This window comes from Medicago sativa, chromosome 2 (assembly GCF_051527215.1).
Source record: "Medicago sativa cultivar Bolivia chromosome 2, Bolivia_mono, whole genome shotgun sequence".
NCBI lineage: Eukaryota > Viridiplantae > Streptophyta > Magnoliopsida > Fabales > Fabaceae > Medicago > Medicago sativa.
The window spans coordinates 81,928,568-81,997,781 of NC_140750.1; the positions used below are offsets into that span (position 1 = coordinate 81,928,568).

General features: G+C 33.5%; 10 protein-coding genes, 1 long non-coding RNA gene and 1 pseudogene across 17 annotated transcripts; 5 read left to right on the forward strand and 7 right to left on the reverse strand.

Annotated features, from left to right (window-relative positions):
- Window positions 1-3,740: 3,740 nt before the first annotated feature.
- Window positions 3,741-5,258, reverse strand: LOC146951459 (embryo-specific protein ATS3A-like). Of its 2 annotated transcripts, none has more exons than XM_085747441.1 (3): window positions 5,068-5,258; window positions 4,813-4,935; window positions 3,741-4,255 (listed from the first exon to the last, which is right to left on the reverse strand). In XM_085747441.1, the coding sequence occupies exons 1-3, from the start codon at window positions 5,197-5,199 to the stop codon at window positions 3,965-3,967; spliced, it is 546 nt and encodes a 181-aa protein (XP_085603567.1). In that variant the 5' UTR covers window positions 5,200-5,258; the 3' UTR covers window positions 3,741-3,964. The 2 variants fall into 2 exon arrangements, with proteins under 2 accessions (XP_085603567.1, XP_085603566.1); XM_085747440.1 differs by having other exon boundaries at window positions 4,813-4,938.
- Window positions 5,259-7,731: 2,473 nt separating this feature from the next.
- On the reverse strand, window positions 7,732-8,130 carry LOC146951460 (uncharacterized). Its single transcript, XM_085748739.1, has one exon. It carries the CDS (start codon window positions 8,128-8,130, stop codon window positions 7,732-7,734), a length of 399 nt encoding a protein of 132 aa, XP_085604865.1.
- A 1,131-nt stretch (window positions 8,131-9,261) lies between these two features.
- On the reverse strand, window positions 9,262-14,602 carry LOC146951461 (SNARE-like superfamily protein). Its single transcript, XM_085747442.1, has 5 exons — window positions 14,375-14,602; window positions 12,050-12,163; window positions 11,389-11,468; window positions 10,070-10,194; window positions 9,262-9,591 (listed from the first exon to the last, which is right to left on the reverse strand). Exons 1-5 carry the CDS (start codon window positions 14,425-14,427, stop codon window positions 9,520-9,522), a joined length of 444 nt encoding a protein of 147 aa, XP_085603568.1. The 5' UTR covers window positions 14,428-14,602; the 3' UTR covers window positions 9,262-9,519.
- Window positions 14,603-16,971: 2,369 nt separating this feature from the next.
- Window positions 16,972-19,597, forward strand: LOC146951462 (uncharacterized). The gene is made up of 9 exons (XM_085741603.1): window positions 16,972-17,320; window positions 17,418-17,685; window positions 17,774-17,870; window positions 17,961-18,082; window positions 18,288-18,372; window positions 18,456-18,743; window positions 18,859-18,976; window positions 19,073-19,237; window positions 19,336-19,597. Exons 1-9 carry the CDS (start codon window positions 17,168-17,170, stop codon window positions 19,399-19,401), a joined length of 1,362 nt encoding a protein of 453 aa, XP_085597729.1. The 5' UTR covers window positions 16,972-17,167; the 3' UTR covers window positions 19,402-19,597.
- A 434-nt stretch (window positions 19,598-20,031) lies between these two features.
- Window positions 20,032-23,052, reverse strand: LOC146951463 (uncharacterized). 4 transcript variants are annotated; one of them, XM_085747446.1, is made up of 6 exons: window positions 22,764-23,050; window positions 22,623-22,677; window positions 21,690-21,779; window positions 21,378-21,423; window positions 20,714-21,289; window positions 20,032-20,623 (listed from the first exon to the last, which is right to left on the reverse strand). In XM_085747446.1, the coding sequence occupies exons 3-6, from the start codon at window positions 21,707-21,709 to the stop codon at window positions 20,369-20,371; spliced, it is 897 nt and encodes a 298-aa protein (XP_085603572.1). In that variant the 5' UTR covers window positions 21,710-21,779; window positions 22,623-22,677; window positions 22,764-23,050; the 3' UTR covers window positions 20,032-20,368. The 4 variants fall into 4 exon arrangements, with proteins under 4 accessions (XP_085603572.1, XP_085603570.1, XP_085603569.1 ...); XM_085747444.1 differs by lacking the exon at window positions 22,623-22,677 and having other exon boundaries at window positions 20,714-21,277; window positions 22,678-23,052; XM_085747443.1 differs by lacking the exon at window positions 22,623-22,677 and having other exon boundaries at window positions 22,678-23,051.
- Window positions 23,053-33,348: 10,296 nt separating this feature from the next.
- On the reverse strand, window positions 33,349-34,658 carry SHN1 (Integrase-type DNA-binding superfamily protein). The gene is made up of 2 exons (XM_085747447.1): window positions 34,453-34,658; window positions 33,349-34,027 (listed from the first exon to the last, which is right to left on the reverse strand). Exons 1-2 carry the CDS (start codon window positions 34,530-34,532, stop codon window positions 33,589-33,591), a joined length of 519 nt encoding a protein of 172 aa, XP_085603573.1. The 5' UTR covers window positions 34,533-34,658; the 3' UTR covers window positions 33,349-33,588.
- Window positions 34,659-40,347: 5,689 nt separating this feature from the next.
- On the reverse strand, window positions 40,348-40,722 carry LOC146951465 (uncharacterized). The gene has a single exon (XM_085748740.1). It carries the CDS (start codon window positions 40,720-40,722, stop codon window positions 40,348-40,350), a length of 375 nt encoding a protein of 124 aa, XP_085604866.1.
- A 2,222-nt stretch (window positions 40,723-42,944) lies between these two features.
- LOC146951466 (uncharacterized) lies at window positions 42,945-45,742 on the reverse strand. Of its 2 annotated transcripts, none has more exons than XR_015027911.1 (5): window positions 45,350-45,742; window positions 45,060-45,229; window positions 44,308-44,420; window positions 43,618-44,156; window positions 42,945-43,445 (listed from the first exon to the last, which is right to left on the reverse strand). It is a non-coding gene; the product is annotated as an uncharacterized LOC146951466 (long non-coding RNA). The 2 variants fall into 2 exon arrangements; XR_015027912.1 differs by having other exon boundaries at window positions 45,166-45,229; window positions 45,350-45,686.
- A 4,148-nt stretch (window positions 45,743-49,890) lies between these two features.
- Window positions 49,891-54,977, forward strand: LOC146951467 (phospholipase D alpha 1-like). The gene is made up of 4 exons (XM_085747450.1): window positions 49,891-49,956; window positions 50,064-50,163; window positions 51,902-53,804; window positions 54,273-54,977. The coding sequence occupies exons 2-4, from the start codon at window positions 50,071-50,073 to the stop codon at window positions 54,704-54,706; spliced, it is 2,430 nt and encodes an 809-aa protein (XP_085603576.1). The 5' UTR covers window positions 49,891-49,956; window positions 50,064-50,070; the 3' UTR covers window positions 54,707-54,977.
- A 1,326-nt stretch (window positions 54,978-56,303) lies between these two features.
- Window positions 56,304-60,492, forward strand: LOC146951468 (ultraviolet-B receptor UVR8-like; annotated as a pseudogene). The gene is made up of 5 exons (XR_015028091.1): window positions 56,304-56,529; window positions 56,696-56,806; window positions 59,081-59,451; window positions 59,561-59,668; window positions 59,926-60,492. The product of XR_015028091.1 is annotated as an ultraviolet-B receptor UVR8-like (transcript).
- A 1,128-nt stretch (window positions 60,493-61,620) lies between these two features.
- On the forward strand, window positions 61,621-62,726 carry LOC146951469 (uncharacterized). The gene is made up of 2 exons (XM_085747452.1): window positions 61,621-61,835; window positions 62,187-62,726. Exons 1-2 carry the CDS (start codon window positions 61,667-61,669, stop codon window positions 62,423-62,425), a joined length of 408 nt encoding a protein of 135 aa, XP_085603578.1. The 5' UTR covers window positions 61,621-61,666; the 3' UTR covers window positions 62,426-62,726.
- A 4,696-nt stretch (window positions 62,727-67,422) lies between these two features.
- On the forward strand, window positions 67,423-68,551 carry LOC146951470 (uncharacterized). The gene is made up of 2 exons (XM_085747451.1): window positions 67,423-67,770; window positions 67,849-68,551. Exons 1-2 carry the CDS (start codon window positions 67,423-67,425, stop codon window positions 68,464-68,466), a joined length of 966 nt encoding a protein of 321 aa, XP_085603577.1. The 3' UTR covers window positions 68,467-68,551.
- Window positions 68,552-69,214: the final 663 nt, after the last annotated feature.

A 69,214-nucleotide genomic window follows, 5' to 3' on the forward strand; every position in this document is an offset into this window, starting at 1 on the left:
AAGGATACTATTGAGATTTTAAATTAATATAAGGATAATTTTGACAGTGGAATAAAATTTGCTCCCCTCCCCTTACAAGGATACTATTGAGATTTTAAATTAATATAAGGATAATTTTGACAGTGCAATAAAATTTGCTCCCCTCCCCTTCTAAAAATTGAACCAAACATTTCAAATTAAAAATCTCCCATCCCCTCGCCTCCCATCCAAAACTCTTGAACCATAGAAGGACGGGCATTACGTGCCCGTCTATCCACATTTTTCTGCTGTATTTTCTTGTATTTATATTTTATGTTGTTTTTAAATTTAAAATTGAAAAAAATGATGAATTCTAGGGTGATGGTTCAATTAAGTCCCTCACCGGTGAAGCACCAAAACTCATCATTAGATTGAATCAATAGTTGAGATTATTTGAAAATAAAAACAAGAACATCTATTCCTTTCCACACTCAATCCAACCCTTATCTCTTCCATTTGCATCATTTTCAATTCACCACAATATGCATATGCTTTCCAAAAATAAAATGGAACCCGTGTTGCTAATCAATAAAATTTGGCCACACCATATGGTGCAATTGAACAAAGATTATAGTTGCCTTTATGCTTTTATTGTTTTTATTTTGATTGAGTTAAATAGCCAAGGTAGAATACAGGTTTAATTTTGACCAACAACTTCAATTAAATTTCCATTACAACCGTGAAAAGAGAAAATGCAATCAATTTGAATGAATGTTTGACGATTATACGACTGGGCTTTAGACTATAATTTTTTTTATAAGCGGCCTTCGGTTTGGAACGGTTTGGTCTCATCACCCTCAATTTGATTATATTAATGTGTGTTATTGTTTGCCAATGGATACTTCTTTTATTGATTTGATGAAAAATAATAGTTCTCACTTGGTCTCACCCAGAAAACAAAACACACACTAGATCTGCAACTTCTGAAACCGGAGAGGATATGCGTGAAAATGAAAATGGAAGTTAGAGAGGATAGAGATATGGACATAATTGTGTGTGGAAAGGAATAGATGTTCTTGTTTTTATTTTCAAATAATCTCAACCATTGATTCAATCTAATGATGAGTTTTTGGTGCTTCACCGGTGAGGGACTTAATTGAACCCTCACCCTAGAATCCACCATTATACACATGTAATACTAACTTCTTTCTTTAAGCAAGTGAGTAGCAAAGTGCTAGCTCAGCCAAAATATATAAACCAAATATGATTTGTTATAATAAAAGAGGAATGGGTCAAACCAAGACCTCTTCAACAGTAGGTAAATCTAAAACTAGATGTTCAAAGTATATTTTTCACATATGCTTCTCTAACCACCGGTGGGACGGAGTAGTAATATACAAAAGAATTCAAAGATAAATCTAAATTAGCTAAATTATCAACACAAACATTTCTTCTCTATAGATGTGGGAGACTAAAAAATTAATGTTGGAAATGAAGACAATACAATTGGATCACCTATTCCTTTTCTGCCAAGGCACTATGTAAGAAGATATAAAATCCAAGGCAACTAACAATGAATCTGCCTTAAGCCAGAAATGATCCGAATACCTTCCTTTAGCTATCTCCATTGCTCTTACTGTTCCAATTAACTTCAAAAAAATTCCAATGCCCAAACCTTCGGTAAAGTCACCTCAGAATTGAGCATTATTGTTCTTGAAGATGCCTTTACATGAAGAAATGTCTGGATTCTTAATTGAAGCTCTATCACAGCTGCATTTGATCCAGTTAATCATGGGAGGAGGCCACATAACTTCTTTTATGATGCTAACTTTAGGAGGGTGAATATTACAATGAAAGTCTTAAGGATAGTGAATTTTGACATCGAAGACCCAGCAGCTAGTAAAGATTTGTTGGCAGCCAAAGAAACACTTGATATGATATGAGCAGTACTAGTTTTCCAAGTAATGTTTCTACCATTAAATCTCACACTATTTTGTGGAGTGCCAAATAGCATTGCGATTTAACAAGGAGGCTCATAAGCGGCATCAAATAAATGGTAGGAGTACACAAGGGCTCAACAACGACTTGGGAGGAGCTCACCTCGCCAACAGGGGAATGAATCAATTTCTTTGTACCATTCTTGGCCATTTCACTTATAATGCGGAGAAGGAAATGTGCATTCGATAGAATAACTAAATCCCCTTTTCCACTGCCCACCGAGTAAAAGAGCGAGGAGCATACCAGTGAATGTTGTTCGTGAACAACTGTAGCAATGGCGTCTTGCTCAGACGACCACCAAACTGGAAAAAGCTTAAAAGTAATTATGATATAGAAGGAAACATCAAAATATAGAAATTAACCATCAAATAACAGTGGATAAACATCCTTCACAAAGGTGAAACCTACTTCATCCCCGTGAACCCATATGGGTCTTAATTATCATGACAGAGGAAAAACAATAAATAAATGAGAGGAAGGAAAAGAAACATACCACCAACCAGCAAGTGTCCAAATTCAAAGCTTGTTGATTGAAATGCAAAGAAACGTTGTCGAGATGCAAGGAATAGGAGCACTTGCAGAAATCTCCTTGGATCTGGAACCTTGAGTTGCATAAAGTTGCAAAGAAAACTGCAAGTTTAAAGAAGTTTGAAGTAAAAATGATTCAAAACCTCCATCCAAACCTCATAACCAATAGACATCAATGTTTGGCAGCGAAAATGCACAAAAAACTTCAGAAACGTTGTCAAGATCAACACATCAAAATGAAAAGACTCCAATCTAATCTAACAGTTGGCAAAGTGACCTGATGAAGAGGAAGCATTGCGATTGATCCAGCAAATTCAAATTCATCTCGAAATCGTGGCATTGCCCCAATAAGCCCTTACTGAACAAAGGTCTAATGCCAACAAAGGCTCAGTCATGTGATAGTCCAATTGCTATCTATGCCACTCTCGCATCAAATCAACACCCAACATATACTCCAATGGTCAAAAGCTTAGGATTCTCCCATAAATCATAACGCTTCTGAATATCAGTAACTGCCCAACGTTCGACGGTTAATGAACTATGTCGTTGGTAAGAGCTCTCCAATGACTCTTCCACCATGATTATGAGGCTTTATGCCAACGCCTATAAAAGGGATCCTTTGTCGTCGCATCAGGTACACAATCTTCCTATCTTAAAACCTCTCATTTCTTGCTCTCTTACTGACTTGAACTTGCATGTACCCTCAACTCGTAATCAATGTAGTTAATGCTTGCGCACTGCTTTCCTGATCAAAACAGATCAACTACGAATCGTGAACCAATACAGTGGTATGTAGAGGTTGCAATTTATTTATCCACCCTTTGTTTACTCCACACCATTAATTGATTGGTTATATTTATTTTGAAAGGTCTCTGTGTTGTTTGGTCATTTTAATTAAGTGATGTTGCAACACATTATTACAACTTTATTTTTTTACGTTAACAATACATACAAACAAAACACTTTGTTTTATTCATAAAATTTCAACAAAAAATTGTTTTGACCCATTGATTTGTAGGGGAAGGGAGATCCTAGTAATCCGAAGTTTGACCAAAATATAAGTAAAATTTGATCTATAATTGTTCCATCGAAAAATAGAATTCGGTTTCTCCATAACGATCCTTTCCTTAGATGAAATCAGATAAGTAAAATCTCATCCCATGTTTTCTTTTTTTAATGTACTATTTTCATACAAAGAGGACTTCACTTAACAGAATAAAAGTCACAATTATAATTACTTATATATTAAAAAGATGTAATAAAATTTAGCTAGACTTCATAAATAGACAAGACCAAACAGTCTCTCAAAATATCACATGGTATATATAATGTGGAATTAACACAGACAGTAAAACCTACAAACATTTCCATATAGAAGAATGGCTTATAGAAGGACCACTAATCCCACATATAACAGAGGGGTTTCACAGATGGAAAACTACATTATTATCTTATTCATAAACTAAGAAGATCAACTACACTAGAGTGCAGCAGCAGCAGCAGTGGCAGTGGTAGTGGAGGGTAAGTAACCACGACAATAATCGAAACCATACCAAATACCATTTGGGATAAAAGCGTTGTAGTAAAAAGTAGCAGGTTGGTAGTTATGGGTATATACTGTCACACTCTCTGGTTTCCAACCATCATATCCAGACCTGTATAAATACAGATAGCATATCGGGTATGTACATGGTCCGTTTATGTTAAATGTATCTGTAGAACACCGTTCAAATGTCCTTGAGCTAGGATCATCCAATCTTGGAACATAAACCTGATTCATTATCCAATTAACCAATATATTAATAAAATTTCATTGATATGAAACATCAATCAATTACAAAGTATCTTATTTGTACTGAGAGCTCACATGGAAAGAAGACAATAGATTAAAAGCTTGTAATCCATGTCGAAACATAGGTGAATGAATAAATTAACTTAAGAGACCGCATAAACAGTTGTCCTTGTTTTAATTTTTTATTTAAGATTGTGATCTGATTGTTGTAAATGTCAACAAGAGTCTAATTTGGATTTGAATGGTGGAATGGAACATTCTTTACAGTATATACCATACCATTCAATTCAATGGTAAAAAAGTGGACTAATGAGGTAAACATTTTTTAAAATAAAATATAGGACTAATAATTTGATAAAAATAAATAAATGACATGTTTGAAACTTTATATTAAGTTAAAGACTAATATTTAGGTTTGGCTAAAATCAAACATTCATTTTTTTAATAATGTAATAAAATTAGAGTGAATTAGTTATACACTAATAATAATTTCTGAATTGGTTAATTTAAGTATAGCATAAAAAAATGGAACAAACCTGATAGCCATAAGCATCACCAAAAGAAAGACTGATACGATCTCTAGTATATGAGGGAGAATCGAAGCTTGTGGTTATTGTGACAGTGTATGAACAAGAGTTACTAATATCTTCATTATTCTTCTGCTACAACATTCATATTATTATACTAAAACAATAACAAGATCTGAAAATGCTTCTCTAGAAATCAAATTAAGTAATTAAATCTACTACTATTATAAAAATAAAAAAATAAAAAAAGTGAAAAAATAGTACCTGATGTTGGGTTTGATTGGGTTTGAAAGATAGGTTAGGTTGAGGGTGATCGAGGATTATCCTTGATGATTGAGAGAAGACAATGATTATGCAAAATGTGAAGAAGAGGATTGAGGAGGTAACAGTTTTCATGGTTCTAGTTCTAGAGAGATCGCTTCACTCACTGTCACTACTCTCTCTCTCTCTGCTATCGTTTGTTTGTTTGGGGTTTTCGTTGGTTTTATCGTAGCCACGCCACGCGACAAAGGTGGATGCGTGAGTAGGTCAACTTCATTAAGTTTTTACTTGTTACAAGGGTGATTTCGTTAATGGTAAATTAGTGTTATTCCTATTGTTATTCATTGTTTCTATTAATGGAATTTAACTAATTTTTTAAATTTCTTTAAAAAAAACTAATTTTTTAATTGATCATTTAAATAGTTTTATAAAAATGATAAAATAATTTAAATAAATGGTAAAAATGAAATAAAAAAAATTCAGCTCAAATCAGTGTCTAATATTTTCTTCAACTTTTAGTTTCCCAAAATAAATGGTCTAATATTTTCATTTAATTTTTTTAAAGTATTGAAAATCAATTCTAATAATCCAGTAATGAAAGCAAACATAGGCAAAGATACAGCGTAAAAAGGTCCTTTTTCAAAATAGTTATTCTTCCATGGTCACAAGACCAAATAAATAGTTTTTGGACACATCCACATAAAGTTATTATCTTCAAAATATTATATTATTTTTTATCAATTTTCTTTTCATCATTAAAAAAAAATACTTGTTTATGTGTGTGTGACCAAACACTATTTATTTGGTCTTGTGACCATATTAGAATTTCTCACCATAAAAAGGTCCTTTTTTTTTTCAACTAACAAAGGTACTATTATTTTAGTCTGCCTCGCGAAACTCGTGTATGTGGGGGTGATAAACGCCAAAGAACACTGAATATTACCTTCGTAAAATAAATTGAATAGTCCCTCAGTTTAATTTTCCATGTACTTCAAATCCATAATTAATTTTAAGACAGTACATTGGTAACATATCTAAACATGTTTCCGTCAAAAAAGAAAATAAATGTGTATTAACCCACACATCTGATACAAATATCATCATAGGAATAAAAAACATTTCATATGTACTTAGAAGAGCAAACCAAGAAAGAATGTAAAGAAAAAAACACACACATTGCACAAGGCAAATATAGAACAAAATTAACAGTGTAGTTGTTATAATAGAAAAAATTGTTAAATTGAGAATAAAATATCATACAAAGGTTTTTTTTTTTTAGGGGATATCATATAGATGTTTGTTTGTCGGCAAACAAACCTTTGTATGATATTTTATTCTCAATTAAACAATTTTTTTCTGTTGTATCATGCAATTGATTCCTTCATGGCATCAAAAATCTAAGGACTGACCATGGTCACAAGATGCTCAAGACATGACTCAATTTGCTGATTCTTTATTCAAAACTTATAAGGAGGCTTCAACCATGGTTTTAAATTGTGGTTCGCATATGCAATTGTTGTCGCAATATTGTTGATGTGGTAGTCTCTACAACCGTATTACACAACAATTGCGTGTGTTTCTTAATCACGCGTGCTATTGTATCATAACTGAATCAGGAATCGCATCAGATGATTTCGACCATGTTTGTTCCAATCTTCTCTCCAAAAATTAAAATTTTGAAACTCAAAATTGCAATATGCTTCGAAAGTGTGTATTTCAAGTCAATCAAATACAGAGTGAACTAAGACTCTCCAATGGTGGGTAAATAGTGTAGTAGCATGTTGGTGTCACTTTATATAGTTTGTGAAAAATTAAATTATTTCTACGTGCGTCGCAGCAGCTGCAATGGCCGCAATGACATCAACCACATCCACGACCGGAGTTTAAAACCACTGCTTCAACCTTATCAATCTGTTGATTCTATCTTTTTATTTTCCAAATATCCCTTCAACAATGGAACACAGAAATGCATAAGATGCAAAAAGATAAAGATTGGATCAGTGATGTGTGTAGTGAACACAGACAAAAAGTTGCAAGTTTTGCATAAAAATATGGGGAAAAACCCATCTATTTGTAGTAGCAATCTGATTATTTTTTCGCTCCAGTTCATATTTACTCTAACTAATGGAGTATCATTTCATGTGTATAGCAAAGGATAACTATAACGTGATGGATCTCATGCAAAATAAATAGCATCAAATAAAACTACTTATGTAACTACATAGATACATATGATGGCATACTCATGTGAATGTCATGAAATGATGTGTCTCTCTAATATAAGTAGAATGAATGAGTAAACCGATAATAAATTTTTAATAAGTTACTATTGGATACGCCACCAAATTCAGATAAACAAATGACCACTAAAAGGTTGGTACTTAAGACATGGACGACAACAAGTGTTGTAACAGCAACATGAGCAGCACTGTCATATAGAAAACAATTTAAACATCATGAAAACTAGTAATTTCAAAATGACTATATCATCAGTGATAAATAAATAACTAGAGTTATAAGATTAAGATAAGAAAGAGTCGTAATATTTGTTTTTCTAGTAGCATGCTACAATCATTCAATAATAACAAAAACCAATAAATTAAAAGCAGCATATACTCTGATTAAGAGAGGGACCAAAACAAATGAATTTGTTTAACCAATCCCAATTCAAACGTATTCTTGTTGTTGTTGTTCCTCCTCCTCCTCCTCACTCTCACTACTATCACTATCACTACTGTCACTGTCGCTGTCATCATCATCATAATAATCTATGTGGTTGGTTTCGAGAATTCTGTCAAGGACTTGTCTCCAGCGCTTTGAGAGAATGGTTGTGACGAAGAATTGTTTGGTGGGCAAATTATTCAGGATGCAACATAGAACTTCAAAGGGTAAAGCGCTGATTCTGTCTGCGTTTGGCATTGCTAGCCAGAGTAGTTTCCATCGCTTTGAGAGAAGGCTTGTGAGGGTGATTTGTTTGGGGGGCAAATATGAGAGTATGTGACATATTATTTCATCTGGTAAATCGCTGATCCTGTCTGTTGTTGGTGGTGGTGGTGGTGCCGCCATAGTTAAGAAGTTTCTTTGTTGATTGAATGAATGTAAAAGAAGAATGATCGATGATGATGGGATAGAGAATTTTGCGATGTGCTTCTATCTGCCGTTAGGGTTTCTTAGGCCTGTTTGGATTGACTTATTTTTGAGCTTATTAAAAATAACCTATGCAAATAAACAAGTTTTTATGTTAATTTATAAGATTTTACTAACGAAATTTGTATCAACATAACCTGTTTTTTCATAAACTAGATTGGCAAGCTCATAAATGATACAAAAAAGATCATTTATTTGCATAAGTTCGTTTTCATAAACTCAAAATAAGTCTTATCCAAACGGCCATGACAAAGGTGAGTGTGGGTGGGTAGGTCAAGGGACTGGATTCTCCATAGAGATGGTAGGATTTAGTGAAATCATGGCCATTGAAAAAATAAAGGTAAAATTACGCAATTCATCCTTAACTTAATTTTAGAAAACACTTTCGTCTTTTATCTTCTTTTTTTTCCGATTTAGTCAACTAATTTTTTATTTTTTTTAAGATTGAAAGTGTCGAAACATAATGCCAATATGCCATGGAATAGCACCAATAGGTATCGTTATTTTGTTGAAATAGGATTTTTAATACCTCTTCATCTTACTTTAACATACTCTATCTTTAAAATTCCCTCTATACCTGAACGTACAAACATGGAAAACAAGATACTGAAATACGATATCTAGTGTTTGGTTGAGCATTTTGTCAATGCAAACGTGCGTTTCAACTGCTTTTTTGCCGTGGAATCAAGAAGCTCTATTAGTTAGCTTTAGAAAAAACTCACGACTACTACCTCTTGGACGTGGAAATTTATATTAATCCCCTTTTTTAATGAAATTTATTTTTAATATCGTTTTTGGGGGGCAACCTTCATATGGAATTGAACTCTCCAATATCCTTTCCATCGAGGTCACGGGCCTTATCTTAATGTTTCAAAAAAGAAGTCTATTATCAGCACAGCAAGCACAAAGCATGTCAAGATCAGGTAAAAATATCATCATCATCATATAAATAAAAAGCATTTCATCCAACAAACATATACTTAGAAGAGCATTTGTCAAAAAAAAAAAAAAATATATATATATATATACTTAGAAGAGCAGACCAAAAAAGAGTGAAAATAAACACATTGCACAAGGTATATGTAGAACAAAATCAACAATATAGATGTTAAAACATTAAAAAAAATTGAAAATGTTAATGCAAGTATTTATGGGCCGAGCAAAATCCTCGCCTGCACCATTCTAGAGAACAAAATATCATACAAAGAGGTTTGCCTGGCTTTGGTTACATGCCATTTCTAAGTCACAAGATGCTCACCACACGACTCAAACTGCAGATTCTATAATGACTGCCTCAGAATTTCTCATTCAAAACTCAGTAGGAGGCTTCAACCTTATCAATCTCTTGATTCTATCTTTTTCCGTATTTTCCAGATATCCCTTCAAAAGAAATACAGGGAAAATGTAAGCACAACATCAAGAAGAAACTCCTCTTTCGCAACAACGGAACAGAGGAGTACATAAGATGCAAAAAGATACAGATTGGATCAGTAGTGTGTGTAGTGAACAGAGACAAAAAGTCGCAACCAAGTTTTGCATGAAAATATGGGGAAAACTTGTCTATTTTTAGTAGCATTTTGATATTTGCTTCAGTTTAAATTTATTCAAATAAGACGGAGTATCGTTTCAAGTGAATTGAGTAGCAAAAGATAATCACTGACGTGAATACGTAATGAGTCTTGTGAAAAATAATTAAACAGCAAATAACAATATTTATAATAACTAGATAGATGCATATACAATTGTGAATGTCATAAAATGATGTTTCTCTAAGGTAAGTAAAATGAATGGGTAAACTGAAAATTTTCAAAAGCGAGCTGTGATCTTTTACTAAACATTGTCCGGCATGTCTTCTCACCTTCCATACAATTTCATCCAAACACAAGCAAATTCTTCCATACTTATCAAGGAAACGGCGCTCAGTTGGGGGCTTCCCACATACATCCTTTACAGCTGAGGTTATTGTAAAGATAACCTCCGACACTGGAGAAAAACAAAACATTTGTAAATTAGTACTATCAATGTAAAATTATGAAAGTTCTTGACAGCTTACGAACATATAGGTTTTTCCAAATTGCAATTTCAAACCCTTGGTGAAATAACAATATGCTTGAGTCACTCGGCAATTGGCATAGTTATGAATGTTGATACCATCAAATCACAATATGAACGAACAACCTTGTTTTTTGATTAAATATGTATACTATTCTTGGAAAGTCAGACAAAATTGTCTGCTAAGTTTAGTTAGATTCTAAGATATACCCCTACTAGTTCACCTGATAGCTAGCTTTTCTCACTACATTATTTAAGATGCAATGCCATATTTTCAACACCGCAAGAGTATCCTTTAATAGCTAGTTTATCATCTTTTCTAGGGAGCAATTCATTGCTAAACGAGACTGGTGGATTGAGGGGATGCTACAAAGAGAAGCTTGCAAAAATTAAGGCAATAGATCGAAAAGGAAACAGAGCAACAGTTGTGGATGGACGCTAGTTTTATGGTATGGGAAATATTGTGCAGGATGGACAAGATTCTAGGGAACCCAATTGACAGCATGAGGAGAAGCAAAGCCACAGGTGCTAGGCACAACAATAACAGAGAAGAATCAAACTTGGTTGATTAGCCAACAAAATATAATCAACACATCAGGAGGTAGAATTGATGTCTAAAAGATGAGATCCAATAATCAGAACTGCAGACAAGGACACGCAAATAATGTAGAACCTACATTGTTGATGAAAGGGCTGTTGGTAACAAGGTTAGGTAGTTGGGTTGAGATAAATAGAAGAAATAAAGATGTTGCCTATAAATAACAAGAGTGGTCGAGAGGGAGTGATATCTTGTTATTTAAGAGAGAATTGGGGACTTTGGGTATAAGCAGATGAAGACTCCGAAGTTCTGTAGTATTCTATCTTTGTAATTGGGGTTTGTCCCTATTTATTTCTAATAGGATACAGGGTTGTTATCAAAATTCAATCTAAAAATAGCAAGCAAATCAACTTTCAAGCATCAACAACTTAGATGATTGATTTATATGTTTTATTTTACTATCAGCAAGTACAAAATATTGTGCAATTTTATATTAAAACATCAACAACTGAGATGAGTAATTTGTTTGCTTTTATTTTACCATTTACTGTCATCAAATAAAAAAGATTGGTTCATAGAATACATACAAGCAAGTTCATCGTACGCGTCCTTCCCCACAACGTATATACTGACATCTCCAAGTACTGTGTATACAATATAGACTGACCTGATAAAGATAAGAAGTAGAAGTAAAATAATAAATCACTGTTTACTAAAAGGGAAACTGAATCATCACATATGAATGAGACATAATTTTCAAAAATGAAGGCATATTAATGAACAATAATTAGCATTTAGCAGTGAAGCAAAAAAGTTTTTCTTTTATTCCACAATCTTGTATCTGTTACTGATTTTTGATGGGACAAGTTCACATGTCAGTTTTTAGCTTCCATTTCCACAACTCTTTTCCAAATTTTTCATTAATGATAATACTATTTGAAATATCTTAGTAATCAACTAATGTTATTCACTTTGTTCTCATCTACTTGCATCACAAAAATTCAAAATGCAAACTGTGCAAAGTCTATCACTATCATAGCACTGAATCGATAATCATTCATATAAACAGATTTCAACGGCCCACTAACCTTGCAAATAGAATTCTAATAACTAAAATTTAGTCCTTGGACCAGTTCAGAATCAGATAAAGTTAAAGTGCTCACCTAGATAAGGTAATTTATCCATGTAAGATACACATTCATACATCACGTACACATGACTTGAGAGAGGCGAGAGCAGTATACTTACTTGTGGCAAGCAACTAGGAGTTCTTCATTTTTTACACCCTTAAGATTATCAGCTCCTAGTTTGACCAAGAAAGAACGCCAGTGTAGGCGCTCCTCTGCAGGAACTCCATGAAAACTGCAATCATAACAAATCCACTCAGTTCTGATAATCAAAAAGTTGGAACCAAGTATCTTCTACAATGCAGGTTGACGAAAGAAAAACCACACAAGAAAAAGTTCCAAGTCCATTTACTTTCTAACAACATTTTCAATTTTACTTTGTATGTGAGTGGCTGGAATGACATGTGATTAGGGGTGTAACGGTTCGGTTTGGATTGGTTTTCTGTCAAAAAAATGTCCGAACCGATGAAACCTTCATCGGTTCGGTTTGGTTCGGTTTCCACTGTTTTTCAAAAAAGAAACCGAACCAAACTAATCGGTTTGGTTCGGTTTGGATTGGTTCGGTTGATCGGTTTGTTACAAAATACAATAAAAAAGTTCATATTCTTAGAAAATATTTCATACAACTTTGTATAATTGTATTTCATATTTTGTTTTTTCATGTTCTCTATTTTTCAAACAACTTTTTATAAATAATCTTACTCAATATTTCATACATATGATCCAAGATTCATTCATCAATCATTCTTTAAAAACAACTTCATCAAACTCAAATATTTCAATCATCCATGATCCATACATGCATCATTCATCAACAAACACAAAACTTCCAAAAAGAACATCCCAAAATTAAAACATAGTCAAAATAACAAATCCATGCAAACTGAAATTAAAACATCCTGAAATTTAAACATCATGAAATTATGCTCTCCATGAAATTAAAAAAAACATCCAAACTAAATCCAAGATGAGAGAAAGTGAATGTATTAAACAGTATTTTATGTTGGACTTTAATTTTGAGTCTAACCATAAGTTTGTGTGAGGTAGGATAATATTAGTAAAGTAAGGAGTGTGGTTATCATCGGATTGGTTCATCGGTTTCACGGATCTCAAAATGAAAAACCATGAACCAAACCAAACTAGACTGGTTTCAATTGGTTCGGATCGGTTTCAAACCGAACCAAACAAGGTCGGATATTTTTTCGGTTTGGTCCGGTTTAGACTATCGGTTTCATTGGTTTAGTCCGAACCGCTTACACCCCTACATGTGATATGGATTTTGATTTTCCCTTTTAATTGCGATAGAGAAAAGATAGAAACTACCTAGGGAGAATGCATTTTCAGAAACACTGGAAACATTATTTTGAAAATTTACAAAATTATTCAAACTATTTTTAAAATGCATTTTTTAAAATTTTCCATAATGTTGCCGAGTTTTCAAAACAAAAAAAAAAATTCCATAGTGTATTCTCTGATATTTATTGTATCACTGGAAATTGAAACATGAAACACTAGAAATGAACGGGCTGAACCCCTCAATCTGATTAAAGAGAAATCAGAAGCTTTAATAAAATACCTTGGTTTGTGTTTGAATGTTTCTTACATTTGACAAGAAGAAGCAAAACTTCTTCTCGAGATCACTATACTTATTCTCGAGATCACTAAACACCTATCTGAGAGAACTTAGATTCGGATTCAGTTCGACTTCGCAACTTAGCTTAAGTGGAACTCTATTCTTATTCTTGGAAGCAAAGCAACAACTTACAAAGAAGTGCAAATGGGGAGTCTATATCAGCTGACCGGAGAAAGCCTAAGCTTGCAGCTTACATTGCCGCGGCACCTTCAAAGCTTGACTAACAAGCGAGAGAGTTTGTCCCTCTCCGAGAGGATGCACGAATCTCCAAGTCTAGTGCGCTTTACCTAGGCTTTATCTGATAGGGGCTACCATTGCGGGTCGAGAGTGAGATTTCACTTAAATCATGTAAAGTAGAAAATGTATCATGTATAATCTGGTTTTCTAATTTCCCAGGCTATTATCATATTAGTCTTAGGTATGAAGCTTACTAAACATAACATCTCCTCGGATAAACAACTTATTTTGCAGCTTAACCATGATAAGCGCTTATGTATAAGCTGTTTTAATAACAAAAGATAAAATGAAGTGGAATTGTTTTGGTATAAGCTGTTTTGACAAACTATCTTGAAGAGCTTATGAAAATAAGCTGAATCAAGTTATGAAAACAACTTAAGATTTAGGGAAATAACAAGCGTGTTAGTGTAATCCTATTAAAAATCAAGCTAAACCAATATAATCAAAATTTCAAACAGAATCCAGATCAAAGAAAACGCTGAAAATTAAAAATGAAATGAATAAAAAGATGATAAAATGAGGAAATTAATTTTGAATTAGAATATATAGATCAGAGAGAGATCGGAGTGTACTCACCGTTCGATGAGGATATTGCCCTCGGCGTTGGCAAAAAGCACCGCAAGGATCATATTCCGTTTTTCTCTGATATCAAACTCAACCTTGCTCACCGGAGTTGTAAAAATCACCTGTTCCAAATTACTGAGATACCCTTTATATATTTTCTTTTTCAAAATTTTATTACACTTAATTATGTCAAAGGTCTCTCTAATTATGACCTATTTAGATTTTGGTTCATGTAGTTATGAGATTGCTAATAAAAAAATGTCATATATATAGTATATATGATTAAATAATTCATATAAAAGCAGTTAAATAATTGAAAACAAAAGTAAAAATTTTCTTCCCTTATCTCTATTTAAATAATTCATATAAAAGAACTCTATTTAAAATTTCTATTTCTATCTCTATTATTTTTGACTAGGATGAAAATTTTCTTCCCTTGCCTGCTGAGTTGCTTGCTTTGGAGGGAAAGAGTTTTGTATTTAGTGTGGAGAAGAAAAATTCTGTTGGATCAAGTGATGAAGTAGTTTTCGTTGTTGACGGGGTTTGGGATGATGAAAAATTGCTGGGTTCTCCTGTTTTTAGATAAATGTTTAATCAATCTATAGGTAAAATTTTAATTGCAATCCAGGTGTTGTGGCTCTATGTTGTTTTCAAAGATTCTTCACAGCCATGGAGAGGATGATATCTTTCTACCATTTTGTTTGTTTTTTTTTTTTTTCAGAGGTGGAGATGAATGAGATTTTATGTTCTTCCGTGTACCTGTCCGTGTTTTGAAATTAGTAGATTTGGAGACCTTTGTTACCTTTTTGGATTTGTATGAAAATATTGGGTTTCTCATGGATAATGTATTTGTTTGCCTCTTGCTTATTTCGGTGTGTCGCATTTTTATATTCTACTATGTATAGTGTTTGGCATTTTATACAGTTGACTTATTATGTGTTCTGTTGCTAATTAAAATGCCGTACGAGTTTGTGCATTTGGGGTAGAGGAATGATGAACCTATTAGATGAGCTTTAAAATGTTTAACTGCTGAATTGCTAAGAGAAGGCAATTGATGTTTAATTCATATTTCCATCGTATACATTCCATTCAGTTTTTATTGGGTGCCATTATCGATTGATAATATGAAACTTTGGCCAAACACGTTAAAGTTTGATCGAGTCACTCCGTTTCGAAATTATTTTCCCATCTAAAACTGCTCAAAATCCTTGAAATTATTTGTTCAGGATTTCATATTTTTTTATCTAGGTTCGGTGTATCTTCGGTTGAGGCAAGAGGCTTTTTTTTCTGTGAATTTGTATGCAAATTAGCGCCCCTATAAATTTATAATGTTAAAAAACACATGAATTCTATCTCATGAAGAATCTTGAACAATGATAATACTTTTATTTTGTGCATTGTATTTTTAACTGTGGTATAATGTATATGTTGAAAACCCATCTTATCCTTTGTGGTAATGTATGTGCGAAATATTTGATTACCTTGTTTTTTTTAAATGCTGGAGACAATTTTGTTCGTGTGTGTTAAAATAAGTGTACTTCCTCTTTTAAACTATTGTTTGCCTATCTTGTGTGTCCACCCAATTATAGGAAAGAGCATGATAATAATATTATTGCATGAGATAATTTATCATTGTTGATTTTATATTGTTATTTTTTTTTGTTTTCACAATTTCAGTAGGTATTGTTAACATTAAAAATTGTGTGATTAAGGATTTGTATCCAAGTTGTTGTTAAAAATTGTGTAATTAAGGATTTGTATCCAAGTTATTGTTAAAAATTGTAAAATGCTAACAAGTGTCCTAAAGGCATTGTTTAAACATTTAAAAGTGGCGATTTTTGCATTAAAAATTGTACGGTTATGACTTTTAAGAGTGTTTGACTTGTATTTTTAATACATGGTTTCTTTTTTTGGATTCCTTAAACAATGCCCTTAGGACACTTGTTACCAGACCCTTAAAAATTTAATTATGCAAAGTTATTCTTCGAACCTAATGAGTAATTGTTTTAGAGTGTTTGATTGTAGATATTAATTAAGTCCTTATTAGGTATTAATTATAAAACGAATTCTTTGTATTGTCGATTTCTGCACTCCAGTGGGATGTTGCATTGTGGAGGGTCTTATTCTCCGAGTTGGCCAGTCCCAGTGTTGAAATTAAATCCTTCCAGTCATCCAACCAAATTTTTAAATTTTTTTTTAGTCTTTTTTGGTTTAATCAACGACAAATAAAAATAAATAACGCTCCTTCCAGTCATCCAACCAAATTTTTAAATTTTTTTTTAGTCTTTTTTGGTTTAATCAACGACAAATAAAAATAAATAACGCTGCCACCCAATTACAGGGTAGAAGTTGGTTCGTTTGACCATATTTCTTTCTACGCTAAATTATTTCTTCCGTTTTCCTCATCCGGTCCTATTTATATCAGAAATTTTGGTCAACAAAAGTTAACGTGTGTAGTTAAAATTTTTTACCAAATACATTCACTTCTGTTGACCCAAATTGACCGGTGGGAGTATTTCATTTCCTCCCTCAAATTTTTTTTTGTTCCGTTTTATATCATTTCCTCGCGTTTCTCTTATTTATCTTTTTTCATCTTCTTTCTCTTGATTGTTCTTACCCTTTCTCGCTGTTTTTATTCATACTTGTTCATCAAGTGGTTTTCCTTCTTCGTTCATGAACTTCGGGAGTAGATCTAGGTTTTGGAGCCAGAGTTGATTGTGATGACAAGGCTGACCGTGTTTTCAACTTACAGAGGCCACGTTTGCCAGTGATATCAAGTTGCTGTGGGGTTGGTTTCGTGTTCCGATGGAGATTCTGTTGGACAATCTGAGAGAAATTTCTCCTCTTAGCGGGGAGATCAAGCTTAGGGTAACCGTTGTTCGTCTTTGGGAAGTTCCTTCACGCGATGGTCCTCGCGGAATTGTCTCATCTCTTGAGATGGTTGTTGCAGATGAGCAGGTGATTGGGTTATCGTTGTAGTTTACCTTATTTTGTTGTGTGTTTGTCGTTTACATTTGAGGAATCCAGGATTGAGATTGTGTTTTGAATTGTTCAGGGATGTAAGATACAAGCATCTGTTCCGGAGGTGTTGCTTCATTTGTTCGTTGGAAAATTTTGTCGTGGTCGTGTGTACATCATATCCAATTTCGCAGTAGTCCCAAACTTGGGCTCTTATCGTGTTACAAACCATGATTACCGGCTGATTTTTCAGGCTTCGACTTCTGTTTCTGTGACTGGTCGCACATTGAATCCCATGAATAGTCTTTCTCTTGTGGATTCATCCATTATTTGGAAGCATCAGAATGATTGTGATTTCTTAGCTGGTCAGCCTTGTGGAATTCTTTTTTTGTTTTAAGCATATGTTTGTAGAGTATTTTTTTTCTTAATTGTTGATTTAAATTGATCATGTAGATACCATTGGGTTGCTGATTGGAATTTCTGAACCAAAGAAGTGTATCATAGAGGCGAGGGTTGAGAAGTTGATCTTCCTTGAGTTTTTGGACTGCATGTACCATTCGGACTCATGCTTGGTCGATATGTTCCATTTTTTCTTTTTTTTAATCAGACTCTCTTATTGTTTGATCTTTCTGTTTTGTAGTGGGAAATTCAAATGTGTTTTGTCTGGTGATTCCGCTGCCAAGTTTAAAGTTGCTTTGACCACAGTTGCAGGGGGAAGACCGGTGGTGGTTGTTCGTTTTGCCAAGATCAAGATAATTCTTGGTGAGTCTTTTTGTGTTTCGTGAGTTTTTAAACCACCATTTAGTCTGTAAGGTTGGCGTGAATGTTGTCAAGTTTCCAAATTGGGATTGTCTGCAGACATTATTCTTGAGTTTGTATCTGATTTGTGTTGTATGCTTTAGTTTGTCCAAAACATGGTCACAACTTGTGCTGATGTGCAAGCTCATCATCTTTAAATTGGAAACAGGGGGTGCTTGCGTGATAAATGTCAAAGATATTTCTCAGATCTTTATGAATCCTAATATTACGCAGTTGCATGAGTTTAGAGAGAGGTGAGTTGTTTTTGTCTACGCTGGAGTTTTCTAGATTTGTTACGTGTCAGCCCTTCATGGCATTTTTTCCTCCATGTTTGCAGATTAGCTCTTCGTGGAATTCTGCCAGATGGTCCTGTTGAATTGTTTGTTCCAAGGTTCAGGATGTATGGGGCAGCTGAATTTTTACTGTTCTATCCAAAGCTGACGATAAATGAACTTAATTCTGTCATTGAAGATGGTATGTTTGTTGTGTCAGCGATTCTAACTGGATTTCTCGAAGGTGAAGAGTGGTGGTTTCCTTGTACTTCGTTGGAGTCCGTTGAGAAAGATGTGTCAAGTTTGATAGCTGAACAAGATGGACCTGATTGTGAGTTCCGTCTAACTCCAAGGTGACAGTGATTTTTACAGATATTTTTATCAGTTTTACCAATTTGTGGGTGCCTGTCTCATGCTTATGGTCCATGTCCTTGAAGTTGAAATTTTGTTTGTTTGCTGTTGTGATAGGTTTCGGGTGAAATTCAAAGTCTGTGACGGCACGGATGAGGCTGTGTTTCAGTTGTTTGATAATGATCTCACTCGATTGGTTAGGCAAAATTGCGTTGATCTTGTTAATGAAGTTCAGGTTTTCGTCTTGTTTCCTCGCAGTTTTTTATTTTATTTATAGTTTATAATGTGATAGATTTTGACATCTTATGTGATTACTGCAAACAATTCCCAGGGAAAAAATTCAGAGGTTTTTCCGCTCCAATTTCGATCATTGTTTGGAAATAATTTTCTTTTCTTGGTGGAGAAGGAGTCAACTTCGAACCCTACTCTGGATTGTCCTTATAGAGTTAGAAGAGTTTGTGCCAATTCAATTGTTGTTGATCTATTTAATGGAATGGTAATGTGTAGTTCTTTTCACCCTATCGCATAGTTTTTATGTTGTCTGTGTTGTTCTCTTCTCCATTGATTGGTTGTTTTGCTTTGTTTCTTTCGCAGAATCGTGAATTGGACAGAGAGTTTTTCCCTCTTGCTGGATGTGGGTGTCAGACTAGGGGAAGATGAAAGAACGGCCTTGTGGATTTGTCATCTGCAGCAGCTATTTTGTTATTTGTATTTTGCACTGTTGTTTATGTTTATGTTTATGTTTATTGTACTTGAATTTGTATTTATATTTGGATCTTGCACTTATTGGCTGTCTCTTTGAGGCCAGAGTAGTTTAAATATTTGGAGGTCTGGTTCTCCGTTGGGTTTTTTTCCATTCTTTTGTTGTAGATCTTATTTTTATTGGGCCTGGTGTAGTAGTGTTTTGGTTTTTGTGAGGAAGTAGTTCTGTATCCACTGTGGCACACAGCTCAGCATTTACCTCTTCATATCCAATGAAGCATTTACTCCAACTGGGTGGGAAGGTTCCATTGAGTAGTTTGTGCGCCGTAAAATCCATCAATTCAAAGCATAATAGGATACACCCAATGCGCAACACATTGCACAAAAAGTCAAGCAAGCGAAAAATTGATCATGAACAATGGAACAGTGAAACAATGTTGATGTATTTGGATTATTAGTGTCTAATGCAAATTAAAAACCAAATCAACATCCACGGCAATATTATTTTTATTGTAAAGATTTAAGACAATACTCGAGATTTACTTCAACTACTCTCTTTTAAAATTTTACACCCGTGGCCATGCCAAATTGCATAAAGATGAATTGGATTAAGATGACGTCAAACGCTTCTGGACTAAACACTGTCATATCAAATTAGTACATTTTCCTACCAATTGTTAAATGTTGGGTGGGTCATCCCCTATTGAACCTGTTTACCCAATCAAAATATACAAAACTTTGGTAACCCAAACTACTGCATCATGACAATTTCCGCAGGAATCAGATGACTTGAGTAACAAGAAAATAAAGTTTTTTTTTATACAAAAGATAGACTAAAACAATGGAACAATCAAAATTAGGAAAATAAAACAGTGCAGACACATATGTGGTTGATACGTCTAAGATGAGCAGGTATCAGCTCCATTCATCCGCGTAAAACACCCATGATCACATGGGTCACTGGATTTTCAACGCTGCAGACAATGCGGTCGCCAATGCTCAAGTGCTTTAACTTAACATACTGGTACCAGCCCCTTGTGAGGTGCCTGTCGATGTATCCTGAAGGCCTGGTTGACCTAATCAATTTACATTGAAATGTTTCGCCAGTGTCGTAATCCAGGACAGCAATATCATTCTGGGCAACAAATTCAAATTTTGAAACAACAAATCTAGGAAAACGCTGCAAAAAACAACAAACAACCAATAAATAGCATACCAGATAAGAATCATTGGAGTGACAAGTCACCTCAACAGAAAAAGGGAATCATACCAGGGCCCTCCGACCTTTGGAAACTGATTTATTGACTTTAAATGACCATATATATTCTTCAGGCTCGCCATCGGCCCCAGGAATATAAAGTGGATCACCGTTATCAGGAGCCCGATCCAAACCTGGGGCAATAGGAGCCTGAGGCATGTTTTCAGTGACAAGGTCAACGAGCATCTCAAATGGAATAGTTGAACCAACCTGCCCGTCTGCGTCAGACGGGTCGACCGCAGACACCAATTGAACAGGGGGTTCAAACGTAGGGTCAACAGTTCTCATTGCATGGTAATTTATCGGATGATGGAAACCAAAATAAAGGATGTCCAAATTGTCATCATCGACTATCCGCATATCAAATTGATTGTCGCAGATCTGATAGCATAAAATAACTCTTTGTGGAGCAAGAAACCCACAGTGCTGGGAAATCACCAAACCCCCTGGTATCTTGCCTTCTTCAACAACTCTGGACAAATCAATCTTTATGTAGTTACCGACAGGATCCTTTATCCAACCATACTTTTGAAGAATCAACTGAGACTGCCACCTCGACAAAAACACAGTTGGAACCTGGATTGCATTCTGCAGAAGCTTCGTCAGCAAATCAGAAAGGTAAACAAAGAAATGGCGAAAAAGTATGAGAACAAATAAGATAATAACGGTTACACACATTGTCAGAGCTGATAATGGTCTCGAAAGTTCTTTCAGCAAGATCACTTTTATGAAGAACACCAACAACAAAACAAAGGAGATAACAACCAAACTGTTAGAGAACTATGGGATCAAACTTAATTAGAGAATCCAATATGCACAGTTAATAATACACGATATTACAGAAAGTTTAGAAAAAATGTAAATAACAAATGAAAACCAGTACAGAAACGTGGATAAGCAACGAAAAAATAAAACAGGCAGAACAAGTAAAACAACAAAGCACCCTAAACCATATCCGAGACAAGAGTTAGCAAAAAAGTAAACTCACACGTGAGGAGGAAGAGCCATTGATGCAAAGAGGATTGAGTGACAACGAAGGGACACGAGACAGCTATGAAGGATCAGAACCCAGATGTACCTGATTGATACAAAATATGGGCCGCACAAACAATCAGACTGGGATACTATATTGAAAACCAGACAACACCGACAATACCACATTGGTTCACCGGATTTCATGTATTGAAACCAGTGATGAGCATTATAGGCTTTGCTAAACATTGAAATCATACATGTACAGTTTATATTTACTTGATTTATTTATTTCTAGGCTTAAACCAACTATTCACGCCCTAATTTTGCAAACTTATATATTTTTGACCCCTTTTGAAACAAATGACTAGAGTTGCCTCTCATGTTTAACCGCTTTTGTAAAACACCGATTTTCACTTGCTCAGGCCTATGTGTCACGCCACATGTGTTTTTTTCAAATAAAAATTCAATTAAAAAGCCATGTATATGTATGTCAATTATATTAAATAAATCGAAAAGGAAAAATAAAAAAAGAGGAACGGCACTTCGATTAAGAGCCAAAAGTCTTCGTCTTAATCTTCCAAAATCTAATAATTTTTTTAAAAACTCATCCTCTTCTTCGTGTTTTTTTGTTCATCATAGTTCATACATTCATCGTCGAATGCCCATGTTTTTTAAAAAAAAACTATTATTATCATTTTCATGCATTCATCAAGCAAATCCAGAAGATGAGGAAAATTAGGGAATGGAGAGGATCGAAAATCAACAACAACACGCTTAGAACTCTTGTCTCATTCTCATCTTCCCTTGTCTTAAAACTAAAAAAAAAAAAAAAATCCAACAATTCTTTTTTCACACGTAGCATAGATCCATAAAATCAATGATTCTGGTTTAACACACAACATAAATCCAAAAAATCAAGGGCAAGATTACTCATACACAAAATTACCTAGGTTCTTCAAATCCCAAAAAATTCACGGATTTCCGAAGATAGTAGAGATTACCTAGACATTACCCAGCACACACACAATCATAGACGATATCATCAGCGAATAAGATATGAAACCTTAAAAATTGGTTGTAAACGAACCTCGGTGTCGAAACCGGATGGTTCCTACTTGGATGGCCGCACCTCGACGAAACCCATCGGTGGCAGAGAGTGAAAAAGGGAAATACTGGAGCAGAAACACGAAGAACAAAATCTAATACACAAAAGCTTCAGGATTCTGAAGCGCTGCGGGGATCGTTTGATGAATCAAAAACTATCATAATCACATGTGGCACTCTTCGCAGTGTTCACACAAGAGAGACAGATGAATACTTTTTGATTGATGCTTTGATCAGAGGGAGGGACACAGATGGAAATAAGGCTATCTGTTTGTGATAGGGTAGAACAAATGTTTAGTAAAAATAAAAATTAGTAAAAATAAATGTTAGAAAGAAAATTGAGGAAGAGAATTGTTATTTGTTTTTTTTTATTATTCCATCCCTTTCAAAATAAGTGTCGTTTTAGGTGTTTATACACATATTAAGAAATGCAATGATTAAAAGAAACAGAATGGTTATTTTACCAAATTATTCTTCTTAACCGTTGGTTAGTTTTAAAAGTAATACTTTGGAAGTAGTGTGCAGAGTATTAATTGGAGGGTACAATTGAAAAGAAAAAGTTATTATTGCATTGAAAACTGAAAGTGACATTCATTTTAAAACAATTTTTTTTGGCTAATGCGACGCTCATTTTGAAACGGATGAAGTATTTTATAAATAATATATTCCCTTATTGAAATGGAAGGTAGTACACAATATCTATCTTATTCCTTCATATTTGTTGTTTCTCATTCATCACCTATCTCATGTAATAGCTTTTCTCATAATTCTATCCATCTTCAAATATTCTGCAGGGAATACAAAAAAAAAAAAGAAACAAATGAGATGGAAGGTAATGGAAAGGGATGCATAACACAGCAACAAAGACATTGTATATATGGAAAAATAAATTCCAATAATTGCTTGCTTTATGGTGTATAAAATATTTATTTATTTTTTTGCTTTATTGGGTGGCGCCACCATAGGCTCAATTGTTTATAATATTGTATAATATGAGATGTATTTCCATTGTTTTTTCTTTAATATTCTGCACTTGTAGCTGTGCCATTCTACAACAGGGATCACATCAAAAGCTTCTAGCTTAACCTAAGATACATCGAATTTAGACAACAAATGTGAAATCAACAATATAAAATCCAGCTATCTCAATTAATTCTATCATTTTTTATTACCTCTAATCTTCTAGCAATGTTAGACCTTAATTGGGCCACCCCCTATTAAAATTATTTTTACCACAAAAATAATTGAAAATTCTGAGAAAATCCCTTTAACCATGAACAGTTCTCCCCCGATAGGAGTAAAGACACGTTTTTTGATGTGGATGATGATGGTGGTGGGTACCTGCAAATTGGAAAACAAGAGTGACAAGGGTATAAATGGAAAATTGAGGCTAGAGGACGTTTCGTCGCACTTTCTTCGCATCCTAGAGAAGAAAGCTAAAAGTGGTGGGACCCGCCTATTTAATCTCTCTCACCTCAATTTCTCTCCTGAACCAAACACAGTGGTTGTGCTGTTTCTTTGCTATCTCTCTCGCTGCAATCTCTCTCTTAGCAAAATCTCTCATTCCAAACATAGTGTAATAGCTAGAAAACAGGCCATCCTTTCATCGGGCAGAACAATTAGGTGTAGGCAAAACAGCCTAAATTTTCACCGGGTCATCCCCTATTAAAATTATTTCCCATATAAAATAAAAGAAAATTCTGAGATAATCCCATTTATGATGAACAGTTCTCAACCAATAGGAGTGAAGACATGTTTTTTGATTTGAATATGATAACAATTTATGAGTGGGAGATGATGTTTTTTGCAGTATCGATTTGTTGTGAATGGTTTGTTTCTCGACATAGATCGACCAAGTTAATCAATTGTTGACAGGAACAACGTAGATGTTTTGCGGAGCTTTTTTTATATGTGGTTGGTATTATGTGAACAATTTTTTTTCCGAATTTCCAAGTTGATTGGGTCTGCTTTTCGTGTTTTTTTCTACTTGCATGAGTTATGGTAGTGTATGATGTTAACGATCTTAGTGAATTTGTGTATATTTTTTATTTTATTTCTATGCATACGTTTTGGAAATATTGTAATATCGTTTACAACCTTGAATCGTTCGATACATTTTCACCAAACTCCTTGACGTATGTCGTCTCCAAGTTGTCGCAGACCGTGCGTTGCACGGGTTGGGACACTAGTTCATTGCATTAGCTTGATGGATTACCTACATAATATGGACGCAACAAACAAAATGACAATAATGGATCTAGTGGATAGAGAAATTCTAATATAGATACACTCACATGAAATGAAAAAATTAAAACAAAAATAAATCAATCATATCAATTAACATTAGTTAATTTTATTCTTTAAATTTTGGTAAATCATGCTAATGCAGAAGAGGCCTTGAACTTGTTAGAACAATCACTATGTTCTTTGCGCAGCAAAAGTGCTTATGAAGAATAAGTTGTTTTAAGCAAGATGAGAAATAACATAATTGTTTGTAAAACTGAAAGAGAGAAAACTAATAGAAATTTTTATTGATTCACACACATTCTCTTCTATTTACAACATATGAGTGAGTATATATACAACTAGACGTTGTAACAAACTCCTCTAACAAACTAACTCCCTTGGTTAACAAGCTAACCAAGGTTTGTTACTAGACCCAGCTTCTGAAGACATCAGAAGCTACACTTCAGAAGCTCGCTGATGTTCGGAGGCTGCACTTCAGAAGCTGCTGTTCAGAAGCTACTGTTCAGAAGCTGCACTTCAGAAACTGAACAACAGTTATTGATTAATATCTTAATACTCCCCCTTAATCATAACTGCTGAATATTAAAAACACCTAATTTCTTCCTCAAGAATTCAAATATGTCAAGCTTCACTGCTTTTGTAAAACCATCAGCAATTTGCAGTTATGTGGGGCAGTAGTGCAGCTCAATCACACTCACTGATCACACTCACTAAATAGCATATGTTTGGCCTGCTATTACACAGATACCTCAAAGATCCCACAATTTGCCTGAACATTGTGGAATTCACTTTCTCCTCTTCAATGCATTCATCCAGCTTTGAGTTTGTTTCTGATGGATTTAAAACTGTATTGCAGTTTTTCATTTCAAACTTATCAAGCAACTCACCAATGTATTTCTGCTGATACATCAATATTCCAGCTTTCAATTTCACAAATTCCATTCCTAAGAAGAATGAAAGTTCACCCAGATCAGTCATTTCAAACTCCTGCTTTAGTTTCTTCTTAGTTTTCTCAATTTCTGATGTTGAGCTACCAGTGATAAGTGAATCATCAACATACAGACAGATTATAACAGTTCCTCCATCAAAAAGTTTCTGAACATAAACACCAAACTCAACTACACACTTTTCAAAGCCTATCTAGGTTAAAACTTGGTCAATCTTCTTGTTCCATGCTCTAGGAGCCTGTTTTAATCCATATAGTGCTTTGTGCAGTTTATACACCATATTTTCTTTCCCAGCAATTTCAAAACCTGGTGGTTGTGATACATACACTATCTCTTCCAGTGGGCCATTTAGAAATGCTGACTTTACATCTAAATGGTAGAGTGACCACTCATTCTTACAAGCAATAGCAGTGACTAACCTTACAGTTTCAATTCTAGCAACTGGAGCAAACACTTCATTATAGTCTATGCCTTGCTTCTGAAGAAAACCTATAGCCACCAATCTTGCTTTGTGCTTAAAGACTTGTCCGTCAGGGTTCAACTTCACTTTGAATACCCATTTGACATCAATTTTCTTTTTCTTGTCTGGCAAGTCAACTAGCTCCCAGGTTTGATTCTTCTCGATTGACTGCAGTTCTTCAACCATAGCTCTTTTCCATACATCAGTCTTTAAAGCTTCTTTGTAATTAACTAGTTCAGCATCTGCTAATAATGCAAAGTGATGAAATCACCTTCATCATTCACTGTATTATCAGAGGTTACTTCACAATCAGTCAATCTGGCAGGTGGATTTCTGTTCCTTTGAGGTCTTGTTGGTGCTATGATTTCCTCTTGATCATCTGCAGTCACTTCATGATCATCTTCACCTTCTGATTCCTCACTTGAATCAGGGTATATGTAGCTTTGCTGGATTTCACTGTTGTATTCAGATTCATTTTCCCATTTCCACTTCTCAGCTTCATTCACTATAACATCTCTGCTGAAATGAACCTTTTGATTCACAGGATTGTACAGTTTGTATGCACCAGTAGGATGATACCCTATGAGTATCATAATTTCACTTTTATCTTCTAGCTTGCTTCTTCTAGCATCTGGTACATGCTTATAACACAAGGAACCAAACACTTTGAAGTGTTTAACACTGGGCTTCCTTCCACACCAAGCTTCTTCTGGCACCTTCAGATTTAGCTTCTTAGTGGGACACTTGTTTAGAATGTAAGCAGCAGTAGTTACTGCTTCACCCCAAAACTTGTGTGGTAAATTCTTCTGCTTAAGCATGCTTCTGGTCATGTTTAGCAGAGTCATGTTTCGTCTTTCTGCCAGTCCATTATGCTGAGGAGTATATGGAGCAGTTACTTCATGAACAATTCCTTGAATTGTGCAGAAAGCTTCAAAATCCTTTGAGGTATACTCACCTCCACCATCTGTCCTCAAAATCTTAATAGATTTATCACTTTCCTTTTCTACTAAGACTTTGAATTTTTTGAATGTTTCCAAAGCTTCACTCTTAAGCTTAATAGTAAACAGCCAAATCATTCTTGTGAATTCATCAATAAAGGTAATGAAGTACTTACTACCACCAAGAGTAGGTACCTCAAATGGGCCACAAATATCTGAATGAACAACTTGCAGTGTTTCACTTGCTCTTTTAGGTGCATCAGATACAAAGGGTAATCTACTTTGCTTGCTCTTCACACATACTTCACATATGGATTTCTTGGCATTCAAATTTGGCAAACCATTCACTAACTCTTTAGAACTCAATTCACTAAGACTTCTAAAGTTTAGGTGCCCATACCTCAAATTCCACAATGCTTCAGCATCTTCAATGACAGTTGCAGACATACACATCATCCTGTTGCTTGATATGTTGCATCTATAGGTTCTGTTCTTTGACAAAGTAGATTTCAACACCAGATTCTTCTTTGGATCAAACAGTTTCAATGATTCACCCTCCATTGAAACTGAGAATCCTTTCTCCACCAGTTGACCTATGCTCATCAGATTACACTTCATATCTGGGACATAGAACACATCTTCAATTATGACTTTACTACCAAAATTGCTCCTCATCACTATGTTACCACTACCTTCCGATGCAAGCTTCCTATTGTCAGCCAGTTTGATATTAGTTTTCTTGCTAGCATCAAAGTTGGTTAACCATTCTCTATGAGCTGTCATATGATTAGAGCACCCAGAGTCAAGGTACCACTCTTCACCTTTCTTCCTATCTTCACATGTGGCAGCCATTAACAACACTGCATCAGGGTCACCTCCATAAGCAATATTGGCTTCTTCAGTATTCTGATCTTTCTTGAACCAACACTCATCAGCAAAATGTCCAAACTTATCACAATTATAACACTGAACCTTACTCTTATCAAAATCCTTTTTTTTGTTCTGATTTTTCCCAAAACCTCCTCTTTTAGAAGACTCAGTTTTGTTATCAGCCTTGGATTTTGAATTGTTGGACCAGTTTGATTTACCCTTCCTTTTCTTGGAATTCTTGTGATTTCCTTCTTTCTTTGTTGTTTGAGCTTGAAGGGCTTGCTGAACTGATCTTTCAGAACTTCTATCAATTACCAGCAGTTCATGTGCTTCCAGAGAACTCTGCAATTCTTCAATCTTCATAGTTTTCACATCCTTTGCTTCTTGGATTGCTACTACTATGAAGTCAAACTTTTGGCTTAAAGATCTCAGCACCTTTTCAACTACCATCTGATCAGAAATGTTTTCACCACAGTTCTTCATCAAATTCACGATTTCAATCATCTTTGAGAAATAATCACTCACCTTCTGGTCTTCTTCCATCTGCATCATTTCATACTTCCTTCTATATGATTGCAGCTTGACTTGTTTCACTTTTTCTCCCCCATTGTGATAATTCTCAAGAATATCCCATGCTTCTTTTGATCTTGTTGCTTTGGCTATCTTCTCAAAGTGCTGATTATCAACATTCTGTTGAATGTAGAACAGAGCCTTGCAATCTTTCTTCTTGTTTTCTCTGAATGCAACTCTCTGCACATCAGTAGCATTTGCAGGAGGTTCTTCAAACCCATTCTGAACAAGATCACTCACATCTTGCGCGCCAAACAACGATCTCATCAAAGCGCTCCATCGTTCCCAATTCTTGCCATCAAGAATCAAGATATTTGATCCAAAACCGTTTGTGTTCATCTTGCTAAATCTCAGAAAAACAGAGAAATCAATACACACACCTCACTCTTTGGTTCCCGATGATGATTCCCCTCATTTTCACTCGTGTTTCCCAAGATTCAACCAGGCTCTCGATGCCAATTGTTAGAACAATCACTATGTTCTTTGCGCAGCAAAAGTGCTTATGAAGAATAAGCTGTTTGAAGCAAGATGATAAATAACATAATTGTTTGTAAAACTGAAAGAGAGAAAACTAATAGAAATTTTTATTGATTCACACACATTCTCTTCTATTTACAACATATGAGTGAGTATATATACAACTAGACGTTGTAACAAACTCCTCTAACAAACTAACTCCCTTGGTTAACAAGCTAACCAAGGTTTGTTACTAGACCCAGCTTCTGAAGACATCAGAAGCTACACATCAGAAGCTACACTTCAGAAGCTCGCTGATGTTCAGAGGCTGCACTTCAGAAGCTGCACTTCAGAAGCTACTGTTCAGAAGCTGCACTTCAGAAACTGAACAACATTTATTGATTAATATCCTAATAGAACTAACTAGTGGCTGCTATGACACTCAATTGTTGGTGCTGCTGTTTCGGTTGCTGTTACAACAAAATGCCACAAACTGAGGTTAACATGACAGAAGCTTATGTTAATGCCTCTCAGTTTGTGGCTTTTTGTCGTGAACACAGTAACCGAAACAACAACACCAACAGTTGGGTCTTACAACACCATTAGCTATGTCAAGACCCATTCCTTCTGCAGCAGATTTGGTTTGTTTAGAGTGGAATACGATTAACTTAATTTCAAAGCACTCCAATTTATAGAGCCGTTCATGCATATAACATGCCTTCATGCCAGTGGCGGATCTTGACTTAAATTATTGGGGGTGCCAAACTTCTATGGAATATATATTAAACGGTTCAAAAAATAGCAATAATTAATTACTGGCCTAGTGGTATGAATTGTTTGAAAGTAGCAAGAGAATGTAGGTTCGAATCCCATCAAAATCGTTTTTTAATACAATTTTGTAAAAGTAAAAGATAAATATGTAAAAAAAAAAAAAAAGAGATGGAGGGGTCGATCCTGCGAACCACTGCAACGGATGGAATTTGTTTGACAAAATACATCTAATATACTATATAAGCAAAACCTGGGGGATGCCGTGGCCCCCGCCGGCCACTGAAGAGATCCGCCACTGCTTCATGCATAATTCATGTACAAGAAAATAGGTGATCAGCACACAATGAATGAAATTAGTTGGTTAGGCAGAAGATAGAGCAAAGCAGATTGAATAAATTTTTCAATAACTCATATGGCTTGAATTCTCTTATCTTACTTGCATTTAGTTAAAAGTGACATATGCATATAAATATTGTGTTAGTCTAAACAAAAGTCTCTTATGTTTTACTTCTATTAATGCATTTCAGAAGGACATTAAAATTTTACAATAGTGTCATATTATTATTATATATACACAGACAAAGGTAGTATTAGTGTATTATTAAAAAGGGTTAATTATGTTTTTGATCCATATAAAATTAGGACCTTTTAAGTTTAATCCTTACTTAATTTTAATAGTTTTTTTAGTCCTTGAAAAAAAATTACACTCAGTTTTAGTACCTGCTAAATCCAAATTTGTTTATTTATGCTTAAACTCTTGAATTTTTGAACAAATTTTTGTAGACGTGTTAAGAACATTACTAAAAATTCCTCCACAAAAAATTGGTTCAAAATTTGATATCTACATCCAAATTTTTGTTACTTTTATTTTGAACTATTGTCGATTTAAAAAATTCACATTTAATTCATTTCATGTTAAAAAATTCTAAATTTTAGCAAATGAACCTTTTATAATGTTCTAAAAGTGTGTCCGAAAAATCGTTCAAAAATTGAATAGTTTAAGGATAATTAAACAAATTAAGTTTTAAGAGGGACTAAAATTACATGTAATTTCTTTTTGTAGGGACTAAAAAAACTATTAAAATTAAGTAAGGACTAAACTTAGAAGCTCTCAATTTTATAGGGACCAAAAACATATTTAACGCTATTAAAAACTAAGCCTATGGATATCTTTTTTGTACCAAAAAAAAAAATTAAGCCTATGGCTAACTAGGCAATTAAGCTCATGTCCCTTATGAGTTAAATGACAATTAGAAGTTAGAAATCAATGTACAAAAAGAAGAACTTTCAAAAGGAAGCACAAGCCTATTTAAAGGTTATTTAAAGTATTCCAAGGCTTTAGCCTTACTTAAAATTGCTTTCACTCTCTCATAATATTCATTCATTAGCATGGTTGAATAATTAAAATTGCTATATATCTATCTACCTGATCATATGGAGAACAACCCATGGTTCATACAACAAACAATGAATTAATGTGACAAACCAACTAGCTAGGAATTAACTGCTTCAACGTGTCTACAGTCCCCACTTGAAATCAATTTCAATTTTTAAGTTTTCACGTTCTTGTTAGAGACACAAATGCCTTGGCCTAAAGAACCTATAAATTTCTACCAATGGGGTTTGTTACTCCCAAAACTCATTAATTTTCCACTCAGGAAGTGAATATTTCAGTATTACATTCTTTATAGAATATATATGATTTCATTTTCCATTTCCCTTTTCTAACATCTCACGTCACTCATTATCCCATGTGTGACCAAGTTCAATAAAAGATGAAAAATGTGGGAACCATATTGCCTTGTTTATATTAAGATCAATTTTGATACATCAACAACGTGGTCTAGGCATGTCATCGTCATTGAAATTATATATCTTTGATTTTTCACACACAAGTATCATGCGCAGAATTAACCCAAACAATGAAAAAGCTAAAGTAAATTGAAGTTGTGAATGTAACTAATTTAAGGGTTCCAAGTCAAGTATTATTTGCACACACATATCAAATGAGTAGTTTTTTTTTATTTTTCACAAACCGATTTTCACCTCCGGCAGCATAATAGAGTGAAGAAGAAAAATGACTTATTATTATAGAAACCTAATAAAGATAATGTCTAACATGCTTACATCTATAATGAAGTCATAAATCCTTCTTTGTCGTCTTGCTACTTGTACCATATCTATATGTGAGGAATTGCAAGTAGAATGTTCACACTCATGGCATGTTAGGGTCTTGGGAAGTTACAATAGGTTTAGACTTTTTGGATCACCAACCTCCCAAGCTTAAATACTAAAGTCTAATATACAAGAACTCTTTATTTTCCCACCCTATTTGATTTCTCACGCGTCATATGCAGTTCGGATTATAGAATTCGAACGTCATAAACTCCCCATAAAAACTTCCAATACTTATCATTTACACTTAAATTTTCATCGTGGCAAATCTAAATGAACATGACTCAAAGTTTTAATTGTGACTATGTGAGCCATTTTCGACTCTGGAAGGATCAAGTTTCACTATGTGTGACTATGTGGGAACCATATTGCTATGATAAGAAATTCTCAAGTTTAGCACCAACTTCATATGTAAGGGCCTTATTTGGTCTCTCTAATGATTACTATTTTTTCCCCTACTCTCACGCATTGGTGCAAATTTGCAATTAGTCTTGCAACAAATAACACAACTAATATCTATTTTCTTGTTTAGAGTGAGGTGAGATGACTTTACACTTCATTTCCTATCAGGATGAGTGTTCAATCATAATTGTTTTCCTCTTTTGATAGGTTTTGTTGATTTTTTTTTTAATTTCTATAAGAAATTTAGTCCATATTGTATACCTTGTTAATGTGAGCAAAAGTTGAACCAATATTAAACATTAGAAATTAATTTCTATAACAAAAAATATGTTTATTCTTCAGTGAAATCGTCAATAAAAATTATAGGTTGAGACGTTGAAGGAGTATTAAGAAGAAGATCCAGATTTTTTTTTTAAAAACTCGATATCCAATCTAAGAATCGACTAATCCGAAGGGACCAATCTCACCGCCCCACTTGCGGGGGGGCCCGTTTAAAGCCAGAGCAAGCTCTGTATGGACTTAGCCCATCGAAATTGACACCAGAGGGAATCGAACCTAAGACCTCTGGAGGAGCAAACTCCAAGATCCCAAGCCAACCACTAGGCCAACCCCAAATGGGTTGAAGATCCAGAATTCTAGATACGATAGCTGACAAATTTCCCCTTCTCTAAACAAACTAGCCGCTAACATTTATATATATAAAAGCATTAGAAATTATGCATGGAATGGAACTATAGAGTAATTCCAAGTTAGTTAACTAACTGGATAGTTTTTCTTATAGACATAAAATTTTAGATATATGGTAGAGACCGTTACACATGTGGTAAAGTAAAACACAATATATCATCATATATCACACTCTTACTTAGGACAAAACAAACAAACAAAAGACATCATCATGGACATCAAATTAAACTCCTTCAATGAGGTCCACACATGAAAGTGAAAGCATAGAGTTTAGTTTAGTTTAGTTTAGTTTCTATTGAGAAGTTCTTCTATCATCTGCAAAGCAATTTTCTGTTCATCATCCAAACCATTTTTACTTAATTCCTCTGGCTTTACCTTCTCTGGAACAGAATCACTTTTTTTCCTTTCTAACTCAACCATCATAAGCCAATTGGATTCAGAACGAGGACCTGCACCTTTCTGCCATACTCCAATGTGTGAATTCTCTGCATCAAGCCTCAAGCAAGTGAGTGAAGGTGAAGGAAACTTGCAGCACTTCCTTAACTTTGCACTAAGAACTGCAGAAAATGCTTTGGAAGAAGTTGAAATAGAATTGGTTTGATTTTCCACATTAATTGGAAAGTTAGTTTTTGCATTTCTTCCACTCATCAAAATTGCTGCTTCATCATATGCTTTAGCTGCTTCTTCAGCTGTTTCAAATGTTCCTAGCCACACCCTCCTTTTCCTATTCATACCACCATATAAAATATAATAACTCAACTAACACAAAAATATAAATGAAATTTACATACATAACCAAATTATAGACTGAAAAGGCGTACATGTTCGGATTGACGATGAATTTAGCAAAATTATGATGTGTCATATGGTTTTGCAAAAACTACACTAGCTTCAATAAAATTATAGTATAACGTACGTCTGGTTTTATCAAATCCGTCGTGTATCCAAACATACACTATAATATATTCTATAAACCGAAAAAGTGTGCATGTTTTGATTGACGATAAATTTAGCAGAATCACAATATCACGTCTGATTTTATCAAATCCGCCGTGTATCCAAACATACACTATAATATAATATTTTTTCTAAAGTTTGAGGAGAAGGAAAACAATATAAATAAAATAAATGAAAGTGAAAGGTTAATACAATAATGGATGACGAATCTCAGAGACCCAAGAGCCCCAATGGCGTTGCCTGACACCTCTGAACTTCTTTGATTGTACCATGTTGGTTAGAATTTTCTTCTCTTTCTAGCTAGGTTTGTGAGGGGAGAGAGAAAGAGAGAGATATGAACTGAAATGTGGAAATGATAGAACAATTCAAGGGTATTTGATGAACTTGTTGTGACAGTATGATAAGGTGTCCACATAGTAAATACAAACCATAAGGACCAAATTATGTTACCTTGTATGTACTTCAGACGTTGACGTCCCATGAAATGGCTTTAACATATATAGAAGGTCTAGCTTAGGGGTATAATACAAAGCTAAATAAAACACACATGCTGCTTCTATGCATTTTTGTAGAATGTTTGGATTCGATAGAATCCTTAGAGGCTTAGACTAACATATAGCTAGTAACTTATTTGGTTGGAGCAATGAATTTACAACCTCAACTTTATATTTATTTGAATTTACTATCCTGTGAGAAGTAAAATATGATTCATATTGATTTGAACTTGATTCAAATTTTGTCTATATACTATACATATAAAAGGAAATGGCTCATGAATTTACCAATTTGCCCCTAGGAGGGGCATTTTGGTAATTCAATTATTGGAGGTGGTTTTTTTTTTTTTTTTGAGGTTTGGCCTATGAATTTCCATTTTTGCCCCTAACCAATTTTTTAAATTATTTTCTTATTTTTATATTTTTAATAACTTTTAATTATTTTCCAATTTTTATATTTTTAACTATTTTTCAATTTTTCCTCTCAAATTCAATTGCTTCTACATTGCCGTTGTGGGAGATTAAGGTATCGTTTGACCCGACTTTTTTCAAACCTCTCTACATTTTTAAGGAGAAGTTAGGCCCAATACAATATCAATTAAGTACTTACTAAAAAAAGTACTTTTTTTGAACGCATAAAATTGAATGGAATGAGCTTTGACCAGAAGCTGTTGAATGTTACTTTAAAAAAACTACTTCTCGACAATTTATTTCACAAGCACCTCTTTTCAACTCACGCTGGGAACTTTTTCTTTATTTTTTAATATTATATTTCAATATGTTTTTTTTCTTCCATTTAACTTTATTTTTTTTAACCGTTCCATTAATTTTTTAAGGAGATTCCATTTAATTTTATTACCTTTTTTTAAAAGGAATTTTATTATCTTTTTATCACTTATATATTTAATTTCAATATCGTTTAATCATCACAATCTCACAAATATTTTTATTCACGCTGTCATTTAATGATCCCAAATATTTTTATCTCCTTTCTTCAACCTCGCGAATATATACACACATTAATGTTTAGAGTAATATTTTATCTCCGTCGGTCTGTTTTTTTGTTACGCTAATGCATATAATTTTTTTAGTGTTGCTTGGTTGAGTGCTACCTCACCAATTTTTTTTAACTATTTTCCAATTTTTATATTTTTAAAAACTTTTAACTATTTTACAATTTTTTATTTTTAACTATTTAAAACTAAGTTGATGGTTCATGGTTTTTAAGGTTTATATTTTCACATATTACAATGATTCACAATTATCCGTCATTTTACCATCTATTCTTTCAATGTAATCTTCCAGACTGAATATTACTAAGCATATGTGAATAGACTGAATATTGCTCAGCTGATATTACTTTTTTGACGTCAAAGAGATTTTTTATTTTTTAACGGTCAAATTATTAATAAACAAGTTCCTACACAAGACGCTAAAGAGTTTAATGTGTTTCTTTCGTTCATTTTGTGTCATCTAAATATTGGTGTTAATCCCTTTTTGATAACTCTATGACAGTAGCGCTCACTTTTATAATTTTAACTAATATGTAATTTATGATGTTTTCCTGCTCTTGATAAAGCTTTAATAAATATTTTGATAAAGATTTATAATTTTTGTGCAATATTCATTAATTTGTTCATTTTTCCTTCGGAACAATTTTTTTACAAAATACGTTACTGAACCCCATGCCTTAGACCATGCATCACAAATATTTGGATTATGCGACCTTCATTCTCAAATTTACGAAGAATGGTAATATTCCGTAATTTGAACATCTCTCCTTTAAAACAAGTTTTTAAAAGTGCGTATAATTCACATGAAAGGACTCGATACTAAATTGCAGTTAATATATGCCTTTGATGTAAATCATGTGAAATGATTTATATACGTTGAAACTGAAAGGCAAAATGATATAAATCAAGTAGAGAGGCATTCAACTATCTGTCTGATTCAGAAGTTTGTTCACCTGAAAGGACTGGATACTAAATTGCAGTTAATATCTACCTTTGTTGTAGATCATGTGAAAGGATTTATATATGTGGTACTAAATTGCAGTTAATATCTGCCTTTGCTATGGGTGGCAAAAATACCCATGCCCACGGGTACCCGTGGGTAAAATCCGTCACAGGTATGGAGCGGGTAGCTAAACGGGTATCCACGGGTATAATAAACGGGTATTTGACTACCCATTATTATATATGGACACAGACACGGATTGGATTGTATCCATACCTACGGATACCCATACCCGATAACAAATTAAGTAAATTACTAATATATCTTTATATATCATATCTTATTACTTAAAGTTGGTACCTTATTGAAGAAAATTTTACCGCCCACCTAAAAATCCTCAATAATAACCTATTTTTATTTTAAATTTTTCTAATTCATCTTATTAAGTTCACCGTGTCTACTTCATTCACATCATAAAACATATAGATTATATAAGAATCATGAATTTTCTATGAATTATGTATGATTTATGAAATTTTGAGTGGATTATGTATGGATGTTTAAAAGTTGAAGTTTTTTGGTAATTAAAAAAAGTTATTATTTGTACCAAAAAATAAATAAATTCAAAACTCCAAGGGTACCCATGGATACCTCAATACCCACGGGTACCCGTATAGTGGGTACCCACGAGGATACGGGTCGGGCACGGGTATCATACTTATCCAACGGGGCGGGGACGGATATCATGTTATCCGTGCCCATGGGTATCCATTGACATCCCTAGCCTTTGCTGTAAATCATGTGAAAAAGATTTATATACATTGAAGCTAAAACACAAAATGATATAAATTAGGTAGAGAGGCTTTCAGCTATCTATCTGATGCAGAAGTTTGTTCACCTGAAAGAACTGGATACTAAATTGCAGTTAATATCTGTCTTTGCTGTAGATCATGTGAAATGATTTATATATGTTGAAGCTGAAAGTCAAAATGATATAAATCAGGTAGCTTTGGTAATAGGGTTTTCATTGGTTTATAGATAGATATCAATTATTACTAGAAAAGTGTTTCTACTGCTGACAAAATATGTTTTCATTTGTTACTCGTGATCAAACCTTTTTGAAGATTTAATTTTGTAATCTGTAATGCAAGAGTACTCTAAATATTGTATTATGGTTTATAATTATCTGTCATTTCGCAATTTATCCTTCCAATATAATATTTTGTCAAATACGTTACTGCTCTATTCAATCTCTATGATATAATGTCTGTAATATAATTATATTATTATTTAAATAAAGTTTGTTTTATTATATTCTATCTCGATTGTTTCTATTCAGCTTCCACAACTGCCATATACCATGTGTGAATGTACAACATGCGAGGAACATGTTCAGTCTTCATGTCACTAATGTCTTAATCAAACCTTTTTTTCGTAATCAAACTTAAATAGGTTTTTGACTATATCGCAACATCTATATTTTGACTGCAGTACACTATATGTGCAATAACAATGGTTGCTATGTTAGTTGCTATGTTAGTTCATTTCCATATTTGAGAAGGACAACAGTGTTCTATGATTTCAACAATACTCCTTATTAGAATCAGTTCACTTTTAACCGTTAACAAATGCGATTGCCAACAAAATTATCCGAAAAAAGCAATCCACCCCGTGCGAAGCACGGGTTGACAGCTAGTTATTTTAATAAAGACATCTATTTTTACTCAAATTCTAACTTAAAGTTGAAATTTGTAACTTTTATCCTTGAACATGTTTTTTAGTGTCAAATTTATTGTCCACCACACTTGATGTAAATGCATATATATAAACATTAATCTTTTACATTCAAATCATTTTCAACCAAAATCAATTTTTATATAATCACACACTTAGTGTCGGTTTGGAATGACGTCATAAGGCAACTACAACGCAAAACCCACCTAGGCTGATCTGGTTTTGTTGGTTTCAAACCTTAGAGTGTGCTTCTCTCAAAGTATCAAATTCGATTTTCTCTTATATCAATTTTGATGGATTAGTTTGGTTTCTTAAAAAAAAAAAAAAAACGCGAATACTCCAAATCTTGAATTTGTAGCTTTATATTCAACTTATAGTCAAGAGAACATATATTCAAACACACTTTTACAGACTAACATATAGTTATTCCTTATTTGGGTACAGGAATGAATTAATATACAACCTCAACTTATATCTATCTCAGGCTTGCCTAAGTAAGCACTTAAGCATGAGTCGTAGTTTATAGTGGCATTACTTATCCTTTTGTCAGAAAAATAAAAATAAAAATTCACCCTTAAAAGCATATATAATATAAGAAGAATAGAGATCACAAATATATAAACTGCATAGAACTATCTATCAATCTTGGTGAGGAATAATTAACAGAGACAATAAAATAAATGGAAAATGAGATAACAATAGGTTGGTGGTTGTCCTTTTCTATGGCTGAAGACTGATTGGGAATGTTAATCAATTGTATGAAGGAGGCAGCCGTTAGGTCCCAATTTTGAAAGACTTTTGTTCTGTACACTAATATTAGAAATCAATAATTATTCTCATGCAAATTTCACTAACCAAACCTTTCAGTAATTTTGAATAATGCATGTATATGTTCCACTTTATCATTCCCAAGAATATGAAGTGTTTATAAACAATTTAGTGCATTATATATTCTAAGAATACAGAACAGGATAATGATCTCCTTTGATCTCAATTTTTTAGCTACGGCAAAACAACAATCAAACTGATATGATTTATAAACATAACTGCAAGAATTAATAACATTATGATGATCTAGAGTAGACTGATGACGACGGTCGGAGCTAGTTGGTTATGGTGGAAGACGACATTGCTACTCGTAGGATTGTGTACCTTCAACACTCAACTAAGCGAGGGTTTTAGGAGAGCGAAAGGTTTAAACAAAAGTAGAGAGTGTGCCTTTCACTCTGGAACTGAAGACCTTATATATATAGGTGAGTTGTAGGAAGCGTGAGATTTAAGATGGTTATTCGGTTGTATGGATCGTGATAAGATTTGTGGATCAAAGGACAGTGATTTGATCACAAAATTTAATCTAGTGTGTTGCGGGAACACATTAGCACTTGATTTGGATCAAGGGTATATCCATTGGATCAGTCCAAAACACACCATGTTTATCACATATCTTATAATAATATGATCTTAAAAAAGTTCAGTCATCTGCTTAATAGTTAATCACTGTCCTATGCAGCGGCGAAGCTAGCAAAAATTCTGCGCGGGGGCCAAATATAAAAAAATGTATTAAAACTAACATGAAATTTAAGGATAAAACAATTTTTAGTCCTATAAATTATAATTTTTTAGGTTTAATCCTTAAAAAAGTTTAATTCAATTTTTGTCTCATTTTATTAAAATTTTACAAAAAAAAAAGAGTGATTTTAGCCTTGCATTTATTCTCTATAACAATAAAATAAGGACTAAAATAAACAAAATCTTAAGAACTTAATTAAGGACCCGTTTGTTACGGATTAAAATAAAAGTGATTTTTACATAAAATAATTTAGAGATTATTTTTTAGAGATTTTATAAAAAAATCAGAATCTATCTTGCATTTGTTTTTTTTTTAAACTAACGATGCTATTTATTAATTCAAAAGGTCATGGAAATACATAGAGTGGGCTTCTACCGGCACCTCCTCAATCCAAATCAAATTGGGTTTCTCATGAGCTAAGTGGGCCAAAGAGTCCGCTACCTTATTACCTGTCCTATGAGTAAAAGCAAAATTACAAGTGTCGAAATAAGATTGAGTAGACCAGATTTCCTGGATAACACTTCCCAGATAAGATCTGTTTCTTTGAGTTGTATCTTTCACCATGCGAATCAAAGTCTCGCTATCACTCTCAAAAATCATTTGTTTGAAGCCACACTCCTTTGCTAGCACCATCGTTTTTAACAAAGCATAACCTTCAGCTAATAGAGGATCATTACTACCCAGGGATTTCCAGGTAGCTGTAGCCATAACTAATCCTTCATCGTTCCTGATAATGCCCCCCAGCCCCCAGGTGCCTATAATCTTCAAGTTTGCGTCACTGTTAGCTTTAAGAAGGCCCGACTCCGGTTTTTTCCAGCTAGAAGCACCAGACGAGGTAGTACGAGAGTGAGAGTGCAGAGCTTCAGGAGTTGAGACAACGTCCTCTGGTTTGGTAGCTTGCAGAAAATCTTCAATGTTACGGTTACCGTAATAAAAATCACTTTTTTTAAAAAATAATTTAGTTTGTTTGGATACAGCTATATAAAAACTATTTTTTTGTTACAAAATTAGTTCAATCTTTATATCCATATTTTCTCTCTCCTCTAAAAAAAAATCTATTTTTTGAGAAGCTGCTCTCAACAGCTTCTCATTTGAAGCTGTTTTTAGATTTTTTTAGATTCTGATTTTTTTAAAAATCTGTAACAAACGAATACAATATTCTTAAAAGTGATTATTTTCTTAAAAAAAGTGATTTTTTCCTAAAAAAAAGCTATAACAAACGGGCTCTAACTTGAAAATTGCGAGTGTTGTAGATACCAGAAACAAATTTAATCCGAAATTTAACTGATACGTAAAAAAATCACAATAATTTTACTTATATGAAGTGTAAATTAAAGCAACAACAAATAAAATAAAAACTTCCTTCAAAAAAAAAAAAATTGACAACAAATATTTAAAAAGTCGGGCAAAACGCAAACACAATTTAAGAAGTCAATTTTATCCACAAGATTGTTTAATAAATAGATTATTAATGTCTTTTCAATGTAAACAAACAAATTATTTGCAAGAACTTATTATCAGTTTAAGTTGTTTCTCACTATTGTTATTGAAATATTTTCTACCTATAGTTGTTATTAAGACCGAAAGTATCAAACCAGTATAAATAAATCTATCAACAATGTAACAATTTTTTTCTTTGTTATTTATGCTAATCTTCGACAACCAAACTCCTTTGGGGTAGCTCAATATTTAGTATTTGGGGTAGCTAAATATAAATAGATACCAACCAATACAAGAGTAATTTTTTTTTTGGGGGTAGCAAAGGCTACCTCATCCTCACGAGAGGAACCGCCCCTGGTCCTATGATATATTCAAACTTTCTAGACACGAGAAGGTTGATTTGAACTTCCGTCTAACATTCTCAACTCTGAGTATAGGGTATGTAGCACCCTTAAGCAGTGGCGTATGATTCTGGACCAGCAGGGATATATAACTTTTATTAATACTAGTCATTAGAGAAAGTGGTACATTTATATTATCAGTATAAACTAACTAGATCGTCTACCCGTGCTACCGCACGGGTCATAAACATTGAAAAATAAGTTTAAATACAATATCATACATAATACGCACATTGAATAATTTGACAAAAATGACCTAAATATCAAGTGTTTAAGATAAATGACAATGTTCATACATTCAGGAAAATTTTTTATACACGACATTGGTAGTAGTATCAGTGCAATCACCATTTTCATCGGTTAACAATATTTTCAAACCATTTCTTGATGTAACCTTTGAAATTGCAACGTACAGTTGACCATGCAAGAAGACTGGTTGTGGAAGATCGATGTCAACTTGTTTAAGCGACTGCCCTTAACTTTTGTTAATGGTCAATGCAAAACAAACGGCTATAGGAAACTTCCTGCGTTGGAATTTAAATGGTATTCTTGTATATACACCTCATCAATTTTGCTTCCTGAAATGACCTTTCCTTCAAGTACATGAGATTAAAAGAGGAAAGAACAATGGTGTGTTCCGTAAAAAATACGATGAAAGAATATGAGATTAAAAGACACTCATAGCATAAGTACCGGTTAAGTTGATCAGTGCCTTGGAGTTTTTATGCATCGATAACAAATATTTTTCATATCTAATTATTTATTTAACGTACAAATGTTTGTATTGTATTTTTTTTATACATCGGTAACAAATATTTTTCCACTGTTTTTATATTTAATATTGACAAACATGTATCACGTATTTTTTTATACACCAGTTAACATTTCCTTATATTTATTAGTGAAAAATACGTGCCCTTTTTTATACTTTAGTCAATATTAACGATCTCTTTGTGAATAGAGGAAGATGATGAAATGACAAAAGGTGGCTAAAATCTCAAGATTATAGACCAAAAATAGGTAAAGAATAAAAAAAACAAATTAAATAGTTGCCACATCACCAATTTTTCATGATACACAAACAAATTATATTGTATATCCACACCATAGGATTTGGAAAGCGACGTGTCTTCTCATCAATAGACTAGACTCTATTAAGAATATACCATTCATTACAAATACAACACAACTATAACCCAGTATTGCTTCAATAATCAATACAACACAACTCTCATAACTAACTATAGTCATATTTCAGCAGAGATTACAGTGAGCTCTAGCTATATAATAACAGAGCAAATACAAACCTACTCTTTTACTCAAGCATAATACATAAACTCTAAGCATAATCTCAATCTTCTTACATTTAAATTTAGAATACACCTACACTTTTACTCATAATCAAACACTACTGTTCAATTTCCTTCATGTATCCACTGCTAGATGGCATTAAATTAAACATAGCACTGCAATCAGTTTGATGCAGGTTTAGGAGTGCATCCCCTCCCCACCGAGTAATTATATAGCATGTACATATTCTCCCCACCTCTTCTCTTGTGTACAAAAGACAATTGGCATCATCCATTCTTCCTGCAATGAAATTATAATTAGAAAACGAAAAAATTATGGAAGAATGACCAGCCCAAAAAAAGGAAAAAGAAAAAAGAAAAGAAAGTAAAATACAACATTTTAGGCAACTTGTACCACTCTTTCAATCCTAGATACACAATTACATGTGCAATATTATAAAAGAATGACCAACCCAACTAACATGAATTTCCTCCTGGATTTGACAATTTTTCTGCAAGATAAAGAAACTGAAATAATTGGAAAATGAGAATAATGAATAAGATTGAATGAGAAAATGCATGATTATTCCAAGTGAGAAGAAAAATTAATTTGAGAAGGAATGATGCCTTTTGGTTTTGTGATTCTGAGAATTGGAGTTTTGTCTTTGAGTAGTTGGGTGACCTGTGAATAAGGTGAAGATGGAATGAGAAACAGTGAGACGAACACAAAAGTATGTCGGGGATCAAATTGGATTGAGCATACAGTTCGTTATCAAGAACAACCATAGAACTTGAGTCCATCAAATCTACAATACCACCCGTCGAATCACTTTTTAAATATGCAATGTCTGGACTAACCATAAGAGGGTTGGTAAAAAATCAAGAAAAGAAGCATGGGAGCATTGATGGAAATTACACAACAAATAGAGTCTTAAACCATTTTCTCAAATTACAACCTCAAATCATAATCCAAGACTCGTGGTTTTTCTTCTTTGAAGCATATTTGTAGAACCTATAAAGTGTAGACAGGAACAATCTCATTATCATTATTACAGAATAAAATGAAATTAAAAGTAAGAACCGAATGAGATAAAAAAAAAAGTAAGTTCGATGTTCCCAATCATGTTGGGAACATGCTCTTCAAAAGAGAGTGAGCCTCTTACATTCCTTGAAAGGATGGCAGCGACATCACCATTCATCCTCCGTCTATGAAATCCTCTTGGTTCATTTTTTTCTACTTCAATAATGCTATAATGATGGGTGCAATTAAATTTATCTACAAAAAATTAACAAAAAGTGATAATACATTAATACTCTACTGTAATCAAATTTGAATATTTTCACCCAAAAATTGCTAAAAACTCACATTACATTATTAATATAATGATACAGAAAATTATTATCTCATCATAATTGTGCCGATTTGGAAATTGAAAACTGAAAACGATGAAAATGAAAATCAATTACTAAACTTGTAACCTTTCAATTCATACTAAAAAAAAAATGAAACTTCACACACAATAAATACAAACTTACTAAAATTTATACATTACTGATCTAATTCTACATATAAATTCACTATAACATGATAGGTCTATTTATTTGGAAATTGAAAAGAATGAAAACTAAAAATTCAATCAGAACAACAAATTACTTTCATTTGTAATTCAAGAAACCAATTTTTAGAAGAAAAAATAAAGACCTAACTCAATACTTTTTGAACAGCAAATTTTATTGAGCAACCATCCTCATAAAGAATGAAAGATGAGCACAATCGAAGAAATAAATACAACAGAAAAACAGGGCACTGCGGCTAGGCCAAAACACAATCGCCTATACATCAAAACAGCCAAAACCCCACAATAACAACAACTGCAACAGAAGCAAAAAAAAAACACCAGAAAAAAAAACCTACCCGAACAGAGGCAAATCACAGCACCTGGAACCTCCAAAAACAAACCAAAGCACAACACACCAGCAACACCCAAAAAAACTAATATGTTGGCAATAAAATATTGTACCTCATTTCCCACAAATAGGGAGAAGTTAAAATGTGTCTACCTCTATGCATTCATTGTACCAAACCTATCACACACAGAAATAAAAAAGAAAACATATAATTACCATTATAGCTAGAAAGAAAAAATTAATATTAAAAAGGGATAAAAATGGCAATACTCAAATATACTGAAGAAAAACTGATACCCTCAATGCTTGAAAAACATTTGAAATAGAACAACCCATTTTCAGTTTCTGTTCCCGTTTGCATTCCCTTTTCTGTTCCTATTTGTTCTGTGAATAAGGGGGGAAGTAGAAGCAGAGAAAGAGATCGTGAGGGAGATGGAAGAAATTTTTTTTGGAAGAAGAAGAATCGTGTGAGAGATAGAGATTGAAGGAGAAGTGGTAGTAGGAGCTTTGGTTGTAATCATTTGTCTTCTAATAGGAAATACAAATTTGTGTTGTAAAGTGTGCTAAGTAGTTGGCAGTTAGTGAAGGAAGATAATTGCTATGAAGGAAGATAAGTTATTACACATCAGCTGTTAAGTTTTCCTTTGCATAGGAAACGCAATATACATTTAATGTCCTAGTAAGTTGGATAGTTGTATTCTGCCAACAATAGCTAATTAAATACATTAGAAGGTTAATTGGAAACCGAAAATTTTCAAATGTTGGAGCCAAAAGTGTAGAATTAGGGTTATCAAATTAGGTATACATTGTTAGCTAGGATTAGATATAAAGGATTTACCCCGACGTCCAATAACAATCAATTTTTTTTTCCTTTGGGTAGTTCAAAGGTGGCTTGATGTGGCCTGATGCGACTCGAAAAGACCATTGAACATAGTATGTTGCAAGTTTTGCATTGTTGTGTTGCATATATTTTGTGATTTACAACCACATTAATGCAATTAGGGGCTGTCGTAGCTGCAAACTTTGCTGAAATCAAAATATTGTTGTTGCATCACAAGATGCAGTCCACAATTTAAAACTCCGGTATAGACCACAACCATAGAGAATTACCGTTAGTATAGATAAGTCCATATACTTGAAAAGTGTGGAGGCATTTATGAAGTAAGGACACCATACACGACACTGACGCGTTGATACTGATTAGAGGAGAATTTGTTCATGAGATGGAGTTTTTGTTGGAGAGTGTTGGGCCGCTTAGAGGAGAATTGGATAATTGGGTGTGGCTGCCGAGCATCAATGATTGATTACTCTTCAAATGAGGTTGTACTCTACATTTAAAATGTTTTGTGTTTGGGGGGCATCAGAGAGCATATTTTCAATAATGGAGTTCAATACTTTTTGTAACATGAAAATTTTCAAAAAGGATGTCATTGAAGAAACTTGAGATATTTGGTTTGGATCAGTGTAGTATGATCTATTTAGTTGTTGAGGAAACAAGATTTTCTTTCAGGGGTGTAGAGGATTGTAGTATGTTGGTTGCTCAAATAAAGATGGTGTATTGGTGTCTTATTGTTTTTTTTTCTTATGTAGATTAAGTAGAAAAATTGAGATGTAATTAAGGTTTTGCAACTCGAGAATTCACCTCAACTCGTTTTTCTTAGGTAAACTCGACTTGTAAACTCGATTCGATAACTCGTACGAGTTTATCTAAAATTAAAATTATATAAAATTTAATATATGCATGATATATATAACCTAATATAATATTGTAAATAAGTCAATAGTGCAAAATATGACTTAATTACAAATGCAAAATATACCAAACTACCATAATAAAACGTTATGCTCAACTTAGCATCAAAATACAAAAATTAACGCACAAAATCATAAGTTTCTTAAGTCTCTAAGCCATCCAAAAAAGCAAACTTCTAAAGTTAATAAAACTATCCAAAAAATAAACAAGTTAATTTCTTCAAAAGTTCAATCCTTCTAAAGAATAAAGGAAAGGAAAAATAAAGCCTGAACTCTAAGTAGTAAGTTTCTAAGTACGATACCTTTTGAAGTTCTGTTTTTTACTAAGAAGGTTAGAGTTTTAGTTTGGAGAACGTTGATGAAGGAGAAGAGAAGAGAAATGTTGTGTTGTAGGTTTTTGAGAAGAAGAAAAGAAGTGTCGCGCGTTCATAACACTGTGATATTGAGCTGAGTGTTAAAAATGAATTGGATTTTAATTGAAAACCGGCCCCAAAAAAAGGTAAACTCACAAACTCGGACGGGTTTATCCGATTTTAAGCAGTGTTAACTCGGTCAAACTCGATCAACTTTCTGATTTTACCAAAAAAACAAGTTTAACTTAGAGTTTACACGATTTTGACACCTAAAAACGTAAACTCGTTCAAGTTTACGTTTTAACACTCAATTTTGCAAAACCTTAAATGTAATACTTCATCATGAATTCAACAAATCAAGTGATACCCAACATGCACTTCACTTCTTTAATGCTATGTATTGTGAAAGCTAAATCTTGCTTGAATGGGTTCGCAAATTTGTTAGCTACTTAATGTCCATCGAATTAATCGGCAAGATTGCATCTCACAACCCCTTCATAATAAAATCCTTTGAAATATATAGCATTGCTTTTTTGAATAACATGCAATTTTTCTTTTGGGTTAGACTTTAGAGTGCCCTTGCACTATTGATGATATCCTTTTACTCTCGTGCAGTAAAACTATTTTTATTATAAAAAATGAGAGTTGAAAACACTTGGCACAATTGAAAGGTAGGATTAAATAAGTAAAAAAATAAATTTAGTGGAAGTAAAAATATTTATATTATTATCCACTAATTGACGCAAGACGTTTTTCTTAGAGGAATTGACGTAAGACTTGGTCTTTAACCCTTTTTTGAAATAAAATAAAAAACATCCAACAATTTCTCTCAAAATTGCTTTCATTGATTAGCCAAATACTATGAAGCCCGGATACGTAGTAGGATACGGGTACGATACGATACGGGTACGCGGATACACAAAATTTTTTAAATTTAGGATACGATACGGCTAAGATACGTTAACAAAATATTTATTCTAAAATTTATATGCATGTAAAATACTTAAAAAAAAAACATTGATTACTCTTCAATACTATATAATCACAAAAGTCACAATTTACAAAAAATAATACATGTAATCAAAATAAAAAATGTAAAGTTTTCGTATAAATCATATTCTATTTTCATTCATATGTTAGGATATCAACAAATGTATCAATAGAAGAACTCAAAACAAAGTTTGTTTAATATTGATCGATTGAATTTCCTCTCTCTTGTTACTTTCATCACCAAAAACATAATTTTTAATTGGTTAATCGAAAAGCAATTATAGTGATTCATATCTTAAATTGAATTATATACATATCCATTGAATTTTCACAACAGTCTCATTTTTTTACCCTTCATTTTTTTCTAGGATACGTCTCTAGGAAGTATCTTATAAGTATCTGTGTGTATCTGTCGAGTATCTTATAAGTATCCGATAAAATATATATTTTAAATTAAAATAAATAATTCCGATACTCCGTGGATACGGTATCCTGAGTATCTGCAGAGTATCGGTATCCGATACGTATCCGACACGGGTACGGCACCATTTTGGAGTATCCGGGCTTCATAGGCCAAATATTACATTTGTTTTCATATTTTAAGATCCACCTCATCTTGACCAATTGTTTGAACATTGTGGAAAATATATTCTTCTAGATATTTGACAGCACACCATGTTTTTGGATAGAAATTTCTATTCATCATGATTTGTCTACAGTACACCTTTGAAAAAGAGATCCAAAAATATTGAAAAGTATTTCACCCCATTTTAGTTTGTCGGCATCAGGTTAACAAGCGTAATTGAGGACCCCACTTCGGCAGCTAGTCCAGCGTTGATTATTGCGATGAATTAAAAGCAATGAGGGCGTGACAACTCAAAATTAAAATAATCGATATACAAAAGAGAAATGATATTTTGACAACCACTTTTTGACAACTTTTGGACAACTTTCTCTCTCATACTCACATAATGTTGTTATCCTCTCTCTTCCTTTTTCTCTCTCCATTGTTTTTGACCAATAAGAAGTGAGAAAAACAAGGTTGTCAACAAAGTTATCATTAAATGGATGTCAAAATATCATTACTTTATACAAAAACATGACTAATGGACGGTGATTTTGATTCTTTCAAATTAATCGATATGTACGTCGAATATTGAATTTTAAATCCTCTAGATTTTAGCTATGAAATTCTTCGATCAATGTCATCTATATATTTTAATTGACCCTGGTACTCCAAAAAAAAAATTGATCCTCCTAGTTCTCCGGTTAGTAGACGGTGAAATTGATTTTTTTGGAGTAGTTAGTTTATGGATCGGATATCGAGTTTAAAAATAAACTAATAATTTATATTTTTTAATAGTAAATGTTAGTATTTTTTTTGACAAGAAATAGTAAATGTTAGTATATTAGCTGTTATGTTAGTATCTTTTTGTCATTATTGAAATTTTGAACATTTTTGTTAAATACTCTCTCCAATTACATTTATAAACAATTTTTCCTTTTTCAAATTTATTAAATAATTGATGCATTTAAACTATTTATAACTAAGATATATCAGTTTACATATAAATGTGATCGTAATGAGTAGCTTAATGCCTAAAAATTCATTCTTTAGGGTGAAAAAGTGGATATATTACACATGTTACTATTAACCAAGAGTTTTAACTCTTTAACCGGTTTGATTTCTTAATTCGTGCTATCCATCCTTGAATAAATAAACTCCTACTATATCTCGGTTCTATTCCTTTTCCCATTCATCATTCACCAACTACTCTCATTTTCATCTCTGAACTGAACTCTACACAAGTTAGTCTCTCTCCTCTTCATCTTCTTCGATTTTGTTTTCACATATTTGTTAGATCCATTTTAAATTCTAATCATTTGTATAAACTAACTATAGTTAAACTTTGTAGGTAATTGATGGCGCAAATTCTGCTACATGGAACTCTTCATGCTACAATCTTTGAGGTCGATAAACTCAAGAATATTAGTGGTGGTAACATTCTTTCCAAGGTGCTTCTTTTCTTCCTTTTTTTTTTTTGGCTTTTATTATCATTTTTTCAACTACTTGCTAACTGTTTTTTTACTTAACTTAGTTCTTATGTTTCTGTTATTTGTTTGTTGTACGGTTAGATCTATGAAGCACTGACACAGACACCGGACGGATGGACACGTCAGCACTGATAATATAAATTAATTGAATGTAATCACTAGTGTCTGTCGTGCACACACGCATTCAATCAGAAGTATCGGTGCTACTGAGATTAGATCATATAATTTAACAAAATTAGTGCAGTAGTTTGTTGTTAATCTCATCAATTTGTGATTCAGATTTCATGATCAATAATTCAATCTGAAATTTTGTTAGGTTAATTGTAATTTTTGGTAGAGTTTTGCCACTGTTTTGGCTTCATCTCTAATCTTCAAATCTGTGATCAGCTTGATGAGATTTGTTCTTTAAACATGGAGATTGAATTTTCTTTGATCTTTGACTTGTAGCTTGTTGACTTTTCACGCCTTATCAGAAAGACTTGAACTGATAAACTCATAAATGTTTGAATGGTAGTGAAGGACTAGTTAGTTGGAAGGATAAAGGATTTATTTTTTTTTCTTTCTAAGTCCGAAGATTTGATTTTTATTTTTTTATTTTTTGTGAAAAAGAAAAAGGGAAAAAATTAGATTGTAAGAATGAAAAAAGGGAAAGTGTAAAGAGATGGTGGTTGGGATTGGTCCATGGATAAGACAGAAGTTCATCAAGGCAAGAATATGTTTCTTACCAATCACATTTAATGTTCTTTTGTACTCAGAATCTTGATTGTTTTTGCTCTCTGTGTTGGTGAAATAATTGTTAGAAGAAAATAATAAGCTAAAAAAAGTAAATCACTTTAGGCCTTTAGAAGTTTTTGGGCAAATGATTCATCACCTTGGATTTTTATAATATCGCCAATTGTATGGCTAGGCTTCTAATAACAATATTTTAACGTCATTATTACTGTTGTAAATTTCTAACTGGATTGTAGAGTTTGCTAGCTATTATGTTTCAGACAGTTTATATATTCATTTAGATTATTAGGGATCACATAATGTTTTGCTACTTCAAATGTTTAATGTTTGATTTTAATTGTGAAGGGAAAGTTCTTCTTCAAAAAAAAATTGTGAAGGGAAAGTTTTTACAATGTTCTGCTTCCTTAATTTGTTCATTTGAATCTATTTGTCACCTGTCGGCCTGAAATTAAAATGACCTTTTGTTCATTAAGCTGGTCTTTCAACTCAATAACTTCAAATTTTATCATACTTATCCTTTATCCTGCATATGCTATGTTTTATCCCAAAAAACATGAACACATATGAACTCAAAGGAAACAAACCTGGATCTTTGTTAGGTTTGTGTTAGTAGCTTGACTTCATCCTTATCGAAGCCTCTGATGGGATATTTTTAAGAATGGGTTCGAATGCTTTACCTTAACAATCTATTCTTTTGATCTTAACCTTGTTCATTTTAGGGTAGACTTTTGCTTGGAGCTCCCTTCGTTTTAGCATAAGTGCATGCATATTTTTACTAAAGATCATCCACTTATGTTTACATGCGTTAGTGCCCTGATGAAAATATTTTTGTTTCACTTTTGTACCTTTATTACATGATGGAAGGATAATTTTTCACTTTTGGACCTTTATTTCCCATGTACGTCGTTGTTGATTGTTGATTGTTGATTTATGTGTTGCTAATTACATTCACTTATTCTTTTTTTAGATAAGACAAAACTTTGAGGAGACAGTTGGATTCGGAAAAGGAACTACCAAACTTTATGCAACCATTGATTTAGAGAAAGCACGAGTGGGAAGGACCAGAATCATAGAAAAGGAGCATGTTAATCCTCAATGGAATGAGTCTTTTCACATTTACTGTGCCCATTTGGCATCGGATATCATATTCACTGTGAAAGATGATAATCCTATTGGGGCAACCTTAATTGGAAGGGCGTACATTCCTGTTGAGGAGGTATTGGGTGGTGAGGAAATAGATAGGTGGGTTGAAATATTGGATGTGAATAAAGAACCAATTCATGGAAATTCAAAGATCCATGTGAAGCTGCAATTTTTTGATGTTTCAAAAGACCGCAACTGGGCTCTAGGCATTAGAAGTCCTAAATTTCCTGGAGTTCCTTATGCTTTCTACACACAAAGACAAGGTTGTAAGGTTTCTCTGTACCAAGATTCTCATATCCCAGACTATTTTGTCCCCAATATACAACTTGCAGGAGGTCAGACTTACCAGCCTCATAGATGTTGGGAGGATGTTTTTGATGCAATCACAAAAGCAAGGCACTTAATATACATTACAGGGTGGTCTGTTTATACTGAGATTTCCTTGGTAAGGGATTCAAGGAGGCCAAAGCCAGGAGGAGACATCACACTTGGTGAGCTTCTCAAGAAAAAAGCACAAGAAGGTGTTAGGGTATTAATGCTTGTTTGGGATGATAGAACGTCGGTTCCTCTGTTAAAAAAAGATGGGTTGATGGCTACTCATGATCAAGAAACTGAGGAATTCTTCCGAGGCTCTGAAGTGCACTGTGTCTTATGCCCTCGCAATCCGGATGATGGTGGAAGCATTGTCCAGAATATAGAAATTGGCACCATGTTTACTCATCATCAGAAAATTTTGGTGGTGGACAGTGAGTTGCCAAATGAAGTGGGATTAAATAAACGAAGAATTGTGAGTTTTGTAGGAGGCATTGATCTCTGTGATGGAAGATATGATACCCCGTTTCATTCACTTTTCCGAACTCTGGACACAGCACATCATGATGACTTTCATCAGCCTAACTTTCCTGGTGCTTCAATAGAAAAAGGTGGTCCTAGGGAACCTTGGCATGATATCCACTCAAGGCTTGAAGGTCCCATTGCTTGGGATGTTTTGTTTAACTTTGAGCAGAGATGGAGGAAGCAAGGTGGAAAGGACTTGCTTGTTCCTCTGAGAGAGCTTGAAGATGCCATTATTACCCCATCCCCAGTAACTTTCCCTGATGATCAAGAGACGTGGAATGTTCAGCTATTTAGATCTATTGACGGTGGAGCAGCTTTCGGGTTCCCCGAGACTCCTGAAGATGCTGCTAAAGCTGGGCTTATTAGTGGGAAGGATAACATAATAGATAGGAGTATTCAAGATGCTTATATCAATGCTATTCGACGCGCAAAGAATTTCATCTACATTGAAAATCAATATTTCCTTGGAAGTTGCTATGCGTGGAGTGCTGATGGTATTAAGCCTGAAGACATTGGTGCTTTGCATCTGATCCCAAAAGAGCTTTCACTTAAGATTGTTAGCAAGATTGAAGCTGGGGAAAGGTTCACTGTGTATGTTGTGGTTCCCATGTGGCCTGAGGGTGTCCCAGAAAGTGCATCAGTTCAGGCAATATTAGACTGGCAGAGGAGGACAATGGATATGATGTACAAAGATATTATTGAAGCACTCAATGCCAAGGGAATTGAGGAAGATCCTCGGAACTATTTGACGTTCTTCTGCCTTGGCAATCGTGAGGTGGTAAAACAAGGAGAGTACGAGCCTCCTGAAAGACCAGAACCTGATTCAGATTATATGCGAGCTCAAGAGGCCAGGCGTTTCATGATTTATGTTCATGCCAAGATGATGATAGGTAAGTAAAAACATTAAGCTGCCATATTTTGTATAACATTCCTTCTAACACTTTCTTTCCAATACTTTTTTTATGATTGAGCAATGTTCACATGGGTCTCCTTTCCTATTTAGTAGGTCTCCTTTTCAAAATGATTGAGACCCACATGAATTTTACTCAAACCTCACTCGCTCATCATATAGTAGTCGAGCAATTCTGCAAGCTACACAATTCTCACGCAGAATTTTGATTTTAAAGTTATTTGTAGGATAAAAGGAAAAAAATTACTTTATTCTAATTATTCATTTAGATAAGTTGGTCCACATTTGGACAAAAAAAATTCTTGAGAAGTTTTTTTACTCTTTCAACAAATTTGAGATTAATAAAAGAAAGCTGGTAAGTGTTACAATATCCCTTTTCCTTCACCAAGAAAATATCCTTTGATGGTAGGAGTTCATAGTGTGGTAAAACTAAGTTTGTTGTTTGCAGTTGATGATGAATACATAATCGTCGGATCTGCCAACATCAACCAAAGATCAATGGATGGTGCTAGAGACTCTGAAATTGCAATGGGAGCTTATCAACCCTATCATTTAGCTAATAGGCAGCCTGCAAGGGGTCAGATTCATGGTTTCCGCATGTCGTTGTGGTATGAGCACCTTGGCATGCTTCAAGAAACCTTCCTTCACCCAGAAAGTGAAGAATGCATTAGGAAGGTGAACCAGATTGCTGACAAATATTGGGATCTCTATTCTAGCGAGACTCTTGAGCATGATCTCCCTGGCCACCTTCTCCGCTATCCCATTGGGGTTTCCAGTGAAGGAAGCGTGACAGAGCTGCCAGGATTTGAATTCTTCCCTGACACCAAGGCTCGTGTTCTTGGCGGAAAAGTTGATTACCTCCCACCCATACTTACTACTTAGTTTCGTTTTCTACTTTGTTCACCAAATATAGTATTTGTGGTGTTAGTCTGAGCAATGACTGTAATGGTACAATGGTCCTGCGAAACTGTTTTTTCTTTTAAAAACTGCTAATAAGCTTGAGATGATTAAGGACTTTGCTGTTGATTTGTAATGCTTGTTTCTGCTCTTTCTATGTATAACTATGATAAATTCTAGCTAGGAATCCTTGACATGTATTCTACTATATCATATTTGTTGTAATTTTAAAATTGTAGTATTTTTTTCTTTCTCATTTCATGAATATTAAATAATTTTCCTTCTCAAAGGCTAAAAAACTCATGAACTTTCCATAAAACTATAACCACAAGGAAGTTTGCACAGTTTAGACGATCATATCATAGATTTAAATCAACAATCCATTTTGATATCCAAAACATAAAATATTTTTGGTACAATGATAAGGCAAACATAGGAATAATGTTGGGGAAATGTTAACGAGTTCCCCCAGGGCACTCTTTAAGCACTTTAATTAGTAAGTATTTTATGAAAAGCTGTGTGGTTCTCATGCCATCGATTCCATGATGAGTTTAGAGTTCTCAGAGAAAGCTGTATAATCATCGGTGTGGCCGAAATTGGAGGCGAGTTTTGAGGTTTTTGCAATCTGTTGAACAATCCTCTGATATGGTTGAGATACAATTAGGAAATGTACTATTCATTTCATTATATAAATCATTTTTGTTTGTTTGTTTCCTTTTGAGTTATGTATGAGTTACAGTTTTTTCAGTTTTTATTTTATAACGAGTACCTTTTTTAACATTGGTGATTGATCCCTCAAGACCTGAGATCAACAGCCTCGTTGTGATTGTGGTAGCTTTGTGGTCGCTGGACTCTTTAACATCGGTGATTGATCCGTCAAGACCTGAGATCAACAACCTCGTTGTGATTGTGGTAGCTTTGTGGTCGCCGGACTCCAAATGGTAGCTTCCTTCTCTCCGGAGGGGGTGGTGTACCTGCAAACACTCTAACGATTAAGTAAGAATGCACTGAATATGTGAGGTTTTAGGGTAAAAAAGTGTGTACCAGGAAGGAAGCTATGAGTTAGCCTTTATAGTGGTGAATTAGGGTTTTTGGTCGTCCTTCCAAGCCTAACTCAGACAGCTATCCCGAAGGGACACCTGTGAGCAGATTTTGAGGAAACTAACCTTGGATCCCGAATGAATGGTCCAGATTGGCTTATGCGACTGTGATAAAGGCTTTATGTTTTTCATGACTTTGCTTTTCAACCCCAAGTTGTTCAAACAGAACAGTTTATATGGTATGCCCTATCGCAATTTCTTTTTTATAAAGGCTTGTCACCATTGTACATTTGTAATAAGAGATATAATAACACATTTCTGTAATAATTAGAACAGAAACAAAAAAGGAAATGAATTTGGAGTTTTATATGTTGTCTATAATGATAATGATAACAAGTTTAAGAACAAATTTTAATTTCGATGATCTTTTAACGTAATTTTGTACTTGTGTGTCTTTAGTATTCTAAATGTCCTTTTATAACAAGCGTTGTGGAGTTGGAACTTACGATGGATGTCATTTTATTGGCTGGAGTTTACGATGAATGTCATTTTATTGGCAGATGCAAATTACAACAGGATATAATCACACCTTGGCAATCAGCAACTCCTCCGTCTATTCTTGCGGTTCTTCTTTGTTTGGCGTACTTGGCCAAGGGTCTGAAAAAACAGTGTTCAGCATTTACCCAAATCAATTTCCCACCTTTGGCGCGTGTGGCACATGTTTCGGCCTCAAATAGTGATGTAGTTTTTGTTATGCAGTCTGGAGAGGTTTGTAGCTACTTAACCTTTATTCAACTAGTTTGAGTCATTAGCAAGTCATTAATCTGGGAATAATTACTCTGCCTGTTCCATTATTGCTTTATGTTATTGGAATTGAAACCAACAGTTTTAGATTGTAAAATGATCAATACTTGTTTCCATTGTGAACCTGCAGGTATTTACATGTGGGAGTAATTCATATTCGTGCTGTGGACATGGAGATACAAGTCAAATAATTTTCAGGCCGCGTCTTGTTGAATCCTTAAAGGGGATTCCTTGCAAGCAGGTAAACTGCATATTTTTATTCTGTTCTCTTTTGCTAATTTTTTTCATCTTAGTCTGATATATTATAAAGTTGGCAGTCAAGTCTTTCCATGTAGTCTGCAATAAATTGAATTCTATAGTTCCAATCAGTCACATAATTTCCTGAAGTATATAGGGAAATGCGAGTTGGTTTTCACGTAACAATTTGCGGTGCTTTTCCGAATACATTCGTCGAAATTTTTTCCATGTAATTTTAATTTATAGTTAGGTAAACAAAATTTATTGATAGCGTACCAATAACGAATCGACTATATATACCCACATACCTGATATTTTGAGGCTCACGTACCATTGAAGATAACTGCAAACCTGGTGACCAAGGTTTCGATTTCTTACAAGTAATTTTGAGGGGGTTCTTATCCCTTTCATATACAATTTAGATTTTTAAATGGGCACCTGCATTTTGAGAAGTTCCAAAAATTGCTGTCTGTCCTTTTGTTTTGATTGAATCCATCATCCTAGGGTCGAGGCACCGATTAAATGGGAGGCAAAACCAAGCATACTAGGGTTCCGAGAGTTGGAGATGGTGCTAGGGCATAGAGCAACAAGCTAGCAGTTGGTAAAGTGAGAAGAGTAATGTGGTGGTTTGACATTGCATCACTTGTAAAGACGAAGTGGTTCACCTCGTTGTGGCATGACATAATGCAGGGTATAGAACTTCCACAGTGGCGAGAGCTGGGTGTCATCGGGGGTAAGAATCGATTGGTGCTTGGATTAATCAGTCCATTGAAGTAAGGAGGTTGTGAAGTAAATGAGGAAAATAAAGTTCAAGAACTGACAATGGCTTCCCCTTCTTCATCCATGGTTACTTTGCTTTTTCTCTCGTTTTATTTTGAGATTAAAGAGAATCTTGGAATAGGAAAGATTTGACTATCGTTTCACACTATTAAAATCGGTGTTTGCGATGATGAAGATGGAAATGAAGAAGATTGGTTGTATAAATTTGAGAAAACATAATGGTTTTCATGATTTATCAAGGGATATCATGACTGACTTGATGAAGGGGGATATGGCCAATCTAATGATTTAATGGGGGATTGATTTTCAATTTTAATCAAATGAGATCCTTACTATAAAAAGGATTGGTTAATAATTACCAATTCCGTGTGTGAAAATGTTGGTCTAGATAGATCACGTGTTTAATAAGTGGTTCATCTCGATCAGCATTTTAGGTTACGGTTTTCCTAACGTATGCAATATTACACACGATAAGGATAAATTATTTACTCACTTTTTCCTTATTAACTATTCAAATTTAGTGATTCTTAACATGTGCAATTTTATACACCTTAGGAAAACAGTTCAAGCTAATATCGATCTCAATTCGCATCGGATGACTAATCTCACTTTAGTCTAATTATCCTTATAAGAAACCAAGTCCTTTGGGAACCTTCAATTAAACTGTAGCAATCAAGGGCGAAAAACTAAGTCGCAATAACTCAGTTCCTATCAGACCCCTAAGCTCACTTTGGTTCAAATATCTATAATATTTACTACCTTGCAATATGCTTTGATTTCATATTTATATATTTCAAGGAAGTCTGTGAAAAAGCATTTTGTGATTTCAGTTCCTTTCCAAGTTATTTTGAAGGGGGCTCTTGTCTCTTAGATAAAAGTGTTGCAGTTTTGTCATATTGTTGAAACATTATGTGTTGTTCCAAGAAGTTACTCAATAACAAATCTCGAGTCTAAAAAACTGTCCATTCCAATTGGCATAAGATGTTCCCCCAGTTTGTTGTGATGTGCTCAGTACTATTTTGAATATCTATGAAGGCAATGTCAACTAAATTCTCAAATGTCTTGAGCTAAATTATACTTCTAGTCCCTTAAGTTATTTTTAGGTTTCACCTTATTTTTAAGTTACAAATGTTAGACATTTTGGTCCATTAAGTTTTTCCTTCTATCTGTTTTCTTTTTGAGTCCAACAAATGTTTCATACGTGGCATTGCATTTTGGTGATTCGGCATCTTACTGAGCAAGAAGAAGAAAAAATAAAAAGAAAACATAGTGTATATAACATTTGTAAATTAAGAGATCAAAATGGAACGGAAAAAACATAATGAACCAAGGTGTCTAAATTTTGCAACTCAAGGAACCAAAATCAAACGAAAAAAACAAAGGGAAACATAAAAATAACTTAAGACCAAAAGTGTAATTTATCCCAAAAACTTATTCAATGATGTCTGTTTTATAATGTCTTCTTTGAAAGATATGAAATAACATGAATGTCTCTCAGGTTGCAACAGGATCAAGCTTCACAGCCTTCCTTACTAGACAAGGTCATGTGTATACATGAGGAATAAACTCACGCGGCCAACTTGGTCACGGCGACACTCAGAACATAACAAGCCCTAAAATGATTCAATTCCTCTGTGATGTGGGTCCTGTTGTTCAGGTTGCTGCTGGATCAGACTATATCTCTTATCAGTAACAGAAGATGGATCAGTATACTCCTTTGGATCAGGTTATCATTTTTGTCTCGGCCATGGTGAGGATGACAACGAGCTTCTACCACGTTTGATACAAAAATTTAGAAGAAATCGTATTTGTGTTGTCTGCGTATCTGCTGGGGATGAGCATGCAACTGCACTTGATTCAAATGGATTTGTGAGTTTCATTTGACAAGATAAATTTTCAATTTTAATTGTCACACTTGATTTGAACTTTTGATGTAGTTGTGAGAATAGATTTCAAGTTTCTATTATTGATGGTTTAGGTATATACATGGGGCAAGGGATATTGTGGTGCTTTAGGCCATGGAGATGAGATTGAAAGGACATGACCAGAGATGTTGTCTAGTCTCAAGAATCACTTGGCTATTCAGGTATAAAATTTTCTGAAATTCAAGTCCTTTTCAGTATGTAGTAGCATTGGTGTGTTTCAGGTGTCAGACACCAACAATGTATTCAATTTCTTCCATTTTTTATATTGTTATTGGTGTTCACGTGTCAATGTTTGTGTTATTTGTGTTATTAATTTTTTTATAAAAAATTCTGTTTTATAGTGTTTACATCCAATTATTACGATTTATGATGAGACTGCTCAGTCCTATTCTTTTCACATTATTATTGTTACTTGTAGGTGTGTGCAAACCATAGAAAAACCTTTGCTCTACTTGATTCAGGTTTGGTCTATGGCTTTGGCTCCATTGCATTTGGCAGCCTAGGAATTTTGGGCAAAAGGGTATCTGATATAATATTAAAGCCTAGAATATTAAGTACATTAAGATCTCACCATGTTTCTCAAATTAGCACTGGTCCTTGTCACGCTGTGGTAGTCACCAACCGTGGACAAATATTTGGCTTTGGAGACAATGAAAGAGCTCAACTTGGTAAGAGAATGCCATGAGCCTACTGAAATTTTCATAGAAAATTAATCTGAAGATGATCCTATGTTAGAAAGCAGCATCTGACACATCAAGATAAGTCACATTTTTTTATGTTTGGTTCACCTGAATTTTTAAGTAAGATTATGTTATACTTGTAAAAGTTTAGTGTTTTATATCTTATTACATCCTTCGCACCCAAAATTATTGAAGAGGTGGAATCTATGTTTTTTCTTTTTTGGTGGCTACTTTCAGATGTTGTCCAAATTACATGGGTTATTTGAGGTATTAAATTCTATTATAAAAGAATGATTGACAATAAATTGAAGGCGCTTTCATATTTTTGTCTGATAAAGTTTGGAACTTTTTTTTTTTTTTTTTGCATGTAAGTTTATGATAAATTACAATTGAGGTTTTTAAGTTTAATTTAAATAAATATGTAAATGGACTTTTCTCTTACTAGTCAACTTGTAAGGTAGGACATTATTCGTCGAAGAAAACATGCTTTAGAAAAGTGTCTAGTTTATCCATTATTACTTTTCTTTTTTCTATAATAGCGTCAAAAAGTCAATTGTGCTCATGTGTTTATAGTTGAAAGAATCAATTTAGAAAGAAAGAAAAAAAATAAGTGACAAATTTAAAATTATGTTAGGAAATGGCAAATGTTACTCAATGGTTTCTTTTTTAAGGAAATTTTACTTAAATAGGTAGTAGGAATTGAACTAACAATCTCTAATTTCTCTTACAAGTCAAGCAAAATTTTGTGGTTTTTTAAAACTAAAATTCCAACTTAAATTTGTATCGTTGGATATCAAGGATTTTCTGACCGTACGAAATGTCTGGTCAAGTGGACTATGCAACCCCACCAAATCCAACACACATCGATACGAACAAAAACGATACAAACCGCAACCGCATTCATACTTTTGTTCTTTCCAACTTCTTCTTTATCTATAATGCACGAATACTTCTCAAATTAGATATGTTTTGGTGTGGAACATGCGTCGTGTCCGACACCAACATAATATAGACACGTAATTAAACTAAATTATATAATATTTTTAAATTATTAGCGATGTCAATGTGTCAGAGTCTGTGTGTCTATCGTATAATCTCATGTCGATGTACTTGTCAAAGCAAAATCCAAACCGAACATTGCATACACCGACCCACCCCTCAAATCTTTTATCCTCTTCATTCTCATCAATCACATCAGAAAAATCTAGAAGCTCATACATAACATCCACCACCAATTAACTAGTGCCGTTATTTTTCTTCTATCCCCTCATCACTCACCACACTCCACAATTTATCATTATTTATACAATTTTTTAATTCATTCTTTTTCTCTTTATCATTATTATTATATTTTATATTTCCCATTTTCTCTCCCATTAAGCAATCTTACCTACACCCACATCTATATATCTAATTAACTCTTCTTCCTTTCTAGTCAAGTCAACTCAACTCAACTCAATCCTTCTTTTTCTTCAACAAATGACTTCTCTCTCACAGGGTCTTGTTTTCACTACAGCTATGCTTGTATCAAGCACCATGCTTTATCTAGCTTTTTCCAAACACAAGATTAACCCATCATTTCAAATTCTTGGAAGTCACGTTTCTCATGACCCTAACACACAAATTTTGCGCTCTTGTTTATATTCAGGTAAATCACCAGCTCTTCTTTTGATTAACCTTACTTTATTTTGTATGTAGAGGATGACAAACACTACTGAAACTCACACGCATAAGGTTCGAACTCACACACAACTGTGTGGTACAGGGTTCGAACTCGGATGAAAATGTTTAACCTAACAATATCAATATCGATATTGTCCGTTGAGTTAGGTCATAAAAAATTATTAACCTTACACTTTGTCAAGAACAACACCTTAATTAATATCAATATCGATATTGTCGGTTAAGCTAGGTCATATAAATTTTTTAACCTTACACTTTGTCAAGAACAACTCCTTAGTTCTTAGTCCTTACTATATTGTGTGTATTTTTTTCTCAGAGGAAAAGAAGAGGGAGAGAAAGATGAATACAAAGAAAAATAAAAAGAAAGTTAGATTTGAAGAAAGTGTGAAGGAAGTAAGAGAAAAGGGCGAGATAGCAAAAAAAGAGAAACAGAGGAAACGAAACAGAGTACATAGCAACTGCAGAAGTGAAACAACGAAAACTCGTGGAATTCCTGCAAATAGAATGGCTTTGTATAACGGGATTTTGAGGGATCGTGTGCACAGGATTGAGTGATTCTCGTTGAATGAAACTTGGGAAAGAGGAAATCCTATGAAGCAGTGTCTTTTATCTATCTTGCTCTGTTTTTCCTCTCTTTTTGTTTTTCTTTGAGTGGTTCTGAATTCTAGTTTAGTTTTGTGGTAAGGGTATTTACACATACACAACTGTTGTGGTTGTAGTGTGGGGACATGTTGACCACAACTAGATTTGACATTATGATCCAACTCATCACTAGTTATTTGAGATTGGATTTGACTCTATTTTACTTTGTGATGAAAATATTAATATAGTGAGTGATATTCTGTGATAAACTAAATTAAGTGGTCAATGTAATTTAGTTAAGGTGAGTAGATTAGTATTTTATACACTACCAAAAAAAGATTAGTATTTTATGAGTTTGATTTTTGACTAAAATAATTATTGATTAGGTTTTTTTTAAATAAAATTATTGGTTAGATTATATTTAGCTTCTGACTAATTATGAAGGTGCTTTCTCAATAGTTTAAGACAAACTTATATAAAATTTATGACTAAGAATTGGGTCAAATTTTAATTTTTCAAATGGTTTTGAGTTTGATTTTTTGTTTTAAATGGTTACTTATTTAGAAACATATTTAAAAAAAAACAAATATATTAACATTTTTTTTAATTATTTTACAAAAATTGCAATGAAGGGAAAACAATCGGGTTGGAAAATGTTAACCAATCATGTATAAAAAAAATAGAGAAATGATATTTGTATAACCATTTTGTGACAATTTTTTGACAACTTTCTCTCTCATACTCACATTATCCTCTTATTCTCTCTCTTTCTTTTTCTCTCTCCATTGTTTTTAACCAATGAAAAGAGAGATAAAAGAAGTTGTCACCAAAAGTTGTCTCATATAGTTGTTCAAATATCACTATCCAAAAAAATATATCTTAAAATGGGTTTATATAGGAGAAGCTCTTGGTTTACGAGATAAGCAAGGTAGAGTTTGTACGGAGATAACCTCTTCGGAAATATCATACAAAATTGTCAATCTCTTTTTAGGAATCATTATGAAAACTCTAAGGTAGAGTTTGTACGGAGATAAGTAAATGAGGCAGCTCACGCTTTAGCTAAGGCGACAACATTGTCAGCTAGTTTGCAGTTATTGTATGTAATACCTGATTGTTTTGAACACATATTGATTAATGAAACACTTTAAGCTTTTTCCCTTAAAAAACCATTCATATGCTTGACGGTAATTTTATTTGAAAAACTGAGTGACATTAAATGTGAATATTTTTTTCTGTCCAATCAATATACATTGGTTCGAGTGTTTTTTTCACTTAATTTGAAAAATTAGGAGGTAATTCTAAAAAAGTTAGGTCTTCTCTTCAACTGATTTGATTGACTTGCATAAGGGCGACCTGAAATGAGAGAAAGTGCAGTATCTTATGACATAAAGAGATTTTGATGCATCATTTAATTGACAAAGTGGAGTTTCTTACCTTATGGTGGTTGAAAGTAAAAAACAATACTTTAACTTTTGATTTTTCACTTTTGGTGGCAAAATCCCCTCCATAGCATGAATTTTATTACCTAGCTTTCGAACTCATTCCTTCTCTTTGTTTGTTGACTCTTTATTTTTGTACTATAACCTTTGTAAAACCTTGAATTTTGTGTCGATATGATTTTCTGTCGGTCTTAATTTGTAAAACCTTGAATTCTTTGTATCTGAAATGGTTTTTTTGTTGGTATTAATATGTCATTTTGATTTCTTTAAAAAAAACCTATTTTTTAAAATATCCCAAACAAAATTCTTAAAATAATTATTCGTCAATCATTTTGTTCCTTGTGTGGTAAAGTTGTTTATATTTTAGTGAATTTAACTGAATTTAACTTTTCAATAATAATTTAAATGACATCATAAAAATGATAAAATAATTTAAATAAATTCGGAGTAAAAAATCTCAATCCAAAAATGGGTCTTCCCTTTATATATTTTTTTTATAGATTAGATAATGCATGACATAAGTTGCAAAATAAAATCTTAATATATATATATATATATATATATATATATATATATATATTCATATGTAATTTATATTGTTTATATTATTATCTGAAAAAATTAAGAAAATTGCAAACGAGAGTAGAGTTGAACTTGAAAAAAAGTGCAGAAAAAGTGCAGAAAGTGAGAGTTGAACCTGAGACATTCAAGTTATTACTTGAAACCAACGCCACCAAGCCACGGCTGTTGAATTGCTACTGTTATGAAATAGAAGATATATATTATTTAAGATTGGCTTTGTATAAAAAAAAAAAAGTATGGGCTGGGCCTAGGCTGGTGTGGCTATTGCCACACCCTGCCTTGCTCAGGTCCGCCCCTGCATATATGTAAATAAATTGGCAGCGTTTTGGTAAAAAAATCCCTGACAATACAAAATAAAATAGAAATATTTTTTTTTAAGGATAAATAAAATAAAAGAAAATAGAAATATTATTTTCAAAAGAAAAATAAATACAAATATTAAAAATATAAAAATGAAAAAAAATAAAGGCACAATCAAATCATAAAGTGGCATGCAAGGACCAATTTGTCATTTTATTAAAATTTATCACAGCTCCCTACTTTCCGTCCAGTTAGGGTTCGTTTGGTTGGAGATTTTTGGTGGGGAAGAGAGGGGAGGGGAGGGGATATTTTAAAATTTATTTGTTTGGTTCAATTTTTAAAAGGGGAGGGGAGGGATGGGGAGGGAAGCAAAATCCCTTATATGCTCATTTATTGCTTTCCCATCAAATTGGAGTTTTTTGGTGGGAAAGGGAGGGAAGCTCTTTAAGATTTTATTACACTGTCAAAATTATCCTCAAATTATTTTAAAATTTCAAGAATATCCTTATCACAATTTTTATTATTAGGTTATCTATCATTGTTATTTCTTACCTGTAACTACTCTTCCAACCCTACTCCTATTTTGTTGTGATTGTCGTTGCCGTTGTTTCAGAACTTTACGATGTGAGTATTGCTTATTAATTTTTGTAAGATGATGGATGAATAATGTTTATCTATATTGCTTTGTCACGTTTTCTTGTCCATTAATTTTTCACGTTTTTATTGGATGTGTTAGTGGTGCTTTCAAAACCACCACTGTGATTGTCACGTGATGATAATGAATAATCTTCTTTATGTTTGTTTTTTTTTTTAACAAAGCCTTATTTTTATCATCTTTTTTTATTGTTTTATAATCCATTATACCATGATGATGATCAATGATCTCTTGTTTGTTTTTTTTCCTTTTTATTCTAGTTTAATATTTCAAGTCAGTTGCAACTTTTTTTCTTCTAATTGTATTAATTTATTTATTTTACTGTTGCATTTTATTGTGTGGTATATGAGTTATATATTATCTAGAAAATAATTTTATAAATATCTTATAGAATTAGATGGAAAATCAAGATCGGGAAATTGCTATCAATAGATGGTTTGATTTGCGTCGAAGAGTTGTAGCTCAAATTATGTGTGCTATTGTTTATTGTTATTTACGGGTGTTTCGTAAAAGAAAAATAAGTTATAGTATGAGCTCTGAGAGAAAAAGGGTGCGTGAGGAAGTAATGTATCGAATTAGAAACAATGAAAGTAGTCGAAATATATTAAGAATGGGTCCTCGAACTTTTTTAAAGCTATGTGATATGTTAGAAAGGGAAGGGGGTTACGACCTACACGATGGTCAAGTGTGGAAGAACAAGTTGCAAAATCAATTTACATACTAACCCATAATGCTAAAAATCGTGAAGTCAACTTTTGGTTTCGTCGTTCGGGTGAAACAATTAGCCGTCATCTCCATCAAGTATTGAAAGCTATTCTTGAATTGGAAGAAAAATTTATCGTACAACCTGATGGCTCAACGATCCCCTTGGAAATTTCTAGTAGCACTAGATTCTACCCGTACTTTAAGGTAAATTTTTATTAATAATTTGTCCAACAATAAAATATAAGCAAGATTTGGATAGATCATATACATATATTTATTGATAAAAAAATATTATGTCAGGATTGTGTTGGTGCTATAGATGGAACACATATACGAGTTAAAGTATCTGCAAAAGATGCCCCTCGATATCGTGGTAGGAAAGACTACCCAACACAAAATGTTTTAGCAGCGTGCACTTTTGATTTAAAGTTCACTTATGTGCTTGCGGGATGGGAAGGATTTGCCTCTGACTCAAGAATAATAAGGAATGCATTAACACGTGAAGATAAACTTAAAATTCCTCAAGGTAATATAAGAATCACCATACACTTATAACTATTACATTTATTGTTTCAAACTATCACATTAATGTTGACAAGTATTATCCTTTTCCATAGGAAAATATTATCTTGTTGATGCCGGCTTCATGTTGACAGGTGGACTTATTACGCCTTATAGAGGAGCTCGGTATCACCTGAAAGAATATTCGGCAAGAAATCCACCCCAAAATTTTAAAGAATTGTTCAATCTTCGGCATTCATCTTTACGAAATGCAATTGAAAGAGCCTTTGGTGTGTTAAAAAAAAGATTTGAGATTTTATCGAATTCAACAGAACCCACTTATGGAGTCAAAGCGCAAAAATTAATCATTTTTGCATGTTGCATTCTTCATAACTATCTAATGAGCGTAGACCCAGATGAAGACCTTATAGCTGAAGTAGATGCTGAACTTGCAAATCAAAATGCATCTCATGAAAATCATTAAGCATCAAGTGATAGGGATGAATTTGCTATGGGTACTTTAATAAAAAAATGGTGTAGCACATCAAATGTGGTCGAATTATGAAAATGATGGTTAGACCTAAATGGTTTACCTTGTAATTTAAATTATTATTTTGATGTTTGTTGTTCTTTGAGGAAGTAGTACTGATTTTATTGTCATGTTTATTAGATACTTGTGTTTGGACTAAATGTTTATTTGATATTTATGTCAAGTGAATGATATTGGGACTTCATGTTGATTATATTTATTAATTTAATTGTGCTATAATTGACCATTTTCATATAGTATGGCATCAAAAAAGCAAATTCCAACCAACAATGGTAATTCTGGGACTTTGAGTTGGAATAGAGCCATGTATGATGCTTTTGTTGAAGCTTTCATGCAAGAACTTGAAAAAGGTAACAAAGTCAACGATAACTTTACGACAACAACATATAACAATATTACGGCTGAACTTGTGAAATTGTTTGGTGACAAAATTGATAAGTTAAAGGTACAAAATCGCTGGAAAACTTTGAAAAGAAACTTCAGTGAATATTACGAAATTTTTAAAGGTGGTATGAGTGGGTTTTCTTGGATTGAAACTACACAGTTATGGGATGCCGAGGAAGAAGTTTGGAAAGCTCTAATTGAGGTAAATTTTGTAAATCTTGCATTTTGCAATATTTTATTAATCAATAGTTTTATAAATTGTCTGAAACCTACTTTTCAGTCAAAACCAAAAGCAGCATGTTGGAGATTTGTTCCATTTCCCAATTATGAGAAAATGTTGAAACTCCATGGACCCAACCGAGCTAATGGAGATGAATCTGGGACTTTTAAAGAAACCAGAAAACAAGGGGAATCGATCACCGAGGAAGATTTCATTGAAACTATTCAAGATATTGATGGCCACGTTGCTCGAAATGAGGTGAATTTGGAGAGTTTTGTTCCTGATTACGATTTTACTGTACCTGAAACACAATCACCATATCCTTCACCCATTGCAAGTGGTGGCAAAAGGAAGAAATTGAAAGTGGTTAAAAATAAAGAGGCAAAAAATGAGATTATTGAACTTAAAGAGTCAATGAATGTGGTTGCAGAGGCACTCAAAGAAGGAAATGCAGCAATACGCGAAGGAAATGAAATAATGAGAGAACGTCATAAACATGAGTTGCCTCCGATTTCAGGAGAAGAAACCTGGAATTTAATAAAGGAGTGTGGGTGTGACACAAATTCATTGCCTAAGATATATTGTGCTGTCATGAAGGATAAAGACAAACTTAGAATGATTCTTCAGTGTCCACCGGAAGCGCGAAAAGCAGTGATAATGCAAATGGTCTCTGGCTAGTCTGAATACTACAATGTTTATGGATATTTTATTTGCACTTTAATATGTTTTTGAATATTTCGAATACTGAATATTTTCCTTTTAATTTTGTGTTGTTTATGAATGAACATATTTCTCTTCCGTGTGAAATTTAAGTTTTAGTCAAGTTCCAATTTTTTTTTATAACTTCTATTTTTACAACGATGCATATGTAACTCATATTTGAATGAATCATAGTTTCTTGCTTCATTAGCAAATGAGTTGGTAACCTTAAATTTTTAACCATATTGCAGGTTTGCATGAATCATATTTACATGGCTCTAATCCTTTGGTTCCGTTTTCAATTTTTCTATTACTAATTTTCAACCAACTGCATTTATTTAAAATTGTTAAATAAGCATTGCACGTGCTTTTGAAAATCTCTTTTAGTCATATATTTAATTAAGTTTAAGGGTAAAACCGTAAAATAGTTTTAAAATCCCTCCCCTTCCCACGTGAACCAAACACATTTTTAATTAAAATCCCTTTCCTCCCCTCCCCTTCCCTCCTTTGAACCAAACATATTTTTAATTAAAATATCATCCCTCCCCTTCCCTTCCCTCCCCTCCCCTCCCCTCCATTAAAATCCCTCCCCTCCATTGAACCAAACGGACCCACTGAAACCAGGCTTTCTTTCCTCTCTAAGACAACAACCAAACGGTGGAATCACATTTTTTAAGAAACTTTCTATCCTTCACCCTTTCCGTCCATCAGCTTTCTTTGGATCCAA

Excerpts from the sequence above, each read along its gene's own strand:
- LOC146951465 (XM_085748740.1), bottom strand. The coding sequence starts at position 40,722 with ATGGCTACAGCTACCTGGAAATCCCTGGGTAGTAATGATCCTCTATTA.
- SHN1 (XM_085747447.1), bottom strand. The coding sequence starts at position 34,532 with ATGGTACAATCAAAGAAGTTCAGAGGTGTCAGGCAACGCCATTGGGGC. Across the intron at positions 34,028-34,452 it reads GAGATTCGTCATCCATTATT|GAAAAGGAGGGTGTGGCTAG; the intron begins GTATTAACCTTT and ends TGGTATGAATAG.
- LOC146951459 (XM_085747440.1), bottom strand. The coding sequence starts at position 5,199 with ATGAAAACTGTTACCTCCTCAATCCTCTTCTTCACATTTTGCATAATC. Across the intron at positions 4,939-5,067 it reads CCAATCAAACCCAACATCAG|CAGAAGAATAATGAAGATAT; the intron begins GTACTATTTTTT and ends TGAATGTTGTAG. Across the intron at positions 4,256-4,812 it reads GTGATGCTTATGGCTATCAG|GTTTATGTTCCAAGATTGGA; the intron begins GTTTGTTCCATT and ends ATAATGAATCAG.
- LOC146951470 (XM_085747451.1), top strand. The coding sequence starts at position 67,423 with ATGGCATCAAAAAAGCAAATTCCAACCAACAATGGTAATTCTGGGACT. Across the intron at positions 67,771-67,848 it reads TTTGGAAAGCTCTAATTGAG|TCAAAACCAAAAGCAGCATG; the intron begins GTAAATTTTGTA and ends CCTACTTTTCAG.
- LOC146951469 (XM_085747452.1), top strand. The coding sequence starts at position 61,667 with ATGACTTCTCTCTCACAGGGTCTTGTTTTCACTACAGCTATGCTTGTA. Across the intron at positions 61,836-62,186 it reads GCGCTCTTGTTTATATTCAG|AGGAAAAGAAGAGGGAGAGA; the intron begins GTAAATCACCAG and ends TTTTTTTCTCAG.
- LOC146951461 (XM_085747442.1), bottom strand. The coding sequence starts at position 14,427 with ATGATCCTTGCGGTGCTTTTTGCCAACGCCGAGGGCAATATCCTCATC. Across the intron at positions 12,164-14,374 it reads GGCAATATCCTCATCGAACG|TTTTCATGGAGTTCCTGCAG; the intron begins GTGAGTACACTC and ends TTATGATTGCAG. Across the intron at positions 9,592-10,069 it reads TGGATGAAATTGTATGGAAG|GGATATCTGGAAAATACGGA; the intron begins GTGAGAAGACAT and ends TTTCTTTTGAAG.
- LOC146951463 (XM_085747443.1), bottom strand. Across the intron at positions 21,290-21,377 it reads CCATTATCAGCTCTGACAAT|AATGCAATCCAGGTTCCAAC; the intron begins GTGTGTAACCGT and ends AAGCTTCTGCAG. Across the intron at positions 20,624-20,713 it reads CCAAAGGTCGGAGGGCCCTG|CGTTTTCCTAGATTTGTTGT; the intron begins GTATGATTCCCT and ends TGTTTTTTGCAG.
- LOC146951462 (XM_085741603.1), top strand. The coding sequence starts at position 17,168 with ATGGAGATTCTGTTGGACAATCTGAGAGAAATTTCTCCTCTTAGCGGG. Across the intron at positions 17,686-17,773 it reads TGATTGTGATTTCTTAGCTG|ATACCATTGGGTTGCTGATT; the intron begins GTCAGCCTTGTG and ends TTGATCATGTAG. Across the intron at positions 17,871-17,960 it reads CTTGAGTTTTTGGACTGCAT|TGGGAAATTCAAATGTGTTT; the intron begins GTACCATTCGGA and ends TCTGTTTTGTAG.
- LOC146951460 (XM_085748739.1), bottom strand. The coding sequence starts at position 8,130 with ATGGCGGCACCACCACCACCACCAACAACAGACAGGATCAGCGATTTA.
- LOC146951467 (XM_085747450.1), top strand. The coding sequence starts at position 50,071 with ATGGCGCAAATTCTGCTACATGGAACTCTTCATGCTACAATCTTTGAG. Across the intron at positions 50,164-51,901 it reads GTGGTAACATTCTTTCCAAG|ATAAGACAAAACTTTGAGGA; the intron begins GTGCTTCTTTTC and ends TTCTTTTTTTAG. Across the intron at positions 53,805-54,272 it reads TCATGCCAAGATGATGATAG|TTGATGATGAATACATAATC; the intron begins GTAAGTAAAAAC and ends TGTTGTTTGCAG.